The following is a 72,089-nucleotide window of genomic DNA, read 5'->3' as shown; positions in this document are numbered from 1 at the left end:
CTTCTTGGTTTCTTCAAATTTGATACGGCCTTGTTCGACCACCACTTGAATTTGACGCCGGAATATCTGGCAGTCGTTTGTGTGGTGAGAGACAGAATTGTGCCACTTGTAGTATTTTTTCTTCTTCAGTTCTTCAGCCGATGGAATGACATGTCCCGCGGGCAGCTGGATGTGCTTTTCTTGTAGCAGGAGGTCGAAGATCTTATCGGCCTTGTTTACGTCGAAGTTGAACTTCTCTGTCTCTTTTGCCCCCTTGACCTAGGGACAGTTCACCGGTTTTTTATTTCTGGTCCACTCTACCAAACCTATGTCAGATTCCTCCATGTCGGAGTCCGATGAGTCTTTAGCTAGGTAGGCGACGCGGCGCTGGAACTTGACTTTCCTGGCCTCTTGGTATCGGACCTCATGAGCTAACACTTTTTGCACGAGGTGTGCCAAACTCTCGAACACCTAGGCCGAGAACTTTTCCCTAATTTGGCCGAGCAAGCCCTAGAATGCCAGTTCGGCCAACTACTGGTCGCTTAAGTTTAGCCGATAGCATCAGCTCCTCACGTTGTGTAATCTCTGGATGTAGTCATGGACCGATTCGTCTATTTTTTGTCGGACTGTGGTGAGATCGGTCAACGTCATTTCTTCAACTCCTGCGAAGAAGTACTTATGGAACTGCTTTTCCAGGTCAGCCCAGCTCCGAACCAAGTTCGGTGGCAGGGACGAGAACCACGTAAAGGCTGATCTGGACAGTGAGAGCGAGAAAAAGCGCACTTTTAATGCGTCTTCAGCCGATGCTTCGCCATACTGGGCCAGGAATCGGCTGACATGCTCGATGGCTGATGTACCATCTTGCCCTGAGAACTTAGAGAAATCCGGTACCCTGTACCGACGTGGTAGCGGCACCCTTTCAAACCATTCAGGATATGGGCACCGATACATAGTTGTTTGCTCCCTTGGCCTTGGGCCAAAGTGCTCCTGTATGACCTCTGCTATCCGGTATGTCCAATCCTCATCCTTGAATTGCCCCCTGGGTGCTGGGTCGGGCTATGCTGAAGGTGGTTGGTACTGTTGGTTGTCTCGGTAGTACGGATCAGCGTGTCGAGCGTTCCTTGGCAGAGTCCTCTCCTAGTAGGGTTACCTTGGCCTCTCCGGGATCTCTTCCAATTGCATGCGGGGATGTTGCGGTATCGGCTCCTCATCCCTTGGATCTCTCTCATCTTTGTACTGCCGATAACTGGGTCTTTCCCCATCTAGGAAGTATCTAGGCCCCCTCTGGTGTGATCCCCCGTTGGGAGCTCCATTCGGCCACCTGTCGAATCAATCCCGAAAGGGTATTCACCAGCACCCTCGATTGGTTGATGAGTGCATGGTGTATTGCGGAATCTACCATGTCCTGTAGATTTGGCTGGTTCTCCAGGGGTGGTTCCTTGTTCTTCCCTGGCTCCGACTCAGGTGTCGGAAGTCGAGACTTCTGCACCGGGCCTCCCTTAGTCATGCTGAAGAACTCGAGGCACATCTTCTGGAATCTATCCATGTGCCGCTACACCAGGGCCCGCTGTTCATCGGTGAGGTTCTCCCAGGTGACGAGGAGGATGTTCTCGGCACTGACCTCCTCCGCTGCCATTGCTGGTGTCTTAACTTGACAGACGCTTGACTGGTTCGTGGCTGAATTGGGTTCTTGACACGGTCCCACTGGGCGTGCCAAAAATGTGTTGACGCTGAAAATAACAATCAATGGTCACACACGTAGGCCTGGGAATCAATCTTAGACCATTCCAGTGCAGGACCTAACTTTTAGAGATACTGGGCGTGCCAGTCAGTTTGATCCTGTAACTAATAAGATATAACATAGAAAACAGTTAACCTCGAAACCGTTATCGGCCAAACAGCCGATACCATTGCAGGACCCTAGCCGATAGACTAGACGATTGGCTTTATAGGAATTTCATGATGACAGTTATAAATATGCCCAATCGGCTGAGTCGGAAGCAGGATAAACACTGCACAGCTCAATCAACCAATTAACCTTAAAAGATCGGACTGAACCAAGACTGTCTTAAGATTAATTGACCGATCAGACCATTCCAGAACTTATCGTACAGGAGATTGACAGCCGATACGAGACTAGACACAGAATTTAATATGAACTGGGATGCTACGCTAATTATTAACATAAAACAATAATAACCAACTTCATGAACACTCATGTCAGACCTAGAAGATCGAACATAATCGAGACAGTATAGATCTAGGCGTAATCATACATGATATCAGCTAAACATTATAATATGTAAATAACCACCTAGCAAACCAGCGTAATTCACCGACCGATTCATTAGGCTCAGCCGATCGAACAGGCTTCTGCGGACAGATCATACCAAACATACATAGATCAGACCTAACCGAGACAGTATGCAATAAACATGATATAACCATAGAAACATGAAGATCCACGAGACTAACAAGCCAATCAGCAAATTACTCAAGGTAATGCTGGCTAGAACTCCAGCGATAAGACCCTATGAACACTCGATCCAATCTGACAACACGGATCCAGCAAACCAGATTGATCGGACCAGACCAAGACAGAACCAGGTCAACTAGAACAACGTTAACAGATTGAAAAGAAGAACTCACAAAGACTTGAACGAGCGCTAATACTACTTCAAACCAAACAGATTAAAGTAATATCAAAGCTCAGCCCGCCAATCAACCAAGCAGAAGATCGGATTTAACCGAGACAGTTCTATCTTAGTTGATCGATGGGTTTCGATGAACTAGAACTTACATTGCGAAGCTGACAAACCTCGTGCCGAAAGCTCAAGAAAGCCGAAGATTTGAGGCGATATGCCAAGTTAGATTCATCTAGAGATAATTTACAAGGACCCCGGGCACTCATATTTATAGCCCCAGAAAATAACTAACCGGATAAGAACCCGCTACTAACTAACTTTACATTGTCTGGACTGTAATTAAATATCAGAATCCTAAACGAACTCTGAGATAAACCTAATTAAACTGCACGGACTCACGGTTAAACACCGAACCTATCTCCAAGCTTTGGGCCCAATCGGACTCTTATCCTTGTCCGATTCAGACTCTATCGGCTGCAATCACATCGCATCCAGCTTCCCGTCTCCAGCCGATTCGAGCCTTCTCATCTGATTCGGTCCTCAACCGTGTTTCAACCAATAATGACTATTTGCCAAAATCTGGCGTTAACAGGGACGCGATGGCCGGGGTGGTAGCCCGCACGGGGTGGGCGATGGGCTGATGGGAGGCGATGAGCAGCGGCCGAGCAGCGTCGGCTATGCCCTCCCTTGCCGGTGGTGAGAGAGAGAAGAGATAAGTTAGGAATTGGAAATGGAAATTTGAAATTGAAATTGAAAATTGAAGAATTGCAACTAAAATTCCAATTTTCGAAATTGAAATCCGGAATTTAGGGATTTTGGGTGAATGATTTCTGGGTAAGCTAATTGGAATTTAATTAGGCTAAAATGGAATGTTACATATAACTTTATTCAAATAAATGTCCCCACATATATACTTGCACGCCGGCATGTCACCATGACATCCCGCGAAGAGGTTGTGACAAGACTCTTACATAAACTATTCCTTACTATTCGCATCACACTGAGGTTGCATGTCTCAGACGCTAACCCGGGTTGGGCAGACAATTCTCCTTGTGCATGCCATGACAGATTTGGCAACCAATCAACCCATCCTTGAACCAATCCAACTCCTTAACCTCCACCCTTGCTTAGGTGCCTAGGAGAGGAATAAACTATATGTACACTCTAGTCGTTGCCCACTTTGGCTTGCGGTAAGTATGGATACACCTCCTGAGGGTTTCCCGTTAACATGTCCTTAATTGTCATGAGCGTCACTCGTAAAATCATGCACTCACATCCCAGCATTAGTTATTTTTATTTGTTTGGTGAAAACCCCTAAACACAACTACTATCATTACGAGGCAAAGTCCCGATTATTAAATAAGAATGAATATAGTGTCCAAACCCAAATTAAGCTAAGTTGACACTAATCAGGGCTAAGCAAATAAGCTTAAATAAAATAAAAACCCCATGTTACAAGTTAATAAGGTAGATACAACAATATGGCTCTACCATAGCATAGGTTAACTCTGAAATGGCTTGGGCTACCACTTCTAATACATCAGACGCTGGGTTTCACCGAAATATATAATAAACAATTAAGAACACTCAAAATAATACAAAGGGCCACTGAAACAGTAAAACAAACTATTTTTAAGGGATTCTTGATAAAACTATTGCTTAACTGCAATTTGAATGGACTTAAATAAACTTTGAATTAGTTAGTTATGATTTTTAGAAGAACGGTGGTTTTCTCACTAAACCTGGAAAAAAAGTTAACAACTTTTAAATGGCAACCTGGACGAAACATGAAAATGACCAAAAAAAATAGATCTTACCCTCAACTAACGACTTGCTAATGACCCATGTATGAATCGCAAATTCGGAGGACGAACTTGTTAACATCTAGACTACAAAACACGGGACAAAACATGTCTTCACATGACAAGACAGATATGTGCACGAATAAATGAAACAACACTAAAACACAGGTCATGAAACACATGGCCAAAATCAACGTTAGGTTAGCGACTCGTTAATGACAGGATTTGACACCCGTTAAATGGAATTTAGCGACTCACTAAGCTGGGCTTAACCAAAGATCAACTTACGTGTACAAAATGAAGAATTCACATGGAAGATCCATGATCCGTTAAATGACTCACACGAACTTAACCGGCAAAGTGATCTAATGGGTTAAATCGGATTGGTGTGGCTGCGATCTGGTGACATGCGCGATAACAGCAGCAAAACACGCATTAACAACATGTTCGTATGCGCACGGGACTAGCGAACAACGGCGGCACTACAGCAGCAGCATGGGTGGCGACGGTCAGCGATAGGCAGCAGCAACCTCATGCATACCAGGGTTTCGTGAAACAGTGGCAGAGGTTGTGGCCGGTGCTAGGCACGGGCGTGGCAGCAGCAGGCGGCGACGTGGCTGGGGCAGCGCCGTGGGTGTGCGAAGGCAAGCATGAGTGCGAAACTGGGACTCGACAGGGGCACGCAAGATGGCAGAGGGCTAGAGGCTTGGTGGAGTTTGGGGGCCTTGGGCTCCTCTATTTATAGGATATTGAAGATAGAAACAAACTAGAAATTCTCTCCCTATAAATAAAAAGATATAGATCAAAGGAATTGATAGATTAGACTCCATACGAATCTAGGACTCGAATGGGAGAGTGATAGGGAGGAGGCAGCCGGTTGGGCTTGGCTTGGGCTAGAGTTGAGAATGGCCAGGGGAAGCAAAGGCCTGCCACGGCCGAGGCAGGGGCAGAGGTCGGCTCGGCCAGGGGGGAGACAGGAGCAGCCGGTTTGGGCTTGGGCCGAGCCCACGCGAATTCAACCTTTTGGCTCAGACGGGTTGCCGACATTTACTAAAACTCTGAACGACTATTCGGTGAATTATTAATCCATTTTTTCTAAAATTTCAGCTATAGCTGCATTTGACACGATGATATACGAAAACTCGTATTCACGGTCTTTTGGCTAAATTAATTAAGCAATCTTTAGTTAATTAACTCATGTCTAAAGCAACACGACTTTTTTAATTCAATTTAGAAAACCAATTTCTTGGCTTAGGAAAAATGTTACGTGTGTCCCAAGGTAATAGTCCATTCGGTTTTTAATAGACGATGTCGATGGCTTTTATACATATGTTTGATCATTTGACTTATTCAAAAAAAATACAATTATCATTTATTTCGTCATGACTTGATTTATTATTAGAGATACTTAAACATGACTTATATTTTTACGTATTTAAATATTTGTTTTGGATAAATCAATGGTCAAAGCTACGTGAGAAGTTAATGATGATATTTATTAAAGAACGGAGGTAGTATTTCCTCTATAAACACCACACATGGATGGGTGGGTCTGATTCATGCGCCGCCCCCTGCCATGCGTATATTTATACTATACGTAAGTGTATGTATATAAAAGTACATGTGTACTACAACTGGATAAATCTAAAATTAATTCATAATTTTAACAAGAGCTTAAAGAATAATGGAAGTGATCATCACCAAGCAGATTCATACACAACTCGATGGGCTGGTTCAACCAGAAGTAACTTAACCAACTGAGCTAGCCAAGTCTACTCCAATACATTATTTTTTTCTCTATGTACAAACCTCGATACGTGTTATACTATATATATGTTGAGAAGTTTTTCTAAAAAAGGTTGTAAAATTTTTTCTAGCATTTTCTATTATACTTTGAGCGTAGTGGCTTGGTACTGTAAAGCTTAAAAAGTTTGACAGCTCAAAAAGAGAGAGAGAGAAGGTTGTAACAATTTTTGTAGCATTTTCCATAATACTTTGAGCGCAGTGGCTCACGTGATTTCTAGTCGTTCCCGACACCCACTCCAACACAACGACCTACTATGCCTTTTTCCTCGCCCTGTCCAGGTAGCGCGTGCGCGAGTGTGATCCAATCCGGACGCATTTACGACAGACAATGGGGAAGACTATGACATATGACGTAAGAAAGTTTTGGCAGAATCCTTATTCATTTTATGATAGTAAATATATAGTATATTATTAGAAAAATTGACCAAATCATTGAAATAGCGGAGATATGGAATTTAACGTGAAAATCATTGCGGGAAAAAAATCAAGGACACCAACGAACAAATAACCCTATGAAGTGATGATTATGATAAGGAAAATATACTGGGCTACTGCACTCTTCCCGTGCAACTTATATGAGATATATATAAGGAGAAAAAAGAGTCCTAATAGAAAAAACTAGGAGTCATATTAGGAAACTAGTAATATAATCCAAATATATTGCATACTATAATTCAGATGAGCCCTAATAGCAAAAGAAGTGTATTAGTAAACTCTATGAGTTTCATAAAAGAAAAAAAGACTAAAATTAATATTAGGAAACTAGTAATAAAATTCAAATATATTGCATAATATAATACATATTATATCTATCACATATTTACACCCACACAATTTATACACATAAACTTTAGGCATATAAAATTTTTTATACACCTAAATTTATATATGCAAACTTGGCAGCGCCGCTTGTTTTTAGCCTTTTCGCACCCGGATGGACCTGTGTCCCCGCAAAAAACGGAGACCGATATAAATATATGTTGAGATGGCAGTATGGCATGGACAGTTTAGGCCTTCTTAAAAACTTTTGTAAAAAATATTACATCAAATCTTTAAACACCTAAATGAAGCATTAAATATATATAAATATTAAAACTAATTACACAGTTACGTAGAAAAGCGTGAGACGGATGTTTTGAGCCTAATTAGTACGTGATTAGCCATAAGTACTATAGTAACCAATGTGTGCTGATGACGGATTAGTTAGGCTTAAAAGATTCGTCTCGCGGTTTCTAGGCGAGCTGTAAAATTTGTTTTTTCATTCATGTCCGAAAGCCTCTTCCGATATCCGGTCAAACGTTATACATGACCCTTTTGCTAAAAATTTTTGGCAACTAAGGCCTTGTTTAGGTGCCAAAATATTTTGACAAAAGAGTCACGTCGAATGTTTGATCGGATGTCGGAAGGGGTTTTGGAACAAATAAAAAAAACGAATTTCACAGCTCGCATGGAAACCGCGAGACGAATCTTTTAAGCCGAATTAATCCGCCATTAGCATATATGGGTTACTGTAGCACTTATGGCTAATCATGAACTAATTAGTCTCAAAAAATTCATCTTATGATTTCTTCCATAACTATACAATTAGTTTTTATTTTTATCTATTTTAAATGCTTCATTTAATGTTTCAAATAGAAAATTTTTGGAGAACTCGACGAGACCTAAACAAGGCCTTACACTATAAGTGTAAAGTAATATTTTTTTTTCTGGAAAGCCTGGCAACGTTATATACTGCCGCAAGCAGACGCAAGTCAAGTATGACCTTTCGGGCCCAATAAATCTGCCCTTTTCCTCGCAGAAAAATGGAGAAGTCGTCGCAGAAAAATGCACGTGACCAACAAGAAAATTCGAATGGAGGCATCCAGCTGCAGCTCCACGCCTCCCGAGGACCGCCAAACGCGGTAGGAGCTGAACGAAATCCCGGATGGATTAGAGACGAAACCAAACGTGACCACCCACAGACCCACCGAACCAACGTTAACGTGTGTCTGGTTGTTTGCAGTAGTACCTTCGTTCGTTCTGCTGACGCAAGAGGTACGTGTGCTTCCCGCGCCGGCGGGCGTGCTTTGCTTGTGGCAAGCTAGTTGAGTTGACTTCAGAGCAGCTTCAGGGTGAGCACAAATCAAACCATAGATAGCCAAAGTGGACCGAACAGAGAAAAATATTTTGGAGCCCAACGTGTTTCCCCGTTTGGAAAAATATTTGTTGCATACGAAGAGACATACAGATTTCAGATTTGTTTGTTTAACTCATGCCAGGGAGGATGAACCCAGGTGATTGAAAAGAGCTTCTTCTTTTCTTTTTTTTAATTTACATGGGCTCTACAAATCGACGTTAGCGTTGCAGCCATCGAACCAAACATTCATGAGTAGAACCAACGTAGGTAATAGAGATGCTCTTAGCAAGATTTGAGAGCGGCGAGGCAGTTTGTGCGCACATCTTTGTTGGTATTTGTGTGAGTTGGCAGCTACGTCTTATATTTTATAACAAAGTCAATATATATAACGAGATACATAGTAGGATATCTTTAACTGATTATGAGCCGTCCATTGTTTTAATTTAACGAATATGATTTTATTATACTATAGTGAAAATATGTGCGTTGGAAATTCTATTAGAATAAAATTATAACTAAAATATATAAGTTTAAGATAAATCTATGTGTCATATATATTATGTTAAGATAGATAAATTGATAAATATATCTTACCCAATGTTTATATAAAATATTTAATATACAAATAAAAATACAATTTACTATACTACTACACTACTAATAGAAGGTACATAGCCAGGGTGAGCTACGCTCAACTTCCATGCTCGTACTGTCCTAGTGAGCCCCTTTATCCTCATTACTCACTGCTCCTAGCTTGGCCTCCTGGGCTGCTTTCGAAAGTGGTTGTTGCGTAAGCCCATTAGCCATAAATATAATTAGTATATAATTAATTAAGTATTGGTATAGAAATTTTTGTAGGATTCATAATTCTATAGATTTTTTCCTATGTATGCCTTTGATTCATAGGAAAGAAAAAGAAACATTCCTTAGAATTGCATTCTTTTAGTTCATTTTCATAGGAAAATAAGAAAGAGGTCTAACCTCTTTGAAAACTTTATGAAAAAGAAATCCTATGTTTTTTCTATAGCACTATCAAAGGGCATATTTTATCTTTTCCTGTGTTTTTATTTCTGCGAGATTGAAGAATCATACTACTTCAGTTCCTATGTTTTTCTTACTCCTGTATTTTTCCTATCCTGCGAATCAAAGGGCCCTAAGTTAGCCAATATATATTTTTAGTTAGAAAATCTATAAAATTTTAATCCACCTATAAAATTTTTGCACACGCCCAGCACAAATCTTGACATTTGACCTTTGGGGCAGATAAAAACTGTCGCGATCCGGCCAGCAAAACCAAAAAAAGAAAAAAAAAAAAGATAGGAAGAAAGCACACGGCCTCGCCGCGCGCGTGCATAAACTCGCGTCTCCGTGGCTTCGAACGCGGAGGCCCGCCACGACGCGCGTCCACGACGACAGGATGATGACATGGCCGTGGCGCGCTCTATCCTTGGCGGCCCTTCTCCTGCTCCTCCCCTCGCCGGCCGAGCCCTTCGACACGGTCACGACGGGGGCGCCGCTCGCGGGCAACCGGACGCTCGTGTCGGCCAAAGGGACCTTCGCGCTCGGCTTCTTCACGCCCGACGCCGCCGCGGGGCGCACGTACCTGGGGATATGGTACAGCAACATCCCGACGATGACCGTCGTGTGGGTCGCCAACCGCGCGAGCCCGGTGCTCGGCTCGGCCGTGCTCAAGATCGACGCCAACGGGAGCCTTGTCGTCGTGAACGGGCAAGGCGGCGTCGTGTGGGCGTCGCCGGTGACGCCGGCTGCTGTGCTACGCGCAGGAAACGCCACGGCGCAGCTCCTTGACAACGGCAACTTCGTGCTGCGGTTCGCCGGCGCCGGCGTTGTGTGGCAGAGCTTCGACTACCCGACCGACACGCTCCTCCCAGGCATGAAGCTTGGCATCGACTTCCGCACTGGCCTCGACCGGTACATTAGCTCGTGGCGCGCGTCCGACGACCCGTCCCCCGGGGAGTACTCCTTCCGGATCGATCCGCGCGGCTCGCCGGAGTTTTTCCTCTACCGGTGGTCCACGCGGACCTACGGCAGCGGACCGTGGAACGGGTACCAGTTCTCCGGCGTGCCGAACCTCAGAACGAACACCTTCCTGAGCTACCAGTACGTGTCGACGGCCGACGAGGCGTACTACCGCTACGTGCTCGACGACGGCGCCGCGGTCCTGACACGGTTCGTCATGAACTCGTCGGGGCAGATGCAGCGGCTAATGTGGATCGACACGAGGCGGTCGTGGAGCGTCTTCTCGTCGTACCCCATGGACGAGTGCGAGGCCTACCGCGCCTGCGGCGCCTACGGCGTCTGCAACGTCGAGCAGTCGCCGATGTGCGGCTGCGCGGCGGGGTTCGAGCCGAGGTACCCGAGGGCGTGGGCGCTGCGGGACGGGTCCGGCGGGTGCGAGAGGCGCACGGCGCTCAACTGCACCGGCGGCGACGGGTTCGCCGTGGCGAGGAACATGAAGCTGCCGGAGTCGGCGAACGCCACGGTGGACATGGCGCTGGGCCTGGACGAGTGCCGGCAGAGCTGCCTGAGCAACTGCGCGTGCCGCGCCTACGCCAGCGCCAACGTCAGCAGCCCGGGAGGCAAGGGCTGCTTCATGTGGACGGGCGATTTGCTTGACATGAGGCAGTTCGACAGCGGAGGCCAGGACCTGTTCGTCCGCCTCGCCGCGTCTGATCTCCGTGAGTTCTTCCTGACTTCTTTTTTTTTCCCCCTTTTTTTGCCTTTTCCTTTTCCTTCCTACTGTTACTTTCCTGCATTTTTCTCCCCATTTTTTCACCATTCTTTCGATTAAAATAGTATGCCATTTTCGTGTTTTTTTTATCTATGCTACGTATTTTGCTTAATTAAGTTCTTTTTTTGTCTATGTATTACGGAGTACGAAACACTGATGCAGTTTCGTTTCGTCTTAGCCTTGTTTAGTTCCTAAAATATTTTTCCCAAAAACATCAAATCATTTTTTTATCATTTAAATGGAGCATTAAACATAAATGAATCAAAAACTAATTGTACAGTTCTGGAATAAATTTTGAGACGAATCTTTTAAGCCTAATTAGAACATGATTAGTCATAAGTGCTACAGTAACCAACATATGCTAATGATGGATTAGTTAAGCTCAAAAAATTCGTCTTGTGGTTTCTAGCCGGAATCTGAAATTTGTTTTTTCATTCTTATCCGAAAACCCCAACCCAACATCTGGTCAAACGTTCGATGTGATGTTTTTGCCAAAATATTTTGACAACTAAACACCACCTTACTTTTTGTGGCATTCAGATTGACGTTTTGCTGCTGCGTTTTGCACGCATAGAAGTTTTTCTGTTCCCCCATGTAATTAAAGTGCATAGCTGTCGTTTACTTGTTACAAACACTGCATACTAAGTCAAAAATTCCGGGCAATGCTACTTGCACAGCCTGTTGAAATGTATTTTTCAGAGAGTTCTCACTTGCTCATCAAACTTAAACGTCAAAAGTCAAAACCCAAACCTCTACTTATTATTTTGGTTTTTTTAATCGAACTGCTGTTAGGTCCAACCATATTGATGTTCACTGTTTGGGAAAACAAACGCATGTATTGCCATTTCATATTCAGTGCACTTATGTCCAATCCTTTTCTGTACCTGACTTTCAACTGAACAACCTTTATCCCTAATGAAAATTAAGTTCCTTATCTCCAACGTACCTAAGAAGATCAGGAAGAGATTAGGAAATGCTAACTGTTCTGAATTAGAACAATTTTTTTTTAGAACTCATTAGGTGGAGCAGACGATTGCTGCCTATAAGGATCAGTAGAACATCGACACCATACGCATTTTTTTGTTTGGTTCTTGTTGGTCAATTCAATGCTAGAACTTGCCTTGGCCTTTGCAAATAACTGTCAATTACTTCCACTTTCATCAAGTTAGGTATTCGATTGACAAGTTGAGAAAAGAGATTCCTGAGTAGGCAACTGAACATCTTTTTTTGTGAATTTTGCAGCCACCAATTCTGTTTCAGACAATTCACAGACAGCAAAGCTCGTCGAAATCATTGTCCCATCCGTTGTCGCGCTATTGTTGCTTCTAGTTGGACTTGTCATCTGCGTCATCAAGCTAAAGAAGAGCCGGAAGGCGATTCCATCAGCCCTCAACAATGGACAGGTTACTCCTTTCGGACAGAGAAGCCATATTGCTGGATCACTTGACAATGGGCAGAATACTCCCTTCGGCCAAAGAAACCATATTGCTGCATCCAACGATGCCCAGAACAACTCCTCCTTGCGTCCTACTGCTGGTCAGGGAAACCACCAGGATTTGGATCTGCCGTCGTTCGATGTAGAAACCATTCTTTATGCTACCAACAACTTTTCAGCTGATAACAAGCTTGGCCAAGGAGGATTTGGTCCTGTGTACATGGTAATATATCGTCTGACCTTGAGAACTCTGAATGTACAGAACATATGACGGGCATCTTCAGATTTAGATTGATTGATAATTCTGAGTCAACTGCTGATGTATGTTTTGCAGGGGAGACTTGACAATGGACAAGATATAGCTGTCAAGAGACTGTCACGTAGATCGACACAAGGTCTCCGCGAATTCAAGAATGAGGTCAAGCTGATAGCTAAGCTTCAGCACAGGAATCTTGTCAGGCTTCTGGGATGCTGCATCGATGGTTCAGAGAGGATGCTCATCTATGAGTACATGCACAATCGTAGCCTCAACACCTTCCTGTTCAGTAAGTTGTTACTGTTCTGATTTTTGATTGGATTTGTTTACTGATCAAAGCCATGTACGTGTAATTTTGACGTCAGCTTGCTGAATGACTGTTCAGATGAAGAGAAACAATCAATGTTAAACTGGGCAAAGCGGTTCAGTATCATCAACGGGATCGCGCGAGGAATACTGTACCTGCATCAAGATTCCGCGCTGAGGATAATTCATAGAGATCTTAAAGCAAGCAACATCTTGCTCGATAGAGACATGAACCCCAAGATCTCGGACTTTGGTGTTGCAAGGATCTTTGGGACCGACCAGACCACGGCATACACCAAGAAAGTAGTTGGGACATAGTAAGTTCATGCATTAAACTTCAGCAGCGCCAGCAAAATATATTGTGTTGCAAGGCAGTATGCGAATTACAGATTTCTCGTGGTTGCATGCAGCGGGTACATGTCTCCTGAATACGCGATGGACGGCGTGTTCTCGATGAAGTCCGACGTCTTCAGCTTCGGCGTGCTGGTGCTGGAGATTGTCAGTGGCAAGAAGAACAGAGGGTTCTATCACAACGAGCTTGATCTGAACCTCCTCAGATATGTACGCCTCGTTGCTCCTTAATATTTAATCTTAATTAAATCCCTGCATAAACTTCGACGGTAGCAGTGAACCGTGAGCATATGATCGACAGAGGAGAACGACACATTAATTTGTAACTCAACTCGCTGTTGTTGTTTCAGGCATGGAGGCTGTGGAAGGAAGGGCGGACGCTGGAGTTCCTGGACCAGTCCATCGCTGGCACATCGTCGAACGTGACGGAGGTGGTGAGGTGCATCCAGATCGGGCTGCTGTGCGTCCAGGAGCAGCCGAGGCACAGGCCGACGATGTCGGCGGTGACCATGATGCTGGGCAGCGAGAGCCCCGTGCTGCTGGAGCCGTGCGAGCCGGCTTTCAGCACGGGGAGGAGCCTGATCAGCGACGACACGGCGGAGGCCAGCCGATCCAACAGCGCACGGAGTTGGACTGTCACAGTTGTAGAGGGCAGATAGCTAGCTGTGTGGCAGGATGAACAACTGTTTGTGCCCTTTAAACATGCATTTTGGGATTTAATTTATATTCACTTGACAAGATCGTTCCGATTGCTTTATGGATTGTGCGATACATCTCATGGGTGAAATTTTGAGGACAAAAAATCAGACGAATTGCTAATTAACCTTCCTATCTTTTTCGAGACCCTTGATCCGGGTTCGTCTCCGATAACCTCAGGGGATCTTTGGCAAGCCCCGAACTCTGGCTAACAAACTATGGATTAGGTTATCGAAGCTCAGGGCTGGTGGTGAGCCATTGACCATGGTAGGGCAGTGCGGCGGCAACCCTTGATCACACGTGCAAGCTTTTCCCTCGTGCTACATGTGTTTCTCTTTTTACATGAGACTTGATACTAGCTGCATTGTAGTTTAATACTACCTCCGTCCCATAATAACCTTATTTTTCATTTTTCCGTATTCAACGTTTGACTATTCGTCTTATTTGAAAAAATTTGTACAAAAACTTAAAAAAATTAGTCACGCATAAAGTACTATTCATGTTTTATTATCTAGTAAGAATAAAAATATTAATCGCAAAAAAATTTCAAATAAGACGAATGGTCAAACATTGGATACGGAAAAACGAAAAATAAGGATATTATGGGACAGAGGTAGTAATATAACTATATTGTGATTACACTATATTTTTACCATAATTATATTCGTGTGATTTTACTGAACAAAATGTCTACTTATATGTACGTACTTTTTTTTTGAGGTTGCTTACTTTTTTTTTTTGAGAGGTGATGTTGCATACTTAGAGGCAGTTGCAGTTGCATATCTGCTTCATATTAAAAAAAATATTTGTGATTCAACAACATATCTCATTCCATTAAAACAATATATGATGCAGTTCCCTATAATTATTACAGTCACCGAATAATAAGTTCTTAGGGACTTCTAATATATTAAGTAGAATTACTAGTATCTACATCAAATTCTTACCGACAATTTCATGTGAACAACTATTGGAAAGTTTGCATTTTTCACAGCATATTTATATAGATTTAAGTTACAACTTTCAAAATTTATTTTTCCAGTTTTAAATAAATCACATTTGTTTAATATTAATAGTTCCTGTAAGATCATAGTCATGATCAATATTTTGTGATGAACAATTGGCTTATCAATTGATACAATTTGGTTTGAAAACATTTATTGTGTTAGTGTGAGTGTGTGTGACTAATTAATTGGGTCAGGTTGCGATATCTGTGCCCGAAAACGATTTGTTTGTCTCTATGTGTGTGACTTGAGGTCAATCGTGGTCAATGGCGAGGACCATGACTAGATTCAGGAAGAACTGAGATCTGGATGGTCGAGATGTGGACCATGACTACGTTCAGGGAGTAACCGAGGTCTAGATGGTCAGCATGCCATGTAACATGGTTGGAATAGAGTCGTGATCCTTAGAGGTCAATATCGGTCAACGGCGGTGGGATCGTGACTAAGCTCAGGGAGGAGCCGAGGTCCGGACGATCGAGGATGTCGGGTGACGATGTTGAATACAAGGTGACACATGGTAGATAATACTGTATAGGATGATGGAATCATAACGGGCTTCGTATATTGCATCTGTAAGCACCGGAAAAAATCGGGAAATAAATTTTATTAAAATTGGATGAGAAAAAGGGAAGGGAGTTTGCTACAGTCCGTACCGTGTAGCGCGTGGAGACTCATGTAGCATCACGCAAGGATTTTGCATGGAGGCCGTGCGCGGTTGGCAGGTCGGTTGAGCCTAACTCGGACACATCGGTGGTCTTCGCGTGGACGTGTGGTATACGTGGATTTCGAGTCTGTATTTGCGGCTGCGTGGGTGCACGGAGGAGTCGAATTACAGATAGATGTTTGTTATAAATATAGAAACTCTCGAATAAAAATTGAAAAGAAATGTAGCCCAAGTTCCTTCGGAAATGGTAAGATCTTTGGCGCATGAAGAAGGGGCGACCCATATCATCTTGACTTGGTTCTGCTTCCCCTCTTTTTTTAAGAATACCGAGTCGGGTTCTTCTCCTACCAGTATCGAATAGAACATGCTGAACAAGATCTTCTTCATGGAAACCTGCTCGATTTAGATCAGGAAAATCGTACAGATTTTATGAAACCATGTGCTATGGCTCGAATCCGTACCTAGGGATATGTCTTCGGTGTGATTATTATGAGATTTAGTTATTGATTCTAAATCAACGATTTTAAAAGGAGTGCTGTTGGTGCCCTTTGTAAATACCAGTTGATACAATAAAGTTGAGACTATTCAATCTACGTCTTCTTTTTTCATCTATTAGTGTTTCTCTGGATCTCGACGATCTGATCGGTGGCAAAGGAGTAGCGCGATCAAGTTAATTTCAGGAGCGGCGTAACCAGATTGGCGGCATAGGAGCGGCGTAACCAGAGGTAATCTCAGGAGTGGCGTAACCAGAGGTAATCTTTTATTTTTGCTAAAAGATTTTTGGTTTTGGTTCTGCCTACCATTCGCCCCCCTCTGGTAGGTCTGTTTAACTCTGTTTCGATCCTACAAGTGGTATCAGAGCCTAGTTTACTTTTTTTATCTTAATCGATCTTGAGCTTTTATAACATGTCTACCAATATGTGTTTTGATGTCATGTGCTTTAGTGCGTACAGAAAAAAAGAGATTAAAAGAAATAGAAGAATTTTTAGAATATCAAGTTGATTTTCTAACAAAACACTGCTTACGTTTATCAAATTCTTGTAAAGATTTAACTGCTAAAAATGAATCCTTGATTGATTTGAATGATAAACTTAAAACTTCTCTTGCTAGCATGACATCTGAAATTAATGCTCTTAAGTGTAATGCCTCTATGTCATGTGATTCTTGTGTTGCCTTACATGATAAGCTTGCTAGTGCTAAAGTTGAAATTGATAATATTAAGTCCTTAAATAAAATTGAATGTGATTCTTGCACTAAGATAATTACTGAAAAAGAAAAGATTAATTTGGCATATGTTTCATGTGTTGATCAGTTAGAAAAGGCTAAAGCTGAAATTAATAAATTTAAAGCTGGCTCTTATAATATGTGTTCTTTGATCACTATTGCAAATGATGATCATCTAACTTCTTGTAATCATGATAAATTGCATGTAAATGATGTTCCTTCTACTGTTAAAACAAAACATGTGATTTCTAAACCATCTATTTCTACTCGTGAAAAGTACACTTGTTCTTTTTTGGAAAAGATGGACACTTGGTTGGTTTCTGTTTTAGACTTGCAAGAAAACAAAAAAAGGATAGAGACCGTGAATTTGCAAAATCAAGGTGGCAAAGGCCACATTTTTCTTCAGATCAAAAGCCGGCAACAGTTAGATCGACTTTTTTACGTCGGTCAAACTTGCATTATGGGATTGTTAGACCATATGTGATGCGACGGTCAGACCGATCTTTTGTAAAGCTTACGGATATGAATCATGGTAAGTCTGTATATACAAGTGCTTTGCCTACTAGTTATGTTGGTCATGTTACTAAGTGTTGGGTTTCAAAATTTCTTATTTCTAACCCCAACACGGAGGCTTCAATATCTTCTCATGTGTAAGTGTTTTTGCAGGCATACTCCCCGTGTGCTTTATTTCGAGGACATATCAATTGTTTTTTTGACAACTTTGATGATATTATTGGTAATTGGATATTTTTTTAATTCTACTCGTTTTGCTAATTTTCGAGAAAAATTGAAGGTTGATTCGAGGGGCAGTTTATGCTTTTTAATGTATTTTTTAATTCAAGAATCGTGTGTTTATAAAAAAATTAAAAAAATTAAAAAGAGAGCTTTGTTCTATGCTTTAAGTATATTCTTGTGCTTGCTAGCAATACTTGTTAGGTTTTGTGGCTAGCTTGTATGTATTTTAGTTTTAATATGAGTTATTGCTTTTACATTTAAGTGATATGATACATGACATATAATTCTTTTACTTGAATTAAATAAATATGCAATATTGATACTAGCACTAATTTGGATGAGTGGCATTCATATATATGCTTATATATGCTTGTTGGTTTTTACGTTCCTCATATGCTCTTTTAAAGTCTCAAGTGGTAAAAAAACAAAAAGAAAAAATGGATACCGAATACTTGGACTGTCTTATCGACAAGGACGTATTCGATGTAAGAAAAATAATGAGTGCCGAATCCTGGGAAACAATTTTTACGATAAGGACATACCCGAAATATGTTTGTCTTGAGAATGAGCACGTTATTTTCAGAAAGAGTGTTTTAATCTTCTTGGCTATATGTGATTGTTATTTTTCTTTATTAGGCTAGTAGATATGTTGCATTATAAATCATTGAAATCAAGAATCTTTGATGTTGATTTGATCTTAGCTGTACTAGATATGATTCATGCTTAAACTTGAATACATGCTTGTTAGCTAGCTAGTCATTTTATCTGCCTTGTTATTAGAATGCATGCTCTTGAATTACTTTTGGTATATTGCAAACGCTCTCAGAAAAAGGTTAAGTAAAATTTTGACAAGTTTGTGAATATTGCATTGCATATACACGTTTCATAATTTTCTTTTTGAAATTCTTGATGAATCATTGTCAAAGGGGGAGAAATATACAAAATGCATCTTGAAAGGGGCCGTGCCGTGACTTTCTACAACCTTTAATTCATATACAAATTAACATTTTACTCTTAACCATTGATTCTGATATTTTAGAGTAAAATTTAGAAAGTACAACTGTTTAGTCGAATTATCATTCTGCTATAACTTTTAGCTGAACATTTTAAAATACTATAATGCTAATGATTTATTAGAAACTAAAACTTTAACCCATGTTTGTTTGATACGTGGACCCAATTTTCGACTGCACGTGTACCTGACATGCGGGCCTGCAGCCCAATATCAAATGGATAAAGCTACAGTTTTCAAAGGCTAGTAACGTCTTTGTACACTATGAAGGGGATCGGTAGTGTACGCACGCGCCAGAGGGTCAACTAGCACACGCGATGGCAGTGTTAGCCCCTGCGCGTGATTGTATGATTGGCTTTTTCAGCAAAATCACAAAAAAGCTGAACAACCTATAAATAAAAAAGTAATTTATCAATAAAATATTTATATATATATGGTGTCTAGTTATTGGAGGAATAGCCGAAACGACGTATTTGAAATAAAAAGTAATTTATAAATAAAAATTTTGTATACATGTCCTTGCTTACCGATTTAAAAATCAACGGCTGAAAAGTCCCTAAAATCAACTCCAAATTTAAGGTTACAAATTTAATTTTGGCTTATAAGCATAACTATAAGCGAAAATATGAGGGTGTATAAGAGCAAAGGCTAAAAACTAAACTAAAATGAAGAAAAAAAACCCAAAACCAACTCTAAATTTAAGGTATAAAATACAAATTTTATTAAGTATAAGCATAGGGATGACAATGAGTTAGGTCAGGCACAGGTGGAATAAGTCTATGTCTCACCTGATACTTGCTTTTGCCTGTCTAATTGATACTCGATAGAATTGACGGGTAGAACTACATACTTGTGCCCATGCCCATGACCATCAAGCACGGGTATAACCGGTGGATACCAAATGAGTTTTATATGATTAATATCTCAATAGAAAGGTAATTTAACAAAGAGCAATAAAATCAATTAATTATAAAATTACCACGAGGGTTTAAAAGTGTAGTGAAAATTATAAACAAGCTAGCATAATTTCATTGGAGTTTTATGATTTTAATAGGTCAATAAAAAATATGAATGAGAGATATACCAAAATCAATCTCCACATAAATTTTGGGGTCGGGCATGGGTTACCCACGGGTAACATATAAAACGTGGCTACTACCTATTAAATTTTCGGGCTATGGACGGACATACCCACAAAAAAAATTAACCTCATGCTCATACCAATCAGGACAGGTACCTGGGTAAAATTGTTGTCCCTGTATAAGCAGAAGTGAAACAACGAGGTTGTTAATCGTTTAGCATATTTCTTTACTAAATTAATCATATCAATTGTTTTTTTGATGAAAGTAATGAATAATAAGTAGAATTGAAACTTCTAAATCTTGAGTTGAATGTTCCGAAAATGAAATGGGAATTTTAAAAATGTGGGTGGAGTTTTTCTATTTTCCAATTGAAGTTTTGAAATTTGAGTAAAGAGTTTTAAAGATTGAATTGAAAGTTTCAAATCTTGTGCTGAAAGTGTTGAAAGGTGACTCGAATGTTTCAAATTTTAGTAGAGTGTTTACTAAAATGTTTGAAATTTGAAATGAAACTTTTGGTTGAAAAAATATCTATTACTGAACTTTCAAACTCGGTTGGATTCTTCCTAATCAAATTGGTAAAAACACACACAAAAGAAAAAATAAACTAGGTAGCCCATTATTGAGAACACTAAATATTATTTTTTTTTGCCCACAATGCCCAAAATTATATAAGCCAAACACGCTACCTAGGGAGAAGATGGCCGCATTCGGCTTGGAGTATATTATCCCGCGTGAAAAACATAGCAACTATATGCTATATGGGTCCGTACAGTATTATTTTAGCCAACTAATTTTTGTTTTGGAGGCGGTGGTTACGCGCTGTGCACAACGGAAGGAGGGAGCACTGGGGAGGTTGCTAGAAGGAGGCACTGGGGAGGTTGCTAGAAGGAGACAATGAACTACTAATGGAATCATCAACATCAAACTAGCTAGTAGTTTAAACAAAATAGTTGAACTACTTTTCAAAAAAATACTCAAACTTCTATTTGTAAAGATATTTATCCTTGCAAATAATTTAATATCAATTAGATTATTTTGAAGTTCCAAATATAAGAACTAATTTCCGATAATAGCTAGAAATGCAAATGGTAACTACCATTAAGTACGTACTCCTCTAAAATATTTATATAGGCTCCACTGTACTCAGTTATTATTTGTTTTTTAATATTCCCTTGCTGATTTTAATAATGCCAACATTGGAACCAGATGGCCTTGACTCTTAATCTTTGTTATTTTGCACTAAACTAAATAAATCTTTAGATTATTAATAGTTTAGTTATTTTCAAAATATAAAGAAATAAAATCAAAGTTCTACGCATATTAATTTCATATTCTGAAATTTTGTACAAAGATTTTGTTTCACATACGATCGAACAAATCTTTTAAGCTAAACGATTTTTTTATCGGAAAAACTGACATGCTATAGTTTGGTGACATATAAATGGATTGCAAAATTTACTATTTTATTTAACATGCATAAGGGAAACAAGATGATGGCATATTAGGGTTCTTTTCTCCATAAAGGCATAGTTCAAACAATTTGTATTTCAAAGCACAGTTGTAAACACGGTACTAAATACAGTTAATATTTTATCAACACTAAGGCCGCACAAACTAGCGACTCTGCCTTAACCGAAGTTATTCCACAAGATTAACCATCTTGAATCTAATATTGTGCAAGATTAACCATCCAGAATTCAATATCCATGGGATATAACCATCCCAAATCCATTATTTCACAAGATTAACCATCTTGAATTCAGCATTCCAAGTTTTAGAAAGAGGGACTATCTAGGAGTAACTCTGCATGCTCATAACCAAGGGCATGACTATTCGAATAAATTTACTCTGATCAGAATAAATAGTTTACCTATAAGACACGATTCCACACATGTCGTCATGCCTTGAAAAGAAAACATCATGACACGACCTTTTGCATCCATTCCTAAATGTCACACCATAAGCATCTTGGCACTCGTCAGGTGCCTCGGGACCTGTGGCATCCTACTTCCTACCTAAGGGCATGTACAACCCACAAACGGTGGGTTGTCTGCACAACCTCGAAATTTTCATACAGACAGATATAAAGGCAGTTCATACAATCCACAAACAGAGGGACCGTCTATAAGCTGTTTAATGCTTTGCATGTAGCTTAGATCAACTATAAATGTATTTGTGTGTACCATTGTGTGGCTAATTGACAGAATAAATATGAAGATTAAATAATAGAAATGCGATTACAATAATTTTTAGAAACCATATATATAATAATTATATTATATATAATTACAACACTTTTTGTCTAATTTTCTTTGTTTCCATAGCGTTCCTATATGTGCTCGATTAGATCCTTCTTAAGTTGTCTATGTGTTGGTCGAGCTTTGATAGCTGAATTTCTACGAAGTGCCTTTGCAAAGCTTGGATTAGGGTCATCATTTGTATGCACTTCTGGTGGGATCACTATCGTCGCACTTGGATTTTCATTCAAATCCAAGACATCCCTAACCGAGTCTTTCTCATCTTCAACTATCATATTGTGAAGGATAACACAAGCTTGCATAATGTTGATAACGTCTCCTTGCTTCCATAACTGTGCCGGTCGACGAACAATATCAAAGCGTGATTGCAGAACACCAAATGCACACTCGACATCTTTCCTCACCCCTTCTTGCCTCAGCGAAAATGTTTTATCTTCTACCGATTGAGGGGCATTAACTGTCTTCATGAATACTGCCTATTCTGGATATATTTTATCGGCAGTAACCCATGTCATATTGATTTCCATTTACAGTATAGTGTACCATAGGAGATTCCCCTTTTATTGCTTGAATGAACATTGGTGACTTGTTTAGAACATTTATGTCATTCTGAGACCCCGCGGTACCAAAGAAAGCATGCCATATATGAAGATTTTTTGATGGCACTGCTTCAAGGATCATAGTAGGAACACCTTGTTTACCACTTGTAAACTGACCCGCCCAACCTTTCGGACAATTCTTCCATGGCCAATGCATGCAATCGATGCTTCCCATGCACCCAGGAAAACCACGAGCCTCATTTTCTTGTAAGATTTGTTCAAGTTCATCGCTTCTTGGAGGCCGTAGATATTCGTCACCAAATGTTTCAATCACACCTTCACCGAATTTTCCCAAAATCTCCAAACAAGTGCTTGCAGCTATTTTCAAGACCTCGTCAAGTTGATCAGCCGAGGTTCCATAAGCTAGCATCCTGATGGCCGCTGTACACTTTTGAAGTGGTGAAAGACTATTTCTGCAAATAGCATCGACTCTTTGGGTGAAATAAGGAGACCAATCGCTAAGTGCATGCACGATACGCAGGAACAATGGCTTATTCATCCTAAATCTCCTACGGAACATGTCATCGGTGTAGATAGGATTTGCGGAAAAATAATTAGCAACAAGATCATCATGACTTTGTTCTCGATTCCTTGGTATGTACCTCCTTGGTCTACTCTGTCGACGATGGCGATGTACAGTCGATGCTTCTCTGTCCATGTCGGCCTTGAATCCCTCTACTACTATTTCTTCAAAAATATCATCCTCTGCGATCAAGTCTTCCACGGTGAACACCTCTTCAAACTCTTTGGCATCTTCGACTTCATCTTCTTCGTGCCGCTCCATTCAGAGAGTTACGATACACTTTGATGCAAGTGTTTGGATGGTGGAGTAGTGTACAGAGGAGCGCACAGAACAACGATGTTTTATAGAATAAAAGAAGATGACCATTCATATTTACAAAAACTGATCGGCACCACTAAACTGATCAACTACTAGCATTCAAGCTACATTGAAATTCAGTATTCACGTTTACATTCAAGTGGCACATTCAAGCTACTAAAAAGATCAACGTCGCACTACAGCGGCTAAACTGATCAACTCCGTCACCACTTAAAAGATGACAGTTCACATTTACATTCAAGTTCAGCATTAAAGTTCAGAAAACTAATCAACCGATCAACTCCGGCACCACTAAAAATTTAGAAAATCATTCTCAGTTTCAGTTCACACACACAATTCAGAAAATCATGTGCAGTTTCAGTTCACATTCAAGTTCACAAAGCACAGTTTCAGTTCACACACACAGTTTCAGTTTCAGTTCACACTAAAAATATCATCCCCTGCGATCAGCTGAGCTCTTGTAATGGAACTAAAATTGATAAGTGCTACAAGTACTGAAGTTCAGAATTTAATTGGATTTAGAACTAATAAGTACTGAAACTATGCTGAAGATGGAACTAAAGTTCAGAATTTAATTCGATTTTAGAATTTAATTACCAGGATACCTGAAACTGAAACTACAAGTTCAGAATTTAATTGGATTTAGAACTAATAAGTACTGAAACTATGTTGAAGATGAAACTAAAGTTCAGAATTTAATTTGATTTCAGAATTTAATTACCAGGATACCTGAAACTGAAACTACAAGTACTGAACATATATGGGTACTGCATAAGTAGAAAACTGAATTTGGCTAAATTTCAGAACTACTAAATTTGTCAACAAGCAGTTTCAAGAAAAATGGCCTTCATAAGACACTTCATCATCATAGCTCGCTGCGCCTTTTCCTCATCGGACATTGAACTTGTATCCTGTGAAACGAGGTTGTTATAAGTCTCCATCATCTTTGTCTCTTTATCAAGCTTCTTTCCTTCTCTGTACTCTTGTGCTGTAAGGTGAGCAATTTTTGTGGCCTCTAGCTTTTCAGAAGCTATCTTCTCTTGCCTATCCAATAGCTACATACGTTTCTCATTGTTTGCCTCCTGGAATTTACTGTATCTATCAAATTTATCTAGCTCAATAGGAGAATCCTTTGAGTGACCATCATCACTATTGCTGGAACCCTTGAACTTGCTATTTTTAGCTGCTAGAGCTGCCTTTTTAGCTGCCTTCTGACCAATTGGTCGTTGTGGCATCTCATCACAAATGTCCTCATTTTCCTCAGATTCTCCTTCCAGATGAAATGCTTTCCTTTTACGTGCATTCTTCAGGTTTTCATTATATGTTTTCCACTTTGGCACATCTCGGCAAATTTTCCAAACCTCTGTCAGCATATAAGGTCCAACCACGTCTTTGCATTCTTTGTTGTCATCCACATAGAACTTGTGTGCTGCATCAATCCACATTTCAGCCGAATATCCACTTGTAAATACTCTACGAGCCTTAGCGTAAGCACATTCAAAGAGGTCTGTCCATTTGTTAATCTTGTTCCATCTATCCTTGCATTGCTTCACATTTCTTCTTTGAAGTGGAGGGGTAGTTTTGTTGTACGTTTGGACAACCTCACCCCAATATTGGACACCACCCTTATCCGCTCCACAGGTAGAGTCAGTTGAATGTTCTAACCAAGCGCTCATCACTCTAACATCCTCGTCCGGAGTCCACATGATCCTCTTCTCTGTTCTAACACTGTCATTGCCATGTAATATTTCCACTTCGGGCGGTGAACTACCATTGTGTGCCTGATTCAGAGGACTCCTGTGAATAACTGCACCAACCAAATGAGAGTTCTGTGCTTCATTTCCAAAATAGCTCATGAAACCACCAAGTGGATGTACATCTTGGTCCCTACAGGAAATTGCAATTAACATTAAATTTTCCATGGTCCATCTACAAATAAAATTCAGATGCAATAGTAGTACTATTATGGTAGTATTTATGAAGGGTTAGGAGGTAAAATTAGCTTACAATGATTTCGGCACAGAAGCATAACATGAGATTAGCTTAAAATGATCAGTTGGACACAGAAGCTTGATGGGTATTTTTACTCTTTAAGAACAACTAACAAAGAGTACAATAAGTTGGACACAGAAGCTTGATGGGCTCAATTTTATGATAATCATTTATCAGTTGAATATCTAACAAAAAATATCTAACAAAGAGTTCATTTAATCACTTCAGGACATTGTCAAAATGTGGTATAAAAGGGATCCAGTTACAACAGCATGGGATTTACAGATTCACGATGCTTAATATCAACTACAAAATTATCTAGATTCACAATGCCTAATATCAACTACAAAAGCAGCAATGAAACGAGGATTTACCATGATCCAGGAGATGAGGAATCACCGCCGGCTGCATCAAACCAAGGTTGAGACGATGCATGAGGACCAATTGAGCTGGTGAAGTCACCTCCAACAGAACCATCAATGGAGAAAGCCGGGATGGCCGTCGCTGCCGCTACTGACCCGCCACCGCGTCCGCGAGAACGGGGCGGCGCTGATAGCCCGACACCACAACCAAAAGAACCCCGACCAAACGAGGGATCCGCCGTTGCCGCCCCGACACGTAGGGTTCGGCCTGGGGCCGTCGCCGCCGCATCCAATGTCCTCGATCCATTCCTACTCCGAGCTGCGCCGGGTGTGGACATCCCGTGCACCAACTCCGGCGAGAATACCAGATGGGGGGCGAGCAGATGGCGGCTGCGTAGATGGGAGGGCGAAGAAATTTGGGGCAAGTCGCGAGCAGAGCGCGGGAGAACAGCGCGCGCGGTTGCCTGAGAAATTTGTGGGCGAGCGCGGCCGCACGCGGGATCCGTTCGCCCGTCGCTTGGAGACGACGGCGGTCTATAGCGCGTGGACTCGCGTCGACTTCGTCTGGGAGAACGTGATGAACTCGTCGCGTCGGGAGGCGCCGGGCTGCCCGTCTCTGTGGGTGCACGGGGTTTTTTTTTTGCAAAATTGCGAACACACAGACGGGGGAGGAGACGGATTGTACATGCCCTAAGCATCCAACTAGGACCTGTTTTCCCATGCCCATCGAGGTGGTGCTTGCATGAACATTCCACACTACGAGTCTACCCAATTGAACATTCTAACTTGTGCTTTACAACATATCCGAGAGAGTCCCCAAATTAGGTTATGATTTTTTGCAAAGAAAACAAGTAACGTCCCATCCAACGGCTACCCAACCGATAGTCAAACATTTATCCATGTTTTAGTTATCATCATTACACAATTATAAAACTACAATGTTGATTCTAAGAATGGGTAAGAACAAGCCTAAAGAAACTAGTTAGTTTTGTAATTTTGCTAGGGTTCACAAGGTTATTGTTAGCAAGACAATAACATGGCCATAACAAGGATCATAGGATTATATATAACTATTAAATAGATTATAGTGAATGGTATAATTTGCGAAAGCAATGCATTAATAGTAAAACAAAATAGATTTTACAATGGTAGGATTCATCATGTTCGACGTATGATATGACTTGTCTTCCGTTGCAAAGTCTTTAGGAAACCACGACAACGAACAACTGGACTTCTATCGGCGATTTGCAACTGCCTTCCAGAACAATAGCAAGTACAGGACAAAAGCCAAGAAAACGAACTAGGCTAAGAAAACCAAACAAACATGGGCTAAAAACACAAAAATAGGTTATTGCAGTTTAGAGAGAATTAGAGATTTAAACAGGTTAATTTGTAGTCCAAACAGCTGAGAAATGGCCATTTGAGGTTTATATTGAAATTTAAATTGATATTTTAGAATTTGTTAAAAATATTCCTTTTAGACCAAGCTACTGATTCACGACAAGAGATTGATGGATTGGCGCCCACAAAAAAGATAGGTGGACACCACGAGCGAGATTGCCATAGGACTTACAACATCATGGAGATGAACGGGCAGTGGTGGTCGACGATAGTTCGCACAAAATTTGCACAAGGAGACGAGCCCAAGCTTCACAGGTCGAGGACGACAATGACGTCGTGCAGCTGCGCGGAAAGGAGAAAATGGCGAGAGAGGAGCTTGTGACGGCCGATGACCTAATGGCGATGATGGCTCATGCTAAGTTGGTGTTCCGGCAAAATAGGGTCCTGCAGTGGCAGGCCCATCATTATTCAAGGATATTCAAGCGTATATATATATATATATATGTGTGTGTATTTCATATATATATTCAATAAAATAGAACAAGGCTTATTTCAGCCCCCTCCCCCCCAAAAAAAAAGAACATGCTACGTGAGCTGTCTCCTTGCTCCCCCTTCTTTTACCAGCAAGGTAGCCCACTAGCCCATTCTTTCCTAGACAATAGGTGTGGTTTTAGGGTGTGGCTGGCCTTGTTCGAACTAGGCAGTAGGTCAAGGGGCCAGCGGCGCAAGTGTGCAACGGGTGGAGGGAAGAGCAGAGTCGCGGAGGGGGTCAGGCGAGCAGCAGCCGACGGGCGTGCGAATGCGCGGTGATGTGGGCAGTGCCTCGGTAGCCCGTGGCCAATAGGACGACCCGAGCGGACGAGGATAAGAAGCTAGCCAGCCAGGGCATAGGGCAGGCCAATGACTGTCACCAGTGCACCGTGCCAAACGTACCACAGAGGCCAGGGCACAACGCGTAGGCCCGGCAAGACTTGGGAAGCTGAACGGGACGGCAAGCGCCGTGGCTGCTTGGGCTAGTGGCTAGTGGGTAGGCGGAGTAGCGCACAACCGGCACGGGCAGGCAGCGATGCAAAGGCACCTGAGCAGGGCAGTAGTCAGTAGGCCGGTAGGCCTCTTCCTCCAGTTTGTCCTCTCCATTTTCACCAAGCTAATCTAGAAAATAGAATCTCAATAGAAAGGAAGAAGGGCCCGCCATTCATTTTAGGTCTTTTTTTTAAAGAACTGCTTCATAGAAGACAACTCAAAATAAAAATCAAGGTGAATCTTAAGGTGGGGACAATCTCAATCCTTCTTGCAATTATAGTTTGATGCAATTGGTGATTTATCAAGGTATAATTATGAGAATGTAACTGGTAATTGGGTGGTTTTATTATTGAAAGGGAATTCTTCTTGCAAATAAATGATAAGGATATCATAACTTATTTTCTGCATTTTTAAAACACGGAGTGTCAAATATTTGTCCTCTAAATTGGAAGAATTCTAATCATTTCATCATTTTTCATCATTTACATGTTTCATATGTTGCCAATTTTTACAAGTCAAACAATTTTATGTTATGATCAATTCAATTAAATATTGCCTTAGGCTCAATTTTGTATTATATATCATACAATCACAAGGCGTTTGATGTTATAGAAGCCAATTATTAAGACTTTGGGTATAAAATGTTTTGTTAATCGTTAATATTTTGAATACCCAACCTCATGTGCGTACCACTGGAGGCTTGACCGTTCTTCTCCTCAGCGACATGAACTCAATGGAGCAGAAGATGTCCTCCGGAATGGTCCACAACAACGGCAAAAGATTACTGAAGTTTGTCGGAGCTCCCGAGCTCAAGTTTGGGCACGAAATTGAACGAGAGGTTTAGTGGGTTCTATTTTAGGCCTTGTTCGGTTAATCTTAATTATAGAGGGATTCCTAAGGATCGAGAAGGGATTAATTCCATACCTATTGTGGTGTGAAATTATTCCCTCTCAATCCTCTCCAATCCCTCCGTCTTAGGGAATAAACCAACAAGGCCTCAGTGGTTTCTGTTGCTTTAAAACTAATTAGAATGCTCTAAATTTATGTAAAAAATTGATGTATTTTGAGGCATTGGGAATTTATTCAAAATGCCAACGAGCTAAATTAAATTTAATCTTGGTCATTTTCAATTTAGGGGGCTTTTTAAGGTTTTAAATTTCTAGAAATTGGTATTACACAAAGATTTAAGCTTAGCGCGATTTCAGGCCATTACACAGGTGCAAAAGGCAAAGCGAGAAGCTAGCTAGGCTCGGCAAGAAGCAGAGCAAGTGGCTTGCGCCTGGCCCATTCCAGTAGATGACGATCCAGGTTGCTATCGCGAGCATAAATAGTAGAGTTTTTTTTCCTACCGTTGAGAAGTATCTTAAGATGTTAAAAAATTTAGTACAATATTACTAAAAGTTACTGGTTCATCTGAGTTGCCACCTAGCTCAAATTCGAGAGCCCCAATTTTAGGGTACTATGTGGAGCATTTTTATTATTTTTGAAAAATATATCAAGGTACCATATTTTTTAATTTAAAATTTTAGTACCTCCAGACCCACGCGTTTATAACATTAGAGATATTATTTGAGTATAGATGGATTAAAATTTATTTTAGCAGGACTATTTATATTTACAACTCTTGCCCATGGTTTGTTGTAAATTTGGCTAAAATCTTACGCGATCTCGCATACAGTCTCTGAACTCTAAATGTTTCCAGGTAGCTGCAGTAACCTAACGAAACTGACGAACTGAAGAACAGAGCATGTTCAGAGAGTTCTTGTTGCTGCGAACTTCAGCAGCGTTTTCTCTGTTCTGCTTCTGTTATTTATACTTTGAACACCAGGAGTTCATTCGAAGTGAAAAATGCAAATGCTCTTAAACGGTCACAATCCGACATGGGCGCACCATCCCACAATCGATCAATGGCAGCCGCTGCAACTAGACTGTCTGTGAATTTGTGGTCATAGAGGCTGTTGCTGGATATGCATGTGTTCCTGTAGTTGGATTAAATAGAGGATATAGTAGGATTACGAGAACGAAGAATGGTGTGAACAAAGACGTTTTGTTACTTTTTTTTTATCCCATAACAGGATTATGGAAAAGAAGAATGGTGTATGACAATTATATTTGCTACAGCTGTATAAATCAGACAGCAGTGCCATTGTGCATTTGAACTTTGCTGTCTGCCACTTCAACATGTGCGCCCTCGTTCTTCAAGAATTTACCCCAAAACCAATGTGTTTCCCACACTACGGTCATCTTCTCGATCGGCACGCCCTTCGTCTCTGGCAGGAAGAGCGCAATGAACAATGTCATCACAAGAACCCATCCGCTGAAGAAGTAGAAGAGGCCGAATCTCATGCGGCAGAGCATTGGAAGGAAGGCCTCTGCGACAGCGAACGTGCACAGCATGTTCACCGCCACGCTGATGCTCTGCCCCATCGGCCGGATCTCGAGTGGGAAGATCTCGCTCGGCAAGAGTACACCAAGCGGGCCCCATGACCAAGCGAAGCCAGAGACGTACACACAGATGAACACGACGACGCAGACCGCGAATGCCTTCGAGATGCTGTCATCCCCGCTCGTTCCAAACGTGACACCGATCAGCGTTCCAGTGATAACCTGCAGGAATCATAAGCAATTTTCGGAACATATATGGACAGAATACGTCAGGACGAGGCATTGCAAAATTTTGCAGGTGTATAACATATTATCATCTTCAGTGTACCTGGCAGATAAGCATCTGGCAGCCTCCCTGAAACAAGAGCTTGCGTCGGCCGTGGCTGTCCACAGCGGCGATGGACACGAACGTGGCAACGATATTCACCAGCCCCGTGATCACCGCCGACATAAGCGACGCGTCTCCTCCGAGCCCGATCGTCTTAAACAGCACGGGCGCGTAGAACATGATGGCATTGATTCCGGTGAGCTGCTGGAAGATGGGGATGAGGATGGCCATGGTGACCTGTGGTCGGTACCTGCGCCGCAAGATTTCTCGCCACGGCCGTTCCACGGAGAAGGCAACCTCGCTTGCAGCCACGAGATCAGCATACTCGTCGTCCACCTCGTCAGTGCCACGGATGCGACAGTGTTAGATAATTCAATATAAACAATAGATTACGAATTTAAACCCTAATCAGCACATGATCACCGATTAATTCAAATGCGGAAAACTAAATAACCTGCAGGTGAAGCCATCTGATTCCCTTCTTTTCTTTTCTTCAATTCCGTCTTCTTTCCTTCGTCTCCGGCAAGATTAGGTCGCCGGTGATCTGATTTGAATCTCCGACCTTCGGGTCTCCAACGGCACTGTCCTGGAATCGCCGCACGAAACCCTTCCAGCGCTTCTCTGATCGGGAGAGCTTGATTTCGAATTTCTGGTTTAGAGAATAAGCGACACGAGCATCCCCGTGGGCTCCTCTTCTTTTATATAGCACTGGTGGGCCTCGGGGGCTTTTCCTAATCCGATTCTGACCCGTAACCACCGATCGCAGTTACGACCCATAAGGGTTACGAATTTCAGAGTTAGAGATAGATTACGGATAGGATTACGGTGGTTATATCCTTTCCTAAATATCGGCTAACCGATAAATCAACCAACATTCTCCCCTTGATTTAGAGGTTAATTACGAGTCCATCATACAATACAGCTCCCTAAAGCAATGTGTCTCAACAACATTTCGCATCATTGAGACGACAAGACTTATAGTTCACAATATCATACGAATAAACCCTTGATTAATTAAGCGGGTGTTGATTGAACTTAATTGTCCCGGTTTCCAGGATCTTTATTCAAGGTCATTACACAATCCCATGTTGGCCACATGTTCTTTGAACAAGTTGGGAGGTAAGCCTTTAGTTAACGGATCCGCAAGCATTGATTTAGTGCTTATGTATTCAATTTTGATTGTTTGATCCTGTACTCTATCTTTCACAACATGGTATTTAATGTCAATGTGTTTGGCAGCTTCACCTGACTTGTTGTTACTCGTATAGAAAACTGCGGCCTCATTGTCGCAGTATATAGTCAGTGGTCTTTCAATGCTGTCAACCACTTGTAATCCCGGGATAAAATTTTTAAGCCATACAGCCTGCCCCGTTGCGTGATAACATGCCACAAATTCTGCCTGCATTGTCGACGATGCAGTCAGTGTTTGTTTAGTGCTTTTCCATAAAATGGCTCCCCCCGCAAGAGTGAATATATACCCAGAAGTAGATTTCTTGGTATCTAAACATCCTGCGAAGTCAGCATCCGAATAGCCTATAACTTCAAGCTTATCAGATTTTCTGTATGTGAGCATGTAATGTTTAGTTCCTTGCAAATAATGCAATACTTTCTTTACTGCCTTCCAGTGGTCCATACCTGGTTTAGACAGATATCTGCCAAGCATCCCGGTTACAAATGCCAAGTCTGGTCGCGTACAAACTTGAGCATACATTAAGCTTCCGACAGCTGAAGCATATGGTATCTTAGTCATTTCTTTTTCTTCCAATTCATTTCTCGGACTTTGGAATGAACCAAACTTATCCCCTTTCATAATTGGAGCAGGTGATGTCGAGCATTTGCTCATATTATATCTTTCCAATACTCTGGAAATATATGATTTCTATGATAATCCTAGCACCCCTTTGGACCTGTCTCGATGAATCTCAATACCCAAAACGTATGATGCATCACCGAGATCTTTCATATCAAATTTCGATGACAAAAATTTTCCTCAGCAGTAGCCGTAGCGCCAACTGTGGGAACTACAGTTTGTGGTACATTATGAAAAATAGGGACATTATTCTCTTGGATTTTCGGAGGAGAAGAAACACTCACCCGAATTTCCTCAAGATTAATTTCCCTTTCCTGTGAGCTCCCCATTTCATAATTTTCCAAGAAGACAGCGTGTCTGGTTTCTACAAATTTAGTGACACGGTCTGGACAGTAAAATTGATATCCCTTAGAATGTGACGGGTAACCGATAAAATGACAGCTCACAGTCTTGGGGTCTAGTTTCTTTAATTGGGGGTTGAATAATTTCGCTTCTGCACGGCAGCCCCACACTTTCAAATAATTTAATGTCGATTTTCTTCCGGTCCACAGTTCATACGGAGTTTTCGGCACGGACTTGCTTGGAACTCTGTTTAGTATGTGTGCAGCCATTTTTAATGCCTCAATCCATAATTTATTTGATAAGTTGGAGTGACTAAGCATGCTCCGCACCATCTCCATGAGTGTGCGGTTGCGTCTTTCTGCCACTCCATTTTGTTGAGGCTCCCCAGGCATGGAATATTGTGCAATAATCCCATGAATCTGAAGATATTGAGCAAATGGACCAGGACTTTGCCCAAATGGAGCATGTTTCCCATAGTACTCACCACCACGGTCTGATCTCACTATTTTAATTTTCGCGTTGTGCTGGTTTTCAACTTCTGCTTTGAATATTTTGAATTTTTCTAGAGATTCAGAACGATCGCTTATGGGGTAAATATATCCATAACGGGAGTAATCATCCGTAAATGTAATGAATGAATCAAAAACATCTACAGATGTCACTGGGAACGGTCCACAAATATCAGTGTGAATTATTTCTAGTGGACTCGTGCTCCTAGTGGCTCCTTTCTTAATTGATTTAGCAAATTTTCCTTTAATGCAATCTATGCAATGATCAGCGTCAGAAAAATCTAAGGGGAGTAATAATTCTTCTTTAATGAGACGCTCGATTCTCCCCCTAGAAATGTGGCCTAAGCGACAGTGCCACAATTTTGACGAAGTCTCATTTTTATCATTGCAGGCATTTATGACATTCATCACAGTATGATCCAAAGAGAGCAAGTAGAGTTTGTCTCGCACGAAGGCAAGACCAATTACTTTATTTAGATGCTTAATGTAACAAGTTCTCTTGATAAAATAACAGTCATATCCTGACTCTGGTAGGACTCTAACTGAAATAAGATTTCTTTTAACGGAAGGAGCAACTAAGACATTATTAAGTATTAAATTGTAGCCACTGGGAAGCTTGAGTGCGAGGTCTCCAATAGCCTCCACTTCAATCTCTGCTCCATCAGCTACTCTTAGGATGTGCTCCCCCTTTCTTAGCGTCTGGACGCCATTCAATCCCTGTAATGAATTAGTAACGTGCACGGTGGCACCTGAGTCAACCCAGCAAGAATTCCGGGAAAACTCAACATATAGGTATTCATTAACGTTGGAAATTTCATTAATTTCATTTATACCTTTACGGGCCAACCACTCCTTGAAGCGGGGGCAGTCTTTGTGCCAATGTCCATCACTGTCACAGAAAGTGCAGTGAGGATTCTTGAATTTTGGCCCAGTTGAAGGTTGAGCAGTTGATTGAGCAGCCTTACTCCCTCCTTGTTTCGGAGGATGAGGTGGCTTGCTCTTTTTCTTTGATCCAGAGACTTCTCCTTGATGGAACTTCCTCTTGCCCTTAGAGTTGACGAGGTTGAGCTGGTCAATGTGTTTCTGCCTTTTGGCCTTTTGACGCTCTTCCTCTTCCACTGCGTGGGAGATAAGCTCTGAAATGGTCCACTTTTCTCTTTGAGTATTGTAGTGAATTTTGAACGGATCATAATCAGAGTTTAGTGAGTTCAGGATGAAATGGACAAGATAGGCTTCCGAAATTTCCATGTCCATTGTTTTTAGTTGATGAGCCATGTGTGACATTTCCATGATGTGTTGTTGGATGCCTTTCTTTCCATCATAGACAGAAGAGCCCATTTTCATGATAAGAGTACTGGCATAGGTTTTGGTACACGCCTTGTAGTTTGATTCAATGTTTGCCAGGTACGTCTTAACATTGTCAGAGTCAGCAATCCCCCCTATAATGGAAGGAGAGATGTTGCTCTTGATGTACATTAGGGACACTCTGTTTGATTTCTCCCAAGCGGGTCACTTTTCATCGTAAGCCCACTTGAGATTGGTGTATTCCTCATCATTCTCATCCATGAAGTCAGCTAATTTTGGCTCCACGGGTGGATCCTCTCTAAGTGCGAGATCATTTTCCAACAACCCCAAATTCAGGAGCATGTTGTTTTTCCATTCAGCATAATTAGCCCCATCAAGTGGCTCAATCCTTTTGAGCTGTGACAAAGCTGCAGATAACAATTTATACTATAAAACATTTGATCAAAATAAAATAATATGTGTATAATACTTCTCCAAATCTAATCACCGTTGGGCAGAAAAGACTTAGAAAAATAAAATAAATCCTTAATTATATCACCGTTGGGCAGAAATAATCAAGGAAGAAATAATCAAATTTAAATTGACGTGAAATCATAAATAACGTTGGTCAATAAATAACTTCACATCATAAATTCTTTCTAGCAAACTTCCCGTTGGTTCCATTTGACTAGAAATAATTTTCTGATCAATAAAATATATTTTATCAATTTTTTTAGCAATTTTAAACAGCCCAAACAAGGTATAAATTGATTTCTGAAATTAAAAAATAATTTAAACAAAATTAAATTAAATTTTCGGCCCATCCAATTACCGGGCAGGCCTACAAGAGGTCGGCCCGTTAGGCAGCGCGCGCGCGGGGACAACGGCCCACGCGGCGCACTCGGCCCAAATAGCGGCGGTGGCCCAGGATTGATCTCAGCCGTCCGATCGGATCGGACGGCTGAGATTCAGCAGGACATGGGCAAAAGGAGCCGGCGGCTCCAAACCCTAACCGTAGCCCAAAAAAAAAAATCGAACTCCTCTCTCTCTCCCCTTTCTCTGGCGGCGGACGGCGAGCATCCATGGCGCAAGATGGTGATGGCGCGGCGGTCCGGCGGGGAGGGCGTGCGCCAAAAGCGCGGACCATCACCCACCGGCTGGGGGGGCGAGCGCGCCCGAAGGCGGCGGCGCCCAAGCCGGCCATTCCCGTCGGCGCGGAGACCTGGCGACGGTGACGGCGCACGCGCGGTGGAGCTGGCGTGGCCGGAGGAGGAGAGCGGATGCAGTGGCGCGCGCGCACGCACGGGCCAAAGCCCGCACGGCGGCGGCGGCGACCGCGCGCACGCACGCGCGGGCGAAGCCCGCACGGCGGCAGTGGTCTATTTCCCCGAAGCGGAGGCAGCAGCAACAACGGCGGCGGCACCGTGCAGTGACCAAGGTCCACACAACGGCGACGACGATTACTACTTCCACTCCGGTAAATTCTTCGATTCAATACATTCAATCGAATCGAATTGATTTTAGTGAATGAATTTTGGGGTTTTTGATCTAGGGTTTAGTTGATTTCTCGGATTGGAATTCGAATCAATTACTCTGTATGTTAAACAACCAGTGTTATAAACTCAAAATCTAATCCGATTGCAACAACAATTAGGCCGAAAATTGATTATATGGGACCAAGTACGAGTAGGTAGGCTCTGATACCACAATGTTAGATAATTCAATATAAACAATAGATTACGAATTTAAACCCTAATCAGCACATGATCACCGATTAATTCAAATGCGGAAAACTAAATAACCTGCAGGTGAAGCCATCTGATTCCCTTCTTTTCTTTTCTTCAATTCCGTCTTCTTTCCTTCGTCTCCGGCAAGATTAGGTCGCCGGTGATCTGATTTGAATCTCCGACCTTCGGGTCTCCAACGGCACTGTCCTGGAATCGCCGCACGAAACCCTTCCAGTGCTTCTCTGATCGGGAGAGCTTGATTTCGAATTTCTGGTTTAGAGAATAAGTGACACGAGCGTCCCCGTGGGCTCCTCTTCTTTTATATAGCACTGGTGGGCCTCGGGGGCATTTCCTAATCCGATTCTGACCCGTAACCACCGATCGCAGTTACGGCCCATAAGGGTTACGAATTTCAGAGTTAGAGATGGATTACGGATAGGATTACGGTGGTTATATCCTTTCCTAAATATCGGCTAACCGATAAATCAACCAACAGACAGAGCACCCGTCGCGCCTCTTCGTGGCGTCCACTGTTGATGAGAGAGTTTGGCGAGTCGGGGAGAAAGATCGAGCCCACGGTGATGGCGCATGCCGGGACGGCAGCTAGGCCGAGGCTGAGACGCCACCCCCAGCCACCCTTGATCTTGGCTGCACCAAAGTTAACGAGATTCGCAGAGAAGATTCCCACAGTGATCATCAGCTGGAGGACGATGTTGAGCATGCCACGGAGCCGTGGTGGTGCAAGCTCAGACAAGTATATCGGAATGGACTGCATTAAACTACACTGTCAAGAATGATTATTATTTTGTCAATAGGGGTGTGCTGTCCAACCAACTTACCAGACCAGCGAAGGCCACACCGATGCCCAGGAGGACGCGGCCAGCAACGAGCATGGCAATGTTCTGCGCGGCGCCGTTGAGGGTGGCGCCGGCAAGAAAAGAGACCCCGCCACCGAACATGGACCACTTCCTCCCCATCGCGAGTGTGAAGGACGCAACGAACAAGGAGGCGATGAGCGCGGCGAGGTACAGAGATGACGTGAACGCAGTCAGCGGCTGGCTGTTGAACTTGCAGTACTGGCTGGTGCCCTGCGCCGTCTGTTCATGGTGGAGCACTGAGGGGAAGAACTTCTCGAGGAACATGTCCATTGATGTTACACCACCTGAATGTGGAGAGTCATTATACTTCTTTTATATAACAGCTTTGCTATTTGGCAGTATTTAATGCTGTTATAGATAGCTTAAATTTGAGAGAGATTATGCACTCCGGGCGTAAGTTTACTTGGACAAACGCTTTACCAAACCTAACCTATGAGAAGTTAGATAGGGTGTTGGTTAGTACGGAGTGGGAGGTGAAAAACCCGTTGGTGTCAGTTCACGCCCTTAGCCGAGATCTCTCGGATCATACCCCCCTACTGCTAGACACGGGGAAGGGGTCTCTTAAGAACAACCAACCCCAGTTTAAATTTGAACTCGGGTGGTTATTGAGAGAGAACTTTCATCAGTTGGTGGTGAATAGTTGGTCCAAGGAAGTTAGAGGGAGGACTGATATTGAGAGATGGCAAAATAAAATTCGGAGATTGCGTCAATTCCTTAGAGGATGGGCAAAGAACGTAAGTGGTGCCTACAAAAAAGAAAAGGTTACATTAATTGCAAAGGCAGATGAGTTGGATAAATTAGCCGAGAAGAGAATCTTGACTGGTCAAGAACTCGAGCTAAAAAATTCAGTAAAGCATGCCTTAGCAAAGTTGTTGAGAGAAGAAGAAATTAAATGGTACCAAAGGACGAAAACAAAGAAAATTGTAGAAGGAGACACTAATAGTAAATACTATCACATGATTGCAAATGGAAAGCATAGGAAAACTAAGATTTTTCAGCTTGAACAAGAAGAGGGTGTAATCAAAGGAGAGGAGGAACTAAGAAAGTATATAACTAAGTTCTATAAGAACCTCTTTGGGCCTCCCGAAAGAAATAATTTTTCTATGTTTGAGGACCAAAAAGAGGATATACCACAGGTGACGGTGATAGAAAATGATATGTTAACAAGAGAATTTTCTGAAGAAGAAGTTAAATTGGCTATTTGTCAGATGGAACACAATAAAGCTCCAGGACCTGATGGTTTCCCGGCAGAATTTTATCAAGTGTTCTGGGATATAATTAAAGATGACCTAATGGCAGTCTTTAAGGACTTCCATGGGGGCAATCGTCCCTCGAAAGTTTGAACTTTGGAATTATTGCTCTTCTTCCTAAAAATAAGGAGGCAAAGAAATTCAACAATACAGACCTATATGCTTACTTAATGTGAGTTTTAAAGCCTTTACAAAGGTTATGACAAACAGGGTCGCTCTAGTAGCACAAAATGTCATAAGGCTATCGCAGACCGCCTTTCTAAAAGGAAGAAATATAATGGAGGGAGCTATCATTCTTCATGAAACCTTGCATGAGATGCATAGGAAAAAATTGGATGGGGTGATTCTGAAGCTTGATTTCGAAAAGGCATATGATAAGGTAGACTGGAGATTCCTTCAACAAACCTTGAGGATAAAGGGCTTTGCGAATCGATGGTGTAAATGGATAGATAAAATAGTGTCAGGAGGAAGCGTGGTGGTAAAGGTGAATGATGAAATTGGGCACTATTTTCAAACAAAAAAAGGACGTCAAGGCGATCCCCTTTCACCAATTTTATTTAATTTGGTGGCGAATATGTTGGCAATTCTTATAAGTAGATCGACCGAAAGGGATATGACACGAGGAGTAGTACCTAATTTAGTTGATAATGGGTTGTCTATCCTACAATATGCAGATAACACTATACTCTTTATGGAAAATGATTTAGATGGGGCCAATAATCTCAAAATGGTACTAGGTGCCTACGAGAAATTATCTGGCCTAAAAATCAATTTTCATAAGAGTAAGTTGTTTTGCTTTGGTAAGGCCAAAGAAAGGGAAAATGTTTTTTCTTTCTTTTCGGTTGTAATATAGGGTCATTCCCATTCAAATACCTATGGCTTCCATTGCATTACAAAAGTCTTTTGAATAAGGACTGGAAAGAACTAGAGGAGAGGTTTGAGAAAAGGCTAAGTAGTTGGAAAGGAAAATTTCTTTCAACCGGTGGAAGGTTAGTGTCACACCTAGAGTTTTATCCCAAGCCTAAATTTGTAAAGGAAATTCGTAAATAATAATTGGCTTAATTAACTCAGGAAAAATCCCTCTAAAAAAATTAATTTAATTAAATCGAGGTTCGCAAATCAATTATCAGGATTTAAACTCAAATTGAAGAAGTATAAAATTTGGCCAAACAAACTAATTTAAAATTCGGCAAAAGTGGGGCTTTCCTTTTTCCCTTCTTTTTCCTTTCTTTTTCCCTCCCTTCTCTAATTGGGCCAAAGTCCAATTTTCCTCGCTCTTTTCTTTTTTCTTTTCCTTCTCCCTTTTCTTTTTCCTTCCCTCCTCCTCGGGCCGGCCCAGCTCCCATAATCCTCCCGGGCCGGCCCAGCCGACCAGCCTCCCTCTCCCGCGCGCGCGCCTCCTCCCTCCCTCCTGGGCCGCCGCTCTGCCCAGCACAGCCCGCCTGCCAACGCCCGCGCTAGGTCCGCGCCACCTCCCTCCGCTCCGTGCCGGGGTCGAACCGGACTCCGCCGCCGCTGCAATCGCCGCGCAACGGCCGCCGCCGGATCCGCCGCCGTGGCCGACCCGGTCTCCAACAGCCGTCTTGCCCTAGCCGGCGCCTCCTCCCCTATTAAACCGCCTCGAACGAGCGCCGCCGCGGCCCTTTCTCCATCCGCTCGAATAGCCGCCGCGCCCTCCTCCTCCACCGCCGCAGTCGATCTCGCCGCCCGCGCCTCGCCACCCTCGCTGCCAGCCGTCACCCCGTGTCCCGCCGTCTCGCCGACTTGCTGTCGCCGTCCCCGTCGCCGGTGAGTCGTCGCCGCTTTCCTCCTCCCCTTCCTTTTCCTCTCCGCGCACCGCCGCTGAAACCATCGCCGCCGCCTCTCTGCCCGCCATCACCCTCACCTCAACAACGCCGACGTGATCCCGCCATCGTCGGAGCGTCGCCGCACCGCCGCGCTCGTCGCGCCGTCGTCACCTCCCCGAGCCGCCCGGCATTCCCGTCGTGCCGCCGCGGTGCACCGCATCGGCCGCCGGCCGCCGCCCCGCGCCGTTGCCGCCGATCACGTCGTCGCCGCCGCGCCCGCCGTTGTCGCCACCGCCGAGTCGCGCTGCCGCCGCCACCGCCGCCGCGCCGCTAGAGTCGTTTTCTACCGGCCACGCTCTCCTCCCCCTCTGTTTCCCTCTCACTAGCCGGCGAGTCCCACCCGCCAGCCTCTCCCTCTCGGCCGGGCCCACTGGTCGGCCGACCTCCCCCCTCTCCTCTCTCCTCCCCTCGGGCCTACCCGTCAACCTCTCCTCCCCTCTCCCCCTCACTGACAGGTGGACCCCACCTGTCGGCGCCGCCCTCCCTCTCTCCTCGCTGACGTCAGCAGCCCTATTAATTGCGTAATAATTGATTTAGGACTTTTCTGTTTAGTTAAAAAACCCAGAAAACTTGTAAAATTCATAAGTAATTCATCTAGTCCCCGTTTAGGCCCATTCAAATTTCATTAAATTCATAAAATTGTCAAGAATCCATTAAAAATACTTTCTTTTACTGTTTCAATAGAGTTCGTGCCTGTCTTATTTATTTTTATGCTTTGTCGCTTAGATTCGGACCCCACCGAAGAGCCGGTTTACTTCGAGATCGTCGCCGAAGGACCCCAGGGGCCAGTGCAAGGCATGTGACACTCATCTTTGATCATATTGAACCTATTATTGCAAATCCCCCGCTTTATTTTTTCAAATATGCATTGTTTTAATTAAAGTATTTACTGTATTTATTTCTCGGGTAATCCTTATTATTATGCCGTTGATTATCCAACTTTATTCATGCTAGACCAGGGGTAACTTGACTAGAGTTAGGCCTAGGTTAATGCTTAGCCGTGCTTAGATCAAGTAGCTCATGAGATCATTTAATAATCATGTTTAGCTCAGAATAGCTGTAATAATGATTCATTACCTCGTTCGGGTTAATGGCAATTAAAATATTGCTAATGGTGGGCTGTGGGTGCACGGTTTTGAGAGTCGCACCCATGGCAATTAAGGACCGGTTCATGGGAAACCCTGGAAGTAATTCAGTGCTAACCACATGCTGAATGGGTAAGGTGGGATCTAGAGCATGGCTTCGAACTATTTGACGTACCAAGGTAAGGGCAGGCGCGATGGAGTATGGACGGGCAATCGTGGTGTAACGAAAGCCTCTACTGCTTTCGGATCTACCAAGGCACAAGAGGGGACTGCCCGACTTGGTGTAAAGGAGGGGGTGAAACCTGAAGTGCGGTGCGATTAAATAGGGAGGGTTATGTGACGGGTCCTATCACAGTCTCCTTTCCGGTATGCCATGGTGTATGTCAGCGCACGTTCAAGTGTAGCGGAGTCGTGTCTTGTGGGTACAGTGGTACACCTCTGATCAGGATATAACCTATTCGAATAGCCGTGCCCAAGGTTACGGGCGAACTCCCAGCTTCACTGTGATTTGTGAACCTTTAATGACTTAGGTAAACTGGTTTTCACATGGAACTACTGCAACGTGGTGTAACGTTGAGTGGTGGTTAGGCCTGTCGCAACGTGGTGTAACGTTGGACATTGTTGTGGTATTTTACAACTGTTATTTACTTATCCTTTAATGTATTTAATTACCTTTATTCGGTTTAATCTCTGTTATTTATTTTAAATGCTGCTTTATTGCAACTAACCCTAGCCTGTCCTTGATGATCCTTATGCATAATTTATTACCCTCTTTTCCGTGCTACGTGGTGAGTACGATGGTTTGTACTTAGCCTTGCCCAATTTCCCCCTCCAGAGTTAGAAGTGGAATCTGATAGAGGTGACTCTCAGGAGTAAGCTGGTCTGCCGTCGAAGCTTTGCCTATGGACTGAAGCCGTACCCGCTGGAGCTAGTCTACCTTTCTTTCCGCTGCATTTTCGTTAGAATAAGTGTTATTTTCAGTTGTTTCTAAGAACGATGGTTATGTAATCAACATTGTCTTTTTTGTACCCTGGCTGGTCCTGGACAAGGATTTTAATACACAATTAAGTTCAGAAATTCGTGTGAGGAATTTCTGGGCGTGACAGTTAGTGCTTATCAATTCAGTGCTAAGCAGTTTAGCAATGTATATGCTTTCTTTCTTTGAAATTCCTAAACGTGTTTTAAAGAAACTGAACTATTATAGATCCAGATTTTTTCGGCAATGTGATGAGTATAAAGAGAAGTATAGATTAGCTAGGTGGAGCGTGCTATGTAAGCCAAAGGAATGTGTGGGGCTTGGAATCCAGGACTTAGAGACTCAAAATAAGTGTATGCTCAGTAAATGGATCTTTAAGTTGATCAACAAAGAGGGTGTGTGGCAGAATTTGTTGAGGAAAAACTATTTGGCAAGGAAAACCATTTTTCAGGTCCAAAAACAACCGGGGGATTTACATTTTTGGGCTGGCCTTATGACAGCAAAAGAACCCTTCCAAACACTTGGCCACTTCATAGTGAATAATGGGAAACAAGTAAGATTTTGGGAGGATCGTTGGTTGGGAAACCAATCCCTTCAAATGGAATTTCCAACCTTGTACAACTTGGTTAGAAATAAAAACTTGGTTATAGCCGATGTGTTAGTAAGGACCCCCTTGAATGTTTCTTTTAGAAGAGCAATTGTGAGCAAAAACTTGGATGATTGGTTTGATATTGTCTCAAAGGTGGTAAATGTTAAATTGAACAATAAGCGAGACCAATTTTATTGCAAGAACAATAAAAAGGGGTTGTTTTCTATTAACTCCATGTATAAAGTTCTTATGTTTAACGGTGTAATACCTAGGAAATCTTTAATTTGGAAGCTAAGGATTCCTTTAAAAAATAAAATTTTCCTTTGTATATTAAAAAAGGGGTGATTCTAACAAAGATAATCTTGCTGAAAGAAGATGGAAGGGTAGCTTGCTTTGTAGCTTCTGTAACTCTAATGAGTCAATACAACATCTCTTCTTTGATTGCATAATGACTAGGTACATATGGAATGCGATCTATGTTACTTTTGGAATCAAGCATGAAATTGTTCTCACTTGTTTGGAAATTGGTTAAGAGGTTTTGAACCTAGGCTTAGAAGACAAACTTGGGTGGGCATTGCAGCGATTCGTTGGGCTTTGTGGCTTTGGAGGAATGACTTAGTCTTTAATGGCTATAATCTCATATCTTTCTTGCAGGTAATTTTCAAAGCAACTCAATTGGCAAGACTTTGGTCTTTGCTTCTTAAGGAAGACGAAGGTGAAGAAGTAATCGCAAAGTGCAAGCTTTTGGAGAAGCGAATGATGGAGCTTTTCTCTACTTCTGGGTGGAACTTTAGAAGAAGGACTGAAACTTAGATTTCAGTTATCCACCTTAATTTTGAACTGTTTTAATTATGTTGTACCCATGTATTGGGAGAGTCTTTTGTACACTTGTTGTGACTATTAGGCTGTGTACACCTCCATAAGGTGTAGAGGCCGGGTTTAATATAATCTATTAGCTAAAAATTTGGCAATCGACTGATTTTTTGGTTGCGCGTTAGTCGATTTATTGACCGCTCGATCAAACGGCAAGATTCGTAGGCTGCTGCCAGAGTCCCTTTTTTTTCATCCGCCGACCCGTGCCTGCAAGCACGTTTAATTCTGGAGGGGAGGGGGTCATGTAATGGGAAAACGGGAGTAAACCAGAAATATGTTTATTTCTTCTTTTAGAAAAATAATTTACTAAAATTGTCTTACATAGTCTATTCGATCTCTTTTTTCCCCTGATTTTGGGATGTTGCTGCATTGCATTATTTTGTTTTATCCCTCAAAATTTGATCTGAGATTTGTTTGCTTTTTTAAAATTTGATCTTAATTCTGCTATTTACTGGCTCTCATTCTTAGCCATCGGTCAGGTTCAATATCTATACGAAACTTGCATATAGTTTAACATAAGTTGTAAGATATGGAAATAAGCAACTTTAGTATAACCAATATGCAACTTTAATAAAAACTAAGTGCAATAATAGGTTTGAGAAGTATTTTGTTTGAGCTTGCACAATTCATATACTAAACTTGCACATAGCTTACCATAAAATTGCATAATATGGAAAAGTGCAATTTCTACTATAGATTAAGTGCAACTTTAGTATATATGAAGTGCAACTTCTTGTATAAACATGACCGACACATTAATGCCAAAGGTATAAAAAATAGAAAAGAATTCTATAGAACACATACAACCTGGCCGAAAATATATCCAAATTTTGAGGAAAAAATCGACTGACACATTCCAAAAAATCAGTCATCTGCTTAATAGACAGACCCTTTATATAAACAATGCACGCACGCAGCGCAGCATGGAGCTAGGTGCCCATTTACAAATACTATAGAACCTAACTGAGGCTACAGATTCCAGCCAAATTTTAATAATTTTAATAGATGACATTATTGACTTCTCACACATTTAACTATTTGTCTTATTTAAAAAAATAAGTTAAATATATAAAAAAGTTATAATTAAAATTAATTTGGTAATAATTTCAATCATAACAAAATAAATGATAATTATATAAGTTTTTTAATAAGATAAATGGACAAATGTGTACCAAAAAATTATTGGCGGCATCTATTAAAATACGGAGGAGGTTTGTGCAACGTCCTAAAACCACTGAAATTACTAATGTCTTAATGCATTCCTAGAAATTAAAAACAAAAGAGCATCCAACCTTGAAAAAAAAAATCACTGCCCACCATGCTAAATTCAAGGAAATTCGAAGCAACCGCATGCGCCTCGTCCACAACCCCCAGCCGATGATAGCCTCCTTGGCTAGATCGAAACCTGCAAAATTGTCTCCGCTAGCTCTCGTAGAAGAGTTCATCATGCTTGGAGTGTGGCGTCACGTTGCCTCTTAGGAGGTGCCCTTTGACCATGTGCATCAATTCGTTGGTTTCCATTGGTCCAATGTTCGATCGAAATGACTAATGGCAAGGATGCTTTTCGCATATGTCCCCTTCCCGGATTTGTTTATGTTTCTTATCTCTTCCTTGTCTTGCAACTTCCTAGGGGTGACTAAGTGAAGCTCGAAGGCTAGTGCCAAGGAATTTGGTGAAATGCTCTAGTTCCAACACAACCTCAGTCAAGTTAACTGAAAGGCTTTTGGCTACGCTGATAGGTCCCAATGCATGAGAGCCTCATGGGTGGGAATGGTGAAGGAGAGGATGCGGCATCAAAAAACCGCAAGTGTCCATCAGGCCGAAGCTGAACCCTCAGCGAAGGCAACCAGATTAATTTAGGCAAGGGCATCCACATTATAGGAGGAGAACAACAATGGCAGAGATAAGGAAGAGGACATCAGCACTGATATTGATTCCTTTGTCATGGAAAATGAAATAACTATTCTTCTGCTAGGAGGCTCCAATGGGCTAATTTCGAGCCCCATGCTCATCAACGTTGAGAGACCCCGCTAGGCCGGGAGTAACCTTTCGCTGCTACGCATCGGAGCCCCTTTGGCCAATGTCATTGACCCCTCACACCTTTGACAACCCAGCTCGCGCGTCTCTCTGGCTGTTTGGATACTGAACGCGTGGAGCGACAATGAGTTCCCTTGGCCTCAACTGCGAAACAATGACATGCCAGTGGACGAGGAGTCGTTGGCCTTTACCATTTACGATGACACCATCTTCAACAAATATATGAAAGCCAAGGATGTGCGCTTGCCGCCTTGCAAGACCTTGGTACATGGTGCCATCGGTGGCTGAATCGGCACCAGGTGTTCTAGCAATGCTGCTTCAGCATCAGACTTACTCTTCTCGGTGGCCAACTTTGGGGCTGAATGCTTCGCTCTGCACGACAAGCTTAGGTTGTATGTTTGGGGGTGGCCGAAGTGGTATTGAAGCCGAAGCTCGATCACATGGTAGAGAACTTCAGCTTTAGATGGCACAGTGATGGCCCTTAGGGGCATGGTGGCAAAGATATGTTAGGGATTTGTTTTGAGAATTGGCCCTTTTATTATTGGCCCATCGACATATGATTGATTTGGACTTGTGTTCAGTTTTTTGGGAGTCACTCTCACTAGTCGCGAGTTATGACCACATTGCCAGCACCCGCCTTGATAGCCTCAAGGCCTAAAACCATGAGGTGTCAGAGGCCACAAAAAGGCATGCTAATAAGCATCTCTTGATGATGGACACGCTTCATTCAACCCAGGTGAGTGTGGTTAAGGCCATGAAGGAAGAGGAGGTGCCGTGGCTCCCTTCAGGAGGCCAAAGCAACTGACTGGCGCTCCCTTTAGGTAATAAAGGCAAAAGCCAGTCCGTCTGGCTAGCCCTTTCCTGCATAGTGACAAATTCCGACTTGAAGCCTTTCGAAGGCCACTCCAAGTTGGTCTACCCTTTAGTCCGAGCCTTTCGGCGAGGGTGGCAGATGAAGGGCCACATGCTGGAGGTGGTTGCATGCTAGGATCCCTGGGAGGTCAAAGTTTCACGTGGAGCAAATGCCGAAGAGGCTACAAATGAGGCCGACGACAGAGCCAGCACATCTCAGGACGAGCTCCCTGAGGTGCGAGGCCGCCTCAGGCTAGATTTACATCACTTGTTTTTTTCCTTTTTAAATAAGTGCTTAGCTTTTTGCTCTATTTTGTTTTCAACCCCTATCTTCACTTTATAGTTTATGTTTTGTAAGACGCTTCGGCCACCCCCTTATGAATAGAATCTTTTTTCTGAAGTTATGTATGTTGAATGCTTCATCGTTTTTGTTTTTTTGCCTCCTAGAGGCATGTGTTCGAGCGTATAAGCTATGCCTTGTGCCATTTAACTACCTTTCGATCTTGTCAAGTTTGAATGTAGGACACAAGCGCTCACAGAGGGTGTCACAAGAATTCAATTTTTTGGAAGTATGGCCAATGTTGCTTGTTTAACTATATTTAGTTTTGATGACTCCTTTGGCTTCCCTTCTTTCGACTTAGGCCCCCGTGTCTAGAATTGCTTTCCCTTCCTTCAAAGCGTCTTTGATGAAACCCTCCGGTGTATGAATTGGCATCTCCTCGGACTCCACCTTAGCTTTCGCTCTAGTCTATTGCACACTCTCGGTCACTTCACCTGTGCTAGTGAAGTGCTGCGAGACTATTCTTCTATTTGTTGGCCTTCTCTTCAGTGGCATTTTTCTTTGCCACTTGGGATGGCGTCAATTGTTGTTGATATGGACAATTAGTATGTGGAATTCCCAACTTCAAAAGTTTATAGAAGCAATGCCCTATTACAGTAGATGAAGGCTTAGCAGAAGCTAAATTTCCATATAAATTTTATACACATGCAAAGCCTTGGTTAGAGAGCACTTAGCATAATTATTATGGGATGAGATGAAGCGGGTGTTGACGTCAAAAATGTGATCTGACGTGTCACACACGAAGGCCTGAGAATCAATCTTAGAAAGCTCCAGTGCAGCACCTAAATTCTTAGATGATGCGCGGACGTGCTAGCCAGTTTGATCCTGCAACTGATAAGATGAACGACAAAACAAGCTGATCGGCTATCGAGCCGATAGGTAACTAATAATCCAGCTGATCAGATATTGATGTTGCAACGGTTAGCCGATAGGATAAACGATCAGCTGTAAAAAGCTTGGATCGGCTAGAAACTTGATCAAAATAAACTTGAACTAAATATTAGACTAACATAACCCGCCAAGTCACTTATTAATTTTAGTCGATTGGACAAGCCCCTATAACCAGGTCGAACTACACATACAGAGATTGGACTTAACCAAGACAGTATGTAGTCGAGCATGATATGATTATAGGAAACATGAAGATCGATAAGGCTAATAAATAAACCGACGAATTACTTGGAATAAACTATGAATCGCGATTTATGATCGGCTAAACCCAACTTGCATGTAATTCTCGTAAGCCGATGCAACATAAATAATTGCCGATCTAACTAAATCAAGCCGATTGGTATAGAAATAATACAGTAAGGCAATTGGCTACTCTATTGATGTAAATATGATAAGCATGTAGATCGACAAAGATCATCGGCTATAGATGACGGACAAACAACCGAGATCTATAAAGTACCTAGCCCAGATTGCCAATAATAATCATAGAAGATCAGACAGTTCAAGATTAGACCTAGCAATGTCAGGATAGATACTAAATATATCTAGATTTCTATGAAGCCAATGAGCCGATGAACGATAACTTATCGGCTAGTACTCCGATAAAACAATGAGCAAAATACATTAATCTGATATAAACCATCTGAGAAACACAATTTACTAGATCGGACCTAGCCGAGATAGTACTAGATTGAATATGTCAAATAGCAAATATCAAACATAGATTGCCCAGATCAACTTAAAACACGAAAGTGATTTAAGTTGAAACTGATATGATAACTAGCAATCGCACAACTAGATTAGAAGATCGGACGGAACCGAGACAGTCCTAATCTTGTCACACGATTACCGTGGCCTGGCGGAATGATGGACTTACCCCTCCGCTGGTGATCGAAGCGATGCAGCCCTGCGTTAGGTGCCAAGTTTCGCCAGAGTTGAAACCTCGGTTAGGAGGGTGACGATGCGCCGAAAGTAATTGATCTATTGATGTGTAGATGATTTACAATCACCCTGGGCACACATATTTATACCCTCGGGTGGATGCTAATCCGTGTCGGACACGACTCCTAATAGATAAAAAGAAATAGCAAACTCTATCTCTAACACGACACGGTTTCTAATAGATAAAAGAAAACAAACAAGTCTTGATCGGACTCTAATCTATTAGAGATAAAATCCTAACTAACTTTAACTACTAGATAAAATTACGCCACCAAGCCTTGGTCTTCACGATTCCCTGTTGAATTCGAACTCTTCCGAATAAAATATCTATCGGCGATTGCACCTTTCCTTATCTGAATCCAATACAAAAATTTACCAAATTTTGGTGTTAACATCGGGTTCCAAGGAGCTCGGAAAGGAATATGCAATGAAAAAGTTGTGCATTTGTTTTTGCGGCTCAAGGTCAAAAATGAATACACATTACATCATATCAGCCTAAGTCCTATCATTTTGCCCGCTCCCCCCTTTGAAATTGCAGCATTTTTTACATTTTAGACCATTCAGAAAACTTATTTTATAAATAGACTCCTAAATAACTTTAATCAAGAATAGACTTTTTCTGGGCACCGAAGTTCAATATTTCGGCACCACGGTCATTGGTGCCGAAACTATTGCCCCTTGGACCCAAGAGATAGACACACACATCGAGGACCTATTTACAAAAAAGACTAATCCATAAAAAAACATTTACAAATAGGTACTCGACCCTACTCATATTGGCACCAAGGACCTATTTGGAAATATTTTTTTACATATAGATCTTTTTCTAGAAAGCTTTTGCAAATAGGTACTCGTCACAATGACATTAGCGTCGTCCTTCTCCATGTCAATGACTTAGCCATCTTGAGGGCTAAGTTTGTCGGTGCCATCGACTTTGGCACTGAGACATTGGACTTCAGCGTGAATGACGATGGTGCCAAGCAAAAGGTCTGTCACACCCGGAGTTTTGCCCCAAGCTTAAATTCGTAAAAAGAAATTCGTAAATAACAATTGGCTTAATTAACTCAGGAAAAATCCCTCTAAAGCAATTAATTTAATTAAATCGAGGTTCGCAAATCGATTAACTGGATTTAAACTCAAATTGCAGAAGTATAAAATTTGGCCAAACAGATTAATTTAAAATTCGGCAAAAGTGGGGCTTTCCATTTTCCCTCCTTTTTCTTTTCTCTTTTCCTTCCTTCTCAAACTGGGCCGAAGTCCAATTTTCCTCCCTTTCCTTTTCTTTTTCTTTTTTCTTTTTCCTCCCCTCTTTCCCGGGCCGGCCCAGCCGAGCCGGCCCACCTCTCCCTCCAGGCCGACCCAGCCGAGCCGGCCTCCCGCCCCTCGCCCGCGCGCGCCTCCCCCTCCCCCTCCACCTGGGCCGTCGGCCCAGCTCGCCAGCTCGCCCGCGCCGCGCCACCGAAGTCTGCCGCCTCCTCCCTCGCGCCACTGACAGGCAGGGCCCACCTGTCAGCGATCGGTCCGGGCGTCGGCCGAGTCCGCCTCCCCGCCGCGTCCGCGCCGGACGCCGCGTCGCCGCCGCAACCGCCGCGCCCGCAACGACCTCGCCATCGCGCTCGCGTGTGCGACACGGTCTCCACCGGCCATCCCGCCCTAGCCGGCGCTACCACCCTATAAAATCCCCGTGCCTCTGCCCCGCCGCCACTTTCCCCCTCTCCGCCCGAAGCTTCCCTCCGTCGCCGTCAGCCGCCGATCTCCTCGTCGGCCATCGGACGTCGCCGCCTACCCGCGTCACCACCTCCGCCTCGGCTTCGCCGACCTTCCGCCGGCCTTCGTCGCCACCGGTGGTCGCCGAGCTTCCTCGCCGCCTCCTCGCCCTTTTCGCCGTCGTGCCCGACTTCGTCGTCCACGCGTCGTCGTCCACGCTCGCGACGTCGCCGCCCCGCTCTGTTCGCCATCGCCTGTTCCTCCTCCTCGCCTACGTGCTGCCGCCTTCCATCGCCGCTGGTGAGCTCTCCTCTCCCTCTCCCTCTTTTTCCTCTCTGCGAGCCGTCGCCGGGGACACCGCCGCCGCCGCGCGCCTGCGCGCCTTGGATGTCGCCGCCACCCCTCCGCTCGCCGTCACCCCTGCCTCACCGTGCGCCGCTGCCTCGGTCCCTCACACCGGCATAATCACCACTCCACTTTCCCCGGTCGCCGCCAAATCCGTCGCCCGGCGTAACCACCGCCCCGCTTCTCCCGGCGCCACCCCCTTACCCGTGCGCCGTCGCTGGGTGTCGTGCCCTGCAGGCGCTCGCCGTCGCATCTCCGCCCGTTGTCACCGTCGCCGCACGGTCGCGAAGCCACCGCTGCCGGCATCTGTCATCGTCTCTCCCTCCCGCGCGCCGTCGCCGTCGCCCTCGACACCGTGCGCCGCCGCCCGTCGCCTCGCGCCGGTGGTCGCCGACGCCGTCGTCGCCCTCCGGTCGCCGGTCGATGCCGCCGACGTCGTCGCCCTCGCGCCGCCAGTCATCGCCGTCGCCACCCTCCGCCGCCAACGTCGTCTTCCCCTTCCGGTCGGGACCGCCTCCCCCTCCTCCTCTGCTCTGGGCCACTGACGAGTGGGTCCCACTCGTTAGCCGTTGACTGCCCCTTGCCTCCTCTCTCTCCTCCCCGGGTCCCACCTGTCAGCCTCTGCTCTCCCCTCTCTCCCACCGACAGGTGGACCCCACCCGTCAGCGCCGCCTCCTCTCTCCTCGCTGACCTCTCCTCTCCCCTCTCTCCCACCGACAGGTGGACCCCACCCGTCAGCACCGCCTCCTCTTCCCTCGCTGACGTCAGCAGCCCCATTAATTGCGCAATAAATCAATAAGGTTTTTCTGTTTTGTTTAAAAACGCAGTTAAACTTCCAAAATTCATAAGTAATTCTTCTAGTCTCCGTTTAGGTCCATTCAAGTTTCATTAAATCCAGAAAAATGCCAAGAATCCATTAAAAATAGTTTTTTTGTCTGTTTCAGTAGTTTTATAGCCTGTTTTGCTTGTTTTGCTTTGTTTGTCGTAGGTTTTTCCCCCGTCGCAGCGCCGTTCGTTCCCGAAGTCGTCGCCGAAGTTCCTCGTGGGTCTAAGCAAGGCAAGTGGCACCCTTCTTTGATCATATTGAACCTATGTTTATAAAATCCCATGCTTTACATTCAAAAGTGCATTGTATTCAAACGTATTTACTTTATTTATCTATTGGGCATTTACCTTTATATCCGTTGATTCCCATTCATTATTATTGTCATCCCAGGGTTAATTTGACTAGAAATAGGGTTAGGAAATGCTTAGCCATGCTTAGTTCAACTAGCTCACCAATTATTATTTAATCATTTGTTACACTTTGATAGACCTTTAATGGTTGTAATCATTATTAATATCCCGTTGAGGATTAATATAACTAAAATATTGCTTATGGTGGGCTGTGGGTGCATGGTTTTGAGAGTCGTGCCCATGGCAATTAAGGACCGGTTCTCAGGAAACCCTGGAAGTCTTACACGTACTAACCATAAGCCAGAATGGGCAACGGTGAGACTCGTAATCTAGCTTGTCCCTATTCGACGTACCAAGGCAAGGGTTTGCGTGATGGAGTATGGACGGGCAATCGTGGTGTAACGAAAGCCTCTGCTGCTTCCGGATTCCCCAAGGCACAAGAGGGGACTGTCCGACTTGGTGTAAAGGAGGGGGTGAAACCTAAAGTGTGGTGCGATTGTCTAGGGAGGGTTAGGTGAAAGGTCTTATCATGATTTCCGTACTGAGGTATCGTGGTGATACGTTGGGGCATGTTAACATGCTTGGGAGCCATGTCTTGTGGGTAAAGTTGTACACCTCTGCAGAGTAAAACTATTCGAATAGCTGTGCCCGCGGTTATTGGGCGAACCGACAGATTCACTGGGATTAGTTGAACCTTTAATAACTTGATTAATCTTGGAACTGGTTTGACCCTGTGCAACGTGGTGTAACGTTGGCAGTGGTTTGGGTCTGTCGCAACGTGGTGTAACGTTGGACAGAGGGTTGACCCTGTCGCTACGTGGTGTAACGTTCGACAGCGGTTTGGCCCTGTTGCAACGTGGTGTAACGTTGAACAGCGGATGTTTATTTTTAAATGTTTACTTTACTTTTATTTCAGTCTATTTTATCTACTGTTTTACTAAATTATTGTAGCTTTGTGCAATTTAACCTTAGCCTATGCTTGATACCCTATTGCATTCATTATTCTTGCTCTCTTGGGTGTTACTTGTTGAGTACTGTGGTTTGTAATCAGTCTTGCTTAATTTTTCCCCACCAGAGCAAGTGCCAGAGTTTCAGTCAGAAGGTTGTTCCGAAGGTTGAAGTGAGGTTCAGTCCGCCGTCGAGAATGCCTGTGGTGTGGAGCCGTCTTCGCCAGCTGAAGCTGAAGATTAGATGGTCTAGTCTTGTTTTTCTTTTTCCGCTGCATTTCGATAGACAATTGTTTTTATTTGTTTTTAAGTCGTGGAACTGTGTATTGATTTGTCATAGTGTGTACTCGGGCTGATGCCTGGACCGAGATTAATGCATGCTATTGTTCAGAAATTTGGTATAAATTTCTGGGCGTGACAAGGTCTATTTTTCGTTGAAGTTTTTTAAGGGTCTTTTATGATTAAAGTTTTTGTAAAAAGGGATGCAAGTTAAAAAATGTTGTTGGAAATTGACCATTTTTAGTCAATTTTGTAGAGGCTGAAAATGAGTAGAATGTTGGCACCAATATGTTTTTAAGGAGTGACGATTGACAAGGAAGGGATCGAGCCTACGACATGTTTCTCATCCGGTCCGCGTTCGTCTTCCTCCTCTGTGTCTTAATCAATAACGTCTTCAACTTTTTAACAAGCATTTGGCCATTCATATTGTTCACATAATTATCATTATTTTGATATGATTAGATTTATTACTAAATATATTTTAATTATAACTTACATTTCCGTAAATTTGCACAAAATTTTTGAAATAAAACAAATGTTCAAATGTTGGTCAAAGAATCAATGGCACCATTTATTAAAATATGGACATAGTAGAAAATATTGTTGGCTCATACGAAATACTAGTTGAGAAATTTAGGTAAAGAGGAAGATATACTTTGTGTTTGTACAGATCAATCTATGGCAGTAAAGTAGAGCTCCCCACATACTGTCTTCTATTGATCGTTGTCTTATGGCATATATGTTTGATGCCGCTAATTGCATAAGTGTTGTATATATCGTCGTAGACTACAAGCTTCCCAATATTTTCAAATCTTGTGTGTAGTTGTCATGTGTTCGTTCATTTTTCCTTCGATGAACTACATGCTCTCTCTCTCTCTCTCTCTCTCTAACAAGTAACATACCACTTAATTAGTCCGATCCATACTACAGGAAGTCATTAAATATCATAGATTACTGAAAGATAGATGGGATAAACTGCTTGCGTACCAGAGATGCCGATGTCATAGCCGATGATGAGGCCGCCAGTCGCCGCGACGCCACAAGGGAGGAGGACGTAGAGGGTAAGCTTGCCGGTGTACACCTTGGTGTCCCCGGCCACACCAGCCGCGCTTGCAGCTGCCATGCCGCGCTTCTCTGAGAGATTTTTTCGCTGCGAAGAACAGATGTAGTTTGCTTGCTACTTGGTGGATTAATAATACGCAGGTGGGATCCGGCGAGATTTTAATCATTGAGTTGAGCTAGGCTAAGCTGTCACTGTCGTGGTACCCCACTCGACAGCACAGAGAAGAAAGGAACTCTGACCTGCTTTCCCGGTTTTCAGCGGCCAAATTCCCTTGTCTTTTTCTTCCCCTTAAGTATATCAGCCAAAATTTAAATTTTTAACCTTAAATTTATGGTTGATTTTAAGATTTTTTATTATAGCTACAAATTCCTACAGTAATAGGAAAAATCTAAAAATACCCACATTAACCAGAGAAAAAGAAAAGATCTCAATGATTAATAGTAGCAATACAATAAATCAATTTAAATCTGGCCCATATCAGTATGTCGATACTTGGCATCAGATCCAGAAAGTGCATTTGAACAGTACAATCCTGTTACTACTAGAATTCGATGTATATCCTAAAGGATTGTGACTTGCATGGTTGCATATATATACTATGGCCATGTTCGGCCATGTTCTTCTGCGAGTAAGTATCCGATTCGTAAAACGTAGTAACGGATTAACATATGATTAACTAACTAATTATAATTAGCTAAAAAACTTAAAAAAAATTGATGTGATTTTTTAAATTAACTTTCTTAAATAAAATTTTCATAAAATACACACCAATTAGCAGTTTGAAAAACGTGCGTGTAAAATATGAGAGCATCTAGGTTAGTTAACCTAGCTAAAGACCAAGCCCTAATGTAGGTACGCATGCAACACATAATTAAGGAAAATAATGGTGACTATAATTTCTATTATTATAAAAAATCATTATACATACTCCATTCTAAGTAAGTGCAACCTTATAGTTCAATGCACAATTTGAACTAAAAGGCTGAACTTATTTTGAAATACTCACATAAATCCAGAAATTAACACGTTAATTAGAGATAAATAAAAAATGCCATCCATCCTATAATTAATGGTATAGGTTTATGCTAAAATGAAAATCATTAACAATGATAATAAAAGGTGAGTCATCTACCCCATTAAAAGAAGACAATGATAGTGACAGTGAATATGTCACCCCACAACTCATGTTGATTTTTTAAATGACTACTCCATGTCCTTTAATATAAAAAAAGTCCTTCAATATATTATTAATATATTATTTTATATCTAAAAATACAAGTTTGCCATGCAAAGCCATATATATGGATGAAAATGTTTCAAAAATCTCATAGTTAACTTGTTCCAAACAATGGACGTGTTCACAAGAGCCTACAGGGGCTAATCTCTCCATTTTTTTCCGTACGCACCCTTCTCGAACTATTAAATGGTGTAGTTTTTTTGCGAAAAAGTCTATATGAAAGTTGCTTAAAAATCAGATTAATCTATTTTTTAAGTTTGTAAAGGTTAATAATTAATTAATCATACACTAATGACATTCTCGTTTTGCATGCGCTTTAACTTATACGGTACGGAAAAACATCGTAATAGATTAGTACATGATTAATTAATTATTAATTATTAAAAAAAATATAAAATAGATTAATATGATTTTTAAAACAACTTTACTATAATTTTTTTGTAACATACCCAAGCCCGTAAACCCGAGAACTAAATTTAACTTAAATGCATCATGTGGTTGGGAGTGATTTTAATTGTTTTTGGATCTTAATCATCTCATCATCACATGCAATAATAGACCTAGAGTCACAAAAATAATTAATTTGGTATTTATGTGCATCCAAAAATTTTGCAAAAATTCTGAAAAATACCTTGATATGTCAGAAACCAACCCACAAATTTTCATAATTTTTAATTAAGGTTTGATAACTCTTTGATTTATTTTAATCTCTCCAAAAACCTGAAAAACTGTTAGTAGATTCAAACTTGCTCTCTTCGAAAAATTTACTTAAAAACCACTTTTAAAAGTTTTGTTTCAGCTAAAGTCTTCTACTAACTTTCTTCTAACACCAAGAGGAGTGGCACACGCTGGATCGCTATCTAACCATTTCTTCTCACCCTCCAAAAATCCTTTGCAGCCCACTCTACTTGACTTAGCCTCCAAGCCAGATTTCAAATTTCTTTCAATGACAAGTGGGCTCTACACCTCTAGGACCCACATGGCAGCCTCCCACTCTCTCCTCACAGCCTCCACTGCCCCCCATGGCCAATGGAAGCCCAAGAAATCCCATCATAGCACCAGCCACCTTCTCTCCCTCTCTCAGTCTTTGTAAACATTTCGTCGAACACCTGGCGGGCGTCTTCCTTGGAGTGGAGAAAACAGCACCCCTAGCTTCCCACCATGCCATGTCGGGCCTTCTCCACGAAGCTAAGATGTTAGCCGACGCTGCTGATGGGTCTAGACACCGTGTCTCTATACCCATCGTCCACCTCGCGCCATTCTCCCCAATCACCACCCGGGTACGACTCCATTGAAGGTAGACGAGGCCGTTCCGACCAAATCACCGCGCCCAGACCAAATCTCCTCCTCCACTACTCTTCCACGGCACGCTGCACACGTCCTGACGCGCCCAGCTGCCCTATTCCATCGTCGCACGGCTTGAGAACGCAGGGACAGAGCTTAGGCCATGGACCGAGCTCACGGGCACCGCGTCCAAACTCCACCTTTAAACCAGCCCTCGCGCCAGTAGGCTCTCCTACCTCGCCTCTTCACGTTCCAAGCAAACTCCGGGAAGAAAACCCCTTGGGATGGCCGGAACGCGAGCGCCCATGTCGGCGCCGGCGAGCCCACGTCGCCATTAATCTCTCCCTGGTGAGTCTCACGAGAAACCGTCCGCGTCATCCTTCTTAGCATCCCTCAGTAAACCCATTTTACCCTTGTGCTCAGACGAAACACCACCGAGCAACGCCGCCTCTCCGACATCCTTCGCGTCGAGCACAACACCGTCGCCGCTGCCCTTACCATTGTCGACGCTTTTCCTCCCCGGCTGGCCGTGTTGTAAGCTCCCTGGAACCTCTAGGTACTCATTTCATGCCTCATTCTAGCCGGATCAATCAAGAATAGCAACATGCACCATCGCTCAACCGAAGGCCACCGCTCGCCGTCGTCGTCGGTGCTGCACAGGCCACCGTCGTCGTCGCCACGACCACCATTAGATTCGCCTTGACCTCCTCTCCATTTTCTCTGTTGATCACGACCCCATCCGAGCTTCGGTTCGCCACCGGCGACCCCTAGATCGAGCCAGGCATGGCTGCCCCTCCTGTGAGCCCGACCAGGGACCTCCTTCGGAGAATTCGACTAAACCTAGGGTTCTATTCGAAAAGTGCCTACACACATATTACTGTAGCAAGGGAGTGCGGGTTGATTTCCTATCTTACGAGGGCCTTTCTACAAAACGCCCCTCACTTCAGAAAACGCCATTCACTGACATGTGGGCCCGGCTGAAATTAAATTTTGAAAACTGATTTCTATTTTTTTTGCTGAGAATGAGCAGAACTTCAAAATTTTGTAGAAAATTCATTTTAACTCCGAAAATGGTGAAACAAGTTTTGTTAGATCCGTGGAACTGTGAACTATTTTAGAAAAATATAAAACTTGGTACTTTTTGTACAAACTTTTCCTTTATTTTTGTTTTTCCCTAAATGTCTCCTAGAGCTTGTTAAATCCATAACAAATTGAAAATAGCTCTAAAAATTGTGAAACCAGTTCCGTTAATTTTCTAAAATCCTGCTCTGTAACTTTGTAAAAGTAATTTTCTTCACTTCTGTACAAAAATGTTGCTTAATAAAACTTAGCCCCTTTTTAAATCTTTTTAATTATTAAATGCATATCTCTGTAAAACAAAGTGATAAAATAAAAATTCCTTTACTAGAGGCCACCTGAGACTAGCACACACTCACTGCATAAGTCTCATGCACTTTCATGCATTTTTAGTTTTTATGCATTTTTGTATTTATCGTATACGCGTATTTTGAATAATGGAAGAATACGTCGAAGAAGAAGAGGGTGAGTTTGTTGAAGACCAGGTTCAGGTGTTTGCGGACGAAGGCAAGTCAGCCCCTCCTTTGACCACTTTGATCCTATGTTTTATTGGACTAAATGATTCTATTGCAAACATGCATACGTTAGCTAGTATTAATTTTAGAAAAAGAAATTTTATAAATATGGGAATGGTAGATATGACCAAATTGCTGCATAACCTACCTTGAAATATTGAATCCTTGCTGGTTGTAACCATAGGGTGCTCTTGGATACAATTATTATGTTATTTGGGATTATGCTATGCTTATATTGCCGCTATATGCTTATATATTCGGTTACCGCCTTACAAATTACTCATTTTGATAAATGTTATATGTGAAAAAGGTTATTTTGATGCTGCTGGACAGAATTTTAAATGTGTGAGTATTGTGAATAGAAAATGGAGAAAACTTGTTTTTCGACTTGGGCGGCGAGTGGTGTACATATGGTAGTAGATGTGCACCGATAGGGGGAGCGTTCGCCCGGGTCGATTAAGGACGTCACTCTATGTCACCAACTAATGAAAACAGTACAAAACACATGGGCTGGCCTTAACCTATTAAGTTGTTTAGAGTTTAGCCTTGCATCTTGGTAGGCCGAAGAGTATGAGTTACCGGGTTTTGGTACCTTATCGGAACTTCCTATGGATTGTGATTTGTTGAAATTGATTAACGACATGTGGTATGTGATGATTTGAGCGGACAGTCTGTCCAATACAACGGTGCCGTGCCTCGTGAGGGATTCCGGGTAGGGTTCCTTACGGCGCTAGGTTAAAACGTGGGCCCGCTACCTAGTGGCGCTACTTTGCTAGTAGCGTGGGTAGTCCCACATGAGGATGGGTTTGAAATGGTTGAGATAATCGGGGAATATGCCTTTGTTGAGATCGAGTCTCTGGGGTACGCTTTTGGTTGCCACCATCGAGTGGTTGACGGGCGTATGATGTAGATGACTGGCATGGCTATTCCAATGGTTATGTCTTCTATTTCATATCTGATGGCTTAGAGCCTTTGTAGTGCCCTCTTCAAGACACGTCAGGGTCTGCGATGAGGTTGGATGGTTATCGTAATTATTTGGGTTTAATTTGAGACCCCATCCATCCAGATATTTCGCGCTGACATGTCTCGGAGCATTGCACCACCTAGGCTTTGGGACGTCCTTACATTTTTTTTGCAAAATTAGCAGTTCGGGAAGCGTGCACACGAAAAACGAGAAGGTTAAGTTAACTTATGGGTGCTGCTGAACACAGCCTAAGTGAATCTCCTACAGCTACTTGAGAACGTGCCCAATGTAGCACGAGCATAGTTATTTTTTATCTGCGGTGAAGCCTAGGTATTTAGCTAGTCAACTAAAAATATGAATGCTACATTATAGTGCACAAACAAAATGAAAGGTTAAAACAATTCTCACATCTTTACCGAACATAAATAGCATTAGAATACCCATTGTTATTTCCTTATAGTGAAAAAGGATTACAGTTAGGCATACCATACAAAAATAAAAAAGAAAAGAATATTAAATATAGATGAACCAAATCATGATTCATTGTAAAAATGGAAAAGAATATTCGAAGAGAATAACACATGCACCTGTTAATGACACTGTTGATACTCAATCCATTGGCAAGTAAAAAATATTATCTTGTGCTAAAGCCTACGTAACACAGTGCAGTGGCGCAAACGTAAATGTATTGGTTAATGGACTGAAGGGAACAATGTTACATTTGGGAAAGAAAACGACAAACTTTGTGAAAGCATGAGTATTAGAGTCCGATGTTTTTGAATTGCAAATTAATTCTACTGTTATATAAATTATATGCAAAGAGAAATAGTGGAGTGCACCTTCTAGCAATATCAAGAGTCAATACAATCAAAATAGATGATAAACTAATTAGTCATACAAGTTTCATATCTGAATGTCCATCTACTGTCCGCTTTGTACACTAATTCCCATTAGACGACTTGCAAAATGACAAGCTGAATAATAGGACTGATTGGACTGATTCACAAAGTCACAACATTATCTAAACTTGCCATGTCCTTCCAACATTAACCAATCGTCAGTCAGTACTAATTTTACGAGTCAGGCTTTTGAAATAATGGTTCTTAGCAAACCAGAAATCATAGAACTACCTGGTAGGGCTTGGACTAGTAAGATATTGATCATAAGCAACAACAAGTGCAATTAATGGAGTGCGTCTCTAGCAACCTCAAGAGTGCAGGCAACAAAAATAGATAGTCATACCTTTTGCCAATGACCATAATTCATGAATTTCCATGATAAACTAAACATTTTATCATAATGCCGTTGAGACGAGGCACAGACTAAACATTTTTCAAAATAGCTCCTAATCATAATTACTCACAAAAGTAGTCATGTCAAGATCGGCAGATTTACAGTGTAATTTATAAAATTGTACTTACGAGCACTAAATTATTTTCTAGCAGGTACCCAAACTCTCAAGAAGCTAGCTCACCTTCTTATGCAGCCTGCTCCTGCTGCGAGCTTGTGTGGTCTGGACAAACAAAAGCAAAAGAAAGAATATGTCTTTGTACTTTGAACCTCTTCCTACCAAATTAAGGACGACAGAAAGAATATGTACATGCATCAGAAGTATAATCCAACTTCAGTAGTACCTAGCTATGCACTTTGAGTTGAAACTGGAGACCCTACCTTGACGCCGACGGTGGATGGAAGGGCAGAAGAGGGCGGGCGACGGGGGACGGGGTAGCGAGCAGGGGACCGCTCCTGGCTAGCAGCCACCACCACCGCGCGCCACTGCTATCATTTTCCCGCCATCACATGCCTGTCGTCACCGCGGAGGAGGTAGCGAGTAGGGGAGGGGGTGGGCGCCGATGGTGGAGGGGAAGGGGGGAGCAGGGAGTGAGGAGTTAACACAGATATTCCTCTCAAAAGCACCAGGACCAATTGTTTCCAACCATGCTGCTACTTGAACTGGAAAGAAATGATTCTGTCCCCATTCTCTGCGATGCCTCCACCAACCTGCAGCAGTAAAAACATAGACATCACAGGAGTAAACATATTATTTTATAACAATTTTGAAGAATTAAATGCACCCTTTCTAAGTAGCTCTACAAAATTAATTGCACTGAAAATGCATTCGATAATAGTGAGGGAATAAGTTGATATGCAAGCAGAATTACTAATTCTCTCAAAACATAGACATTTGAACTGTGAACGCTCGTACACCACCTGAACACTACGAGCTCATTGAAATTCCATAACGTCAATATTGTCCAGTTGAAATTTCATCTCGTAGGTCACAAACTGCCCAATCCCAGAATTACAATTCAAATGTCGAACCAAAGTGGACAAACCAACTTCGTAGTTCATACCCCCACGAGAATGCAAACGAATTAGTATCCCCACCGCATAAAACTCACAGTTCTGCGATGCCTAGGACACGCATCCAAGCTATTGAAACGCTTGTTCAAGTGATTGAAAGTAGAAAAGGGAACCATCATGGGAAGATCAAGACGGGGGAGGTGCGCGATGGGGGCAATCAGAGGAGTCGATGTCGACAGGCTCATTGATACATAGCTAGGGCGGCAGAGGGAGCAGCGCCCGCGGCGCTCGGCGAGGAGCAGTGCGTCTTTTGGGAATCACTCCCTAGCTAGAAACACTTGCACACACTCCTGATGAACACACACACTAGGGACGAAGAACACTGGAGTTTGCTGCTGCACAAACACAGCCTTCTCCTCTTTTTTAAATTACTCCATTAAACAAGATTAGAGACCAAGACGTGCACCACTAGCAGCTGCATGCATGCCATGCTCAGCCACACGTCTAGCCAATCCATGCACTCCTAGTCATTAGCTAATGACTCAACTAACTAGATACTCTGTTGCATGCATGTCGCGTTTCATGACACTAAGGATCAACCATCTCGGCCACTTTGGTCATGGCGCACAACGTGCTCCCATAGCATCTCACGTACCCGGCTGTCTCGCACGGCTTCTCAGCCATCTTCGTGTACGCATCTCGCGTACAACCACAAGCTTCTTTGGGTACCATACGCTGCTACCTATACATTTATTTTCTACATGCGACCAAACTAAACATGCTAATGCTAATGTCAAGATTATTTCTAACAGCGGCAGGGCGGCACCGGACGAGGGAGGGTGGCAGAGGGAGCAGCGCACGAGGCGTCAGGTGAGGGAGAGGGCCATTGGGCGGGGCGGTGTTGGCGGTAGCTTCCGGCGAGGCATGGGCCGGCCGTCCGAGGCAGCGGTTGATGGAATAAGTCTTTGTACTGTTGGTCTGGGGTATATCTAGTTGGCAACCGGGCGCGCGCGTGAGGAGCGCGCGATCGGATTAAGAATATCTGTCGGAGGCTAAGCTCCTTGAGCGGGAGTCCGACGAACCCCATTTTAGTTCGGCCCAGGGTGCAGAGTTGGGTCCGTTGGAAATACCCTGTTCAAGATAGATGGAAAGAGAATTATACAGGTTCGGGCTATCGGGAGGCCTAATACCCTACTCCTGTTGCTTGTACTCTATGTGGGTGAAGCGCGTACAAGTGGTTATTGGGAGTTCAAAAAAAATCCCGCCCCTTCTCAGTGGGGCAGGTCCTCCTTTTATAGTATGAAGGGGTTACCACATTGCCCGCACTTCTACCAATTCCTAGTCATAGGTTATCATTATAGGTGTCGCGGCGCCGTGCTGGCGCCATGCCACCCTTGGTCAATCCCATCTGTCAGAGAGTAGGTGATGTGGGCAGTTGGGCTATCCCTGCTTGGTCCCATCGGTCAGTGAGTTGGTGGAAGGACCGGTCACGCCTCCTCCTGCCCGGTCCATCGGTCAGTGCCTCGGCCTTAGGACCGGTGAACATTTTGGACATCAGGGTTCCTGCCTTCTCTATCTCCGCAGCTGTCCGTCACATTAAATGCATTGGCGACGGGATGGGAGTAGGCGCTCCGAAGTGACAAGGGCGTCAACGCCCCGTCAGGGATACCTACTCCCTCCCACTCCATTTCTCCGCAAAGGCCGAAGGATTTGCACATGCGGCACCATGCCTCTGTCCCTCGCGAGGGCCATGAGTGCCCTTGACCCTCTCCCATCGCAATAAATGCGGTGGTCGAGTTCCAGGGCAATGCCTTCTTGCCATACGGGTCCCACAGCGCCTTAGTGGCGTGCCGCGGGGGTCGGGGGCGCCCCGACCCCTCCCCCGGCTGGCCACCTGTGGATCCCGACCCCGGGGGTGCGTGTTCTCTGGGGCCCGACGTCCTTCCCCTTCCCCTTTCGGTCTAGGAGTTTCTGGGCCCACAGCTGCCATACGCCGATCTCATGGGGGATAACCCTGGGCTCATATCTCCGACAGTAGCACTCGGCGTTCAGTGGGGCCCATGGTTAGGCGCTTCTAAACGCCTCACATTTCTCGCCACGGGCCTGCATGATGCCAGGAGCTTTCCCGTGCCGTGCACAGGGTGTTTTTATGCCTAGCACATGGTGTTTTAGCCTAGCACAGGGTGTTTTAGCTTCCGTGAATTTATTGCGGTGATTTCCCTAATATTGCTGCGCGTAAGAACGCACGGGAATCAAGGAGCCGCATCTGCCTGTAGGCCAATAAGCACATGTTCGCCGCCCTTTGGTCTCTTCGCGTGCAATGGGCCATTACTGCTCGTGCACCAATCTGTGTGTGGCCACCGCCCCATGGTCTCTCTGCGCGTAACGACGCATGGGTAACTAGAGGGCTCAGACGCCCATCTAACCGCCTGCTTACGCCTGCCACTCCTCTCCGCCTATCCGTCTGCTCATGCCTGCCACAGCACCGCATCTCCCGTGGGAACCGAGGGGGCATGGATATGATGGTTGATGTGTGCTTTAATTGAGGCGGCATGCCGCGCAAGGAGTGGGGTAACTTCCCCACTCTTCGTATGACCCATGGTGTAGTGGGAGCGAGAAATTTGAAAGGCACCCTAGGTAGGGTTGCATGGTTCGAGGTGACGTGGGAGACGATTGGCCGTGAGGGGGTGGCCGTCGAGTATAAGAGGGGGACTCGACAATCTCGGCCTCTTTTCCTCGCCACCGACTCCTCGCGTGCTTTCGTCTCCCAACTCTCTTCCCCTCTTACTCGCTCATCTCAACCACTCTCATTTGCCTCTCATGGCGCGCGACACCGCCCCGTCCCAAGCTGCCTGCTACCGCCATCGCAGGTCGCGTCCGAAACGCGGGCCAGCCTTCCCGAGAAGTTCATGCTGGCCGTGCCCGGGCAAACAGTCGTTCACCTAGGCGAGGCCTGCCTGGCGCCGTCGTTCCCTGAGAAGGCCGTCTTCATGGTCCCGTTTGCCTTGGCAGGGCTTGTCCCGCCATTCTCATACTTCTTTTATGACGTCTTGGAATTTACCAGATACATATGCTGCATCTTGGCCCCAACTCCATCCTCTTCCTTTCCATCCTCTTCCTTTCCATCTCACACTTACCCTCTTCCAGCTTTCTTCATACTCTGCCGGTTGAAGGATTTGCCGACGATTGGGGGTTGCGTCTTCTAGCCGAGCGACAAGCGGGCGAGCAACTTCATCCCCCTGTACATGCGGAAGAAGTGGGATGACTGGAAGACAGATTGGTTCTACACTAGGCTCCCCAATCACCCTCGCCTACAGCTGCCTACGGGACCACCAAAATCCAACGACAACTGACTGGCGACGCCAACACTTGGCCTAGAGTTCGACGCCGCCCTTGGGCGCATTGTGGGTCTCTGGAACCTGGGGATCTCCAGCCATATCATCTTTAGCGACTTCCTACGATGCCGCATCGCTCCCCTTCAGGCAAGGCCCCGCCCAGCGTACCTTTACACCGGGGTCAACGACGACATGCACACACACGTCGAGCAGGACTCCGACTAGGACCCGCAATCCAGCGTGGAAATAATCCGTAAGGTGCTGAGCATCCAGGATGCTACGGTAACGCTGGTCCCGAATGGCGTCCTGCTGTTGTGCTGCGATCTGGGGAGAGACGCCGTCCTGGCGGTGATGCGGTCGGTGGCCGCCAGCGATGGCCGGGGTGGTACCTCAGCTGGTGCGAGTGGGTCTGGTGCTGGCGGAAGCAGCCGCCTGGCGCCATGGAGCGGGGGCCACCCAACGTGGGGCCGTCGTCCGATCGCAAGGGGAAGAGGAAGTGGGACTCCGACAATCCGGACCAAGTTTCATCCCACCGTGGCTCGGACCAGGCTTCATCCCTCTAGGCCTCGGGGGTTCGGTAGCCCGTGGGTGGGGGCACCCCGAGGGGGGAGTTCGTTTGCCGGCGCAGGTCTAGACCAGACTTCATCCCGCCACTCGTCGGGGGTCCAACAACCCAGGGAACCGGCCCGTCGGGAAAACTCGTCCGCTGGTGCTGACCCAACCGCGCCGAGGCTGCGCAAGATCGGGGAGACCCGACCGTGCCACGATGTGGAGATAGAACCTCCGGAGTGGACTTTTGATCACTCCCGAAGGTACGTACATCCACTCTGCTTTTCTCCTTTCTTTTCTTATTTGCTTCCTAGATCCACACAAATGGTCCTGTTCTTTTTAACAATTTAAAAAGGGGCAAGGCTCGCTCTCCCAGTCTTGATATGAATCGACTTGGGCGACCATGCACTACACGTCCCTAAGTTTCCTAGGGGCGCATTTCCTGTATTGCTTTTATCTTCTCAGGGTTGGCTTCGATGCCGCGGGCAGAAACCAAGAACCCTAGAAGTTTACTAGCTGGGACCCTGAAGACACACTTTTCGAGGTTGAGCTTCATGCGCGTGGTCCGGAGACTGTCAAAGGTCTCAGCCAGGTCCAAGAGCAGGGTCTCTCGGTTACGCGTATTTACGACAGGGTCATCCACATATGCCTCAACATTGCGCCCTATTTGACTACTCAAAGTTATGCTCGTAGAACACTGGAAAGTAGGGCCCAGATTCTTTAAACCTTGTTGAGGTCGGTGTAGTCGATGCACATGCGTAGTTTGCCGTTGGCCTTGGGGACGACCACCGAGTTGGCCAGCCACTCCGCGTGCATTACCTCTCGGATGAAGCCGGCCTCTGTTAACGCCAGATTTTTGCAAATAGCCATTATGGATTGAAACACGATTAAAAATTGAATCGGACGAGAAGGCGTGAATCGGCCGGACGCAAGGAACTGGATGCGGTGTGCTTGTAGCCGATGGAGTCCGGATCGGACTAGAAGTGGAGCCCGACTGGGCCCAAGGTTTAAAGATAATTCAGTTTTAATTGTGTATCCGTGTAGATTAATTAGGCTTTATCTTAGATTTTCGGTTAGGATTCTTATATTTAATTAGAGTCCGAACCCTACAAGTTAGTAACGGATTATTATCCGATTAGGTCAGTTAATACCCGGGGCTATAAATATGTGTACCCAGGGTCCTTGTAAATTATCTCTAGATCAATCTAATTTGGCGCATCGCCTCGAAACCTTCGACTTGCTTGAGCTCTCGGCGCGGGGTTTGTCAGCTTCACAATGTAAGTTCTTGCTCGTCAAAACCTGTCGATCAACTAGAAAAGGACTGTCTTGGCTAAGTCTGATCTCTTGCCCAGTTGATCGGCGGGTTGAGTTATGTTGCTGCTTTGATCTATTCTAGCTTAGGGTAGTGATAGTTCTCGATCAAGTCCTCGTGAGTTTTTGATCTATGGGCATGGTTTTGATTAACTTGATTCTGTCTTGGTTCAGTCCGATCAATCGGGTTGACTAGAATCGTGTTGTTAGATTAGATCGAGTGCTCGCGAGGGCTTATCGCTGGAGTTCTAGCCAGCATTATCTTGAGTAATTTGTTGATTTGCTTATTAGGTTCGTCGATCTTTATGTTTCTATGCTTATATCGTGCTGGCTTGCATATTGTCTTGGTTAGGTCTGATCTATGTATATTGGTGCGATCTGCTCATAGAAGTTTGTCCGATCGGTTGAGCTTAACAGGCGAGTTGGTAGGTTACGCTGGTTTGCTATCATATTATTCGCATGTTATAATAATCAATTCACCTTATGTGTGATTATGCTTAGATCTGTACTATGTCGATTAGGTTCAATCTTCTAGATCTAGTATGGGAACGCATGTTGTTGGTTATTATTGTTTTATGCTGGTAATTAGTATAGCATCCCGGTCTGATCATCTGATTAATCTTAAGACTATCTCGATTAGGTTCGATCTTTTAAGATTAATTGGTTGGTTGGTCTGTTTGGTGTCTATCCTGCTTCTGGTTCAGCCGATTGAGCACATTTATATCTGTTACCATGAAATTCCTATAAAACTGATAGTCTAGTTCATCGGCTAGGGTCCTAGGACGGTATCTGCTATCCGGCCAATAGCAATTTTGGGGTTAACTGTTTTCCATGCTATATCTTGCCAGTTACATGATCAAACTAACTGGTACACCCAGTATCTCTAAGAATTAGGAACTGTGCCTGGAATGGTCTAAGATTGATTCCCAGGCCTACGTGTGTGGCCGTTGATTGTCATTTTCAGCATACATTTTTGGCACGCCCAGTGGGACCGTGTCAAGAACCCGATTCAAGCAACAATCCAGTCAAGCGTTCGTCAAGTCACAGCAAGAACAATGGCCGCGAAGGAAGTCAGCGCGGACAACATCCTCCTTGTCACTTGGGAGAACCTCATCGACGAGCAGCGGGCCCTGGGGTAGAGACACATGGGGAAATTCCAGAAGTTGTGCCTCGAGTCTTTCAGCATGACTCGGGGCGGCCCGGTTGAAAAGTCTCGGCTCCCGACGCCTAAATCGGAACTAGGAAAGGGCAGCGAGCCTCCTCCGGAGAACCAGCCGAACCTGCATGACATGGTGGATTCGACGGTACATCACGCACTCATCAACTAGTCGGGGGTACTGGTGATCACCCTATCAGAGCTAATTCGGCAGGTAGCCGATGGTGACCCTGACGGAGAGTCGCATCAAAAAGGGCCTAGGTACTTCCTAGACGGGGAAAGGCTCATGTATTGGCTATATAAGGATGAGAGAGATCCAAGAGATGAAGAGTCGATACCACAACATCCTCGTGTCTAGCTGGAGGAGCTCCCAAAGAGACTCAGACAACCTTATCAAGATAGGACTCTACCCAGACATGCTCGGTATGCCGACCCATACTATCGGGATAACCAACAGCACCAATCGCCTCCAGCGTGGCCACATCGGCAGGAGCCGATGTATGAAAACTAGTTCCGTCAGCCCGACCTAGCGCCCGGGGGGCAGTTCAAGGACGAGGACTGGACAGACCTCATAGCGGAGGTGATGCAAGAACGCTTTGGCCTAAGGCCGAGGGAGCAGACCACGATAATATCGGCACCCCTATACAGAGTGGTTCAAGAGAGTGCCGCTACCACACCAGTCCAGTGTACCAGATTTCTCTAAGTTCTCTGGACAAGAAGGTACATCTACCATCGAACATGTGAGCCAATTCCTAGCCCAATGCGGCGAAACATCGGCTGAAGACGCACTCAAAGTGCACTTTTCCTCTCTAGCACTCTCCGAGTCAGCCTTCACTTGGTTCTCGTCCCAACCCCCTAATTCAATAAGGAGTTGGGCCGACCTCGAGAAGCAATTCCATAAGTACTTCGCGGGAGTACAAGAAATGACTCTGACCGATCTCACCATGATAAGACAGAAGATGGATGAATCGGTTCACAATTATATAAAACGGTTCAGGAACGTGAGAAGTCATTGCTACCGCTTGAACTTGAGCGACCAGCAATTGGCCGAGTTGACATTCCAAGACCTACTCGGCCAGATCAAAGAGAAGTTCTCGGCCCAGGAGTTCGAGAGCTTGACTCATCTTGTACAAAAGGTATCGGCACATGAAGTTCGATACCAAGAAGCCAGGAAAGATAAGTTCCAACGCCGAGTCGCATACCTGGCTGAAAGAATCGTCAGACTCTGAACTCGACGAGTCCGACATAGGTCTGGCAGAGTGGACCAGGAATAAAAAACCGATCAATTGTCCCTAGGTCAAAGGAATAAAAGAGGCGGAAAAATTTGACTTTGACGTCAATAAAGCAGACAAAATCTTTGACCTGCTACTGCAAGAGAAGCATATACAGCTACTCTGTAGGGCACATCATACCATTGGCCGAGGAGTTAAAAAAGAAGAAGTACTGCAAGTGGCACAACTCCATATCCCATCACACTAACGATTGCTAGATCTTTCGGTGACAAATCCAGGCGGCGGTGGAACAAGGAGGCGAGCTACTTCCTCTCAGATGAAAGCCTGCCCTTCTGGGGCTTGCCATCGCACATATTGCCAGACTGGTCTCGCGTCCGGTCGCACGGCCAAACGGTGCTCAATCACCACCCTGGGGACCCCGGGCAAGTCCAACGGTTTCCATGCAAACACGTCAGCATTTGCCCGTAGAAAGGTGATGAGCGTGTCTTCCTATCTTGGCGGTCTTGGATGGGTCGTCACCAAGCTGGACGAGCTTGACGGGTACCTCGTCACTCAAGGCAATCCGCTTCTTTGGGGCCAGGGAGGCTAGCGCCTCGGGAGCCCGGTCAACGGCCGTGACGGCGGTGGCCGCAGCAAGGGCATCGGCGGGCATCTCTGTGCATGCCAACGTCGTTTTTTACATTGCCATGCACCATGATGGGGCTGTTGGGGCCCGGCATCTTGAGCTGGCGGTAGGCGTAGTGGGTGGCCACCATGAACTTTACCAACACCGGCCGCCCAAGCACGACGTTGTAGGGCAGACTAAGGTCCGCCACATCAAAGTCGATCCGCTTCGTACTGAAGTTGGCAGGTCCCCCAAAGGTGACAGGGAGCGAGATCTTCCCCAGGGGCAAACTTGTCCCGGTGTCATTCCTATGATGGGGAGAGACGGCTTGAAATGCATCTCCGGGGCCTTGATAGTGTCAAAGGCCTTGGGAGACACAAGGTTGAGGCCCGCATCGCCGTCTATGAGAACGCGACCCACCTTGACGTTGCAGATAGTAGGGGAGGTCACCAGGGCCAGGTGGCCGCTGCTGGCAAAACTCGCCGGGTGGTCGGCCTGGTCGAAGGTGAGCGACACCTTGGACCACCGCGACCGTCACGCCGCCTCGTGGGACGACACTGTGGCTAGAAGCTCTCGCTTCATGGCCTTGAAGATGCCACGACAGGCATGGGCACACGCCCCTCCGTCTATGGTGGCAACGGCGTGCTCGGCCTCCTAAAAGCTGAGGTCATCGTCGTCGTCATCAGCGGGGGCCGATTGCTCGGCCTTCTGTTAACGCTAGATTTTTGCAAATAGTCATTAGCGATTGAAAGACGGTGAAAGATCGAATTGGATGAGAAGGCCCGAATCGGCTAGAGACAGGAAGCTGGATGCAAAGGGATTGCACCCGATAGGGTCCAAATCGGACAGGGATGGGACTCCGATTGAGCCCGGAAGTAGGTTCGGTGTTTAACTGTGAGTCCGTGTAAATTAATTTGATTTATCCCGAAGTGTTTTTAGGATTCTGTTATTTAATTAGAGTTTGGACAATGTAAAGTTAGTTAGTAGCGGATTCTTATCCGATTAGGTTAGTTGTTTCCCAGGGCTATAAATAGAAGTGTCCGGGGTCCTTGTAAATTATCTCTAGATCAATTCAACTTGGCACATCGACTCAAATCTTCGACTTGCTTGAGCTTTCGATGCGGGGTTTGTCAGCTTCGCAATGTAAGTTCTAGTTCATCAAAACCCGTCGATCAATTGAGACAGAACTGTCTCGGTTAAGTCCGATCTTCTGCTTAGTTGATCGGCGGGTTGGGTTCTGTTATTATTCTAATTTGCTTAAGGTAATGGTGGTTCTCAATCAAGTCCTCGTAGGCTTTTTTGTCTAATCTACTTGCACGAGTCTTGCTGTTCTGATTCTGTCTCGGTTCGGTCCGATCAATTGGGTTTGCTAGGTTTGTGTTACCAGATTGGATTGGGGGCTTAAGAGGGCTTATCGCTGGAGTTTTAACCAGCATTACCTCTAGTAATTCACTGATTAGCTAGTTAAACTCATCGATGTTTCTATGGTTATATCATGCGAAGCTACATACTGTCTAGGTGAAGTCTGATCTATGTATGTTCAGAATGATCTGTTCATAGAAACATGTTCGATCGGCTAATTTTAATAGATTAATTGATGAATGACGCTGGTTTGCTATCTTATTATTTGCATGTTATAATATCCTGCTAATCTCATGTATGATTGTACCTAGATCTGTACTGTCTCGGTTAGATTCGATCTTCTAGGTCTAGCATAA

At 43.9% G+C, this 72,089-nt stretch overlaps 3 protein-coding genes across 3 annotated transcripts; 1 reads left to right on the top strand and 2 right to left on the bottom strand.

Moving 5' to 3' along the window:
• The first annotated feature begins 9,747 nt into the window (after nt 1–9,747).
• On the top strand, nt 9,748–14,282 carry LOC102712514 (receptor-like serine/threonine-protein kinase SD1-8). The gene is made up of 6 exons (XM_006650185.2): nt 9,748–11,047; nt 12,343–12,758; nt 12,870–13,080; nt 13,177–13,414; nt 13,508–13,658; nt 13,799–14,282. The coding sequence occupies exons 1-6, from the start codon at nt 9,766–9,768 to the stop codon at nt 14,105–14,107; spliced, it is 2,607 nt and encodes an 868-aa protein (XP_006650248.1). The 5' UTR covers nt 9,748–9,765; the 3' UTR covers nt 14,108–14,282.
• A 10,008-nt stretch (nt 14,283–24,290) lies between these two features.
• Nucleotides 24,291–26,457, bottom strand: LOC102716489. Its single transcript, XM_015835151.1, has 2 exons — nt 25,930–26,457; nt 24,291–25,450 (listed from the first exon to the last, which is right to left on the bottom strand). The coding sequence occupies exons 1-2, from the start codon at nt 26,253–26,255 to the stop codon at nt 24,619–24,621; spliced, it is 1,158 nt and encodes a 385-aa protein (XP_015690637.1). The 5' UTR covers nt 26,256–26,457; the 3' UTR covers nt 24,291–24,618.
• A 3,951-nt stretch (nt 26,458–30,408) lies between these two features.
• On the bottom strand, nt 30,409–54,913 carry LOC102716204 (sugar transport protein MST2-like). The gene is made up of 5 exons (XM_006651485.3): nt 54,728–54,913; nt 37,506–37,828; nt 37,167–37,435; nt 30,995–31,355; nt 30,409–30,888 (listed from the first exon to the last, which is right to left on the bottom strand). The coding sequence occupies exons 1-5, from the start codon at nt 54,861–54,863 to the stop codon at nt 30,412–30,414; spliced, it is 1,566 nt and encodes a 521-aa protein (XP_006651548.1). The 5' UTR covers nt 54,864–54,913; the 3' UTR covers nt 30,409–30,411.
• Nucleotides 54,914–72,089: the final 17,176 nt, after the last annotated feature.

This window comes from Oryza brachyantha, chromosome 3 (genome assembly GCF_000231095.2).
Source record: "Oryza brachyantha chromosome 3, ObraRS2, whole genome shotgun sequence".
NCBI lineage: Eukaryota > Viridiplantae > Streptophyta > Magnoliopsida > Poales > Poaceae > Oryza > Oryza brachyantha.
Note: the sequence above shows the minus strand (reverse complement) of the source record. Positions and strands in the feature narration are given on the sequence as shown.

Coding starts and splice junctions, on each gene's coding strand:
- LOC102712514 (XM_006650185.2), top strand. CDS start 9,766: ATGATGACATGGCCGTGGCGCGCTCTATCCTTGGCGGCCCTTCTCCTG. Junction 11,048..12,342: donor CCTCGCCGCGTCTGATCTCC/GTGAGTTCTTCC, acceptor TGAATTTTGCAG/CCACCAATTCTGTTTCAGAC. Junction 13,415..13,507: donor AAGAAAGTAGTTGGGACATA/GTAAGTTCATGC, acceptor GGTTGCATGCAG/CGGGTACATGTCTCCTGAAT.
- LOC102716489 (XM_015835151.1), bottom strand. CDS start 26,255: ATGTCCACACCCGGCGCAGCTCGGAGTAGGAATGGATCGAGGACATTG. Junction 25,451..25,929: donor TCCTCATCTCCTGGATCATG/GTAAATCCTCGT, acceptor AATTTCCTGTAG/GGACCAAGATGTACATCCAC.
- LOC102716204 (XM_006651485.3), bottom strand. CDS start 54,863: ATGGCAGCTGCAAGCGCGGCTGGTGTGGCCGGGGACACCAAGGTGTAC. Junction 37,436..37,505: donor GTGTGGCCTTCGCTGGTCTG/GTAAGTTGGTTG, acceptor AGTTTAATGCAG/TCCATTCCGATATACTTGTC. Junction 30,889..30,994: donor GCCAGATGCTTATCTGCCAG/GTACACTGAAGA, acceptor TGATTCCTGCAG/GTTATCACTGGAACGCTGAT.